This window comes from Berghia stephanieae, chromosome 15 (genome assembly GCF_034508935.2).
Source record: "Berghia stephanieae isolate SIO BIC M18660-M18661 chromosome 15, UCSD_Bste_1.3, whole genome shotgun sequence".
Lineage (NCBI taxonomy): Eukaryota > Metazoa > Mollusca > Gastropoda > Nudibranchia > Aeolidiidae > Berghia > Berghia stephanieae.
Window position 1 is genome coordinate 20,776,535 of NC_088374.1, and position 57,500 is coordinate 20,834,034.

A 57,500-nucleotide genomic window follows, 5' to 3' on the forward strand; every position below is an offset into this window, starting at 1 on the left:
TTATTTGTTTCGTCTCCTTGACCTTTCACCAATTCTTTTAAAGAAATTACTTCTTGCAGCAGGTTATTGAGGACCTCGAAATTATTCTCTGAAATTGGGAACAAAAACGTGATTTTATAAAACTGGGTCCGATCTCAATGGAAATATAGAATTACTCTTCCGGTGAAGCCCAACTAACAGGCTTTAGTCACCCCACTCAACAATATTTTATGGATGGCTGCAATATTCTTTCTCTTTCAACATTTGCGAAGAGTTTTTAGCCTCTTAGCTTCCATGACTTCGGACACGAGATGGAAGTCGATTTGAACGAATTCAATCCCTTGAGGAGACTGTGACATAGACTCCTCGAAACTGAGAGAGAAAGTGACAGACTTTTGTACCAGAAAGAGGAGACACAGAGTGGAAGCAAATCGACTTCGGATGAAGAGCTGCCTTCATCAGTGGAGACTTGCCATCTGTCCACCACGTGCCCGTTGTGGTCAAAAGCCCGAAACTGCAGAGCATCTAGTTGAGCGTTGCGTTGTGATAAAGTTTCCGGGCGCGTCCGCCACCGTACATGAATGCGGCCTAGATAGAACATCATTTGAAGCTGCTGCTGCTAACCAAGACTTAGAGACAGGTCTAAACCTGTAAAATAACAAATATACTTGCACTTTATCCTCTGATGTAAGAAATTTGAAGTCCCAAATTAAAACCCGTCGTTTTGTGTAATTGATCTTCTGGTTTCAAAGTGATATCTTTTTCTTTAGTCATTCCGATCATGTATTGCTGTTGTTTAGTAAACCTTTGAAAAGCGCTTTGAGCACGTTTCATGGATTTTCCCTAGTCTCAATATATCCTGGTTGTGAATAAAAATCATTCACCCCAGCTCTTTTACTTCGCTATGAACGGCCTCTACATTTGCTACTAAAATAGTTATATCACATAATGAGTAAATATGTAACCTATTCATTGCTTGAAGGTGAGTTATAATTGTAATCGTTTTAAGAGTAAGATAAAACATAAAAGATATCAGGTATCTACGGATTCACTGTGTTGTAATCGACACTTACATTGAAAAGTGTCCACAATAATCTGTTAAAAAAATGACCTACATTTGCTTCGTTCCATCTATTCCATCATTCATAGACAAAACTGGAAGGGGGATTGGAAACCATCAACAAATGTGATGATGATTTCCGAACCTGGATTGATACCTTGAACATAGAAGTGTAGCCCAACGATACTACTACTATAGACTTATGAAACTTGTCAAGTCATAACCAAACATTATCACTAAAAGTTTCCACCTTGCATGCTTTCAGTGGCATGCTTTGATTTAACGGGTTAAATTCTAGAAGTTAAAAATAAGTAGTCCATCAGAACCGTTAGGCCCATAGAGCCGGAGTTTAACACGATTTTCATAGCGTGAAATGGACAATAGCAATTAATTGCAAGCGATCTTTTAGATGGGACGCTATTTCTTAGTACTGCCTGTCAGATGTAATAGGACCAGCTACACAATCACTGTTGAGTGGACAGGGGGTTTAGAACAAAAGTCTTCATTGCACCCAGCATTAAATAAGGTTCATTTGTGTGTAAGGCCAGGGCTCTAGCAACTGAGCTATCGGGTCACCCCCCTTAGAAGTTAAGCATACAACCAAGTATCTGAACAACCATGTTCACTCAGACATACATTCGACCGTTTCTAAATTAATGGTGACAAATAAAATAATGAGCGATTGATTTGCCGATTGATTGATTGACCGATTGATTGACTGATTGATTGATTTACTGACCGATTTATTGATTGATTGACTGATTGATTTACTGACCGATTGATTGATTGATTGATTGACTGATTAATTGACTGATTGATTGATTGATTGACCGATTGATTGATTGGTTGACTGATTAATTGATTGATTGATTGACTGATTGATTGATTTACTGACTGATTGAATGTTGATTGATTGAACAACTTACTCTCAATAGCTATGGTAAGGTTTGCATCTAATTCCGTCAATTCGTAGTTCTTCATAATGTCAAAAGATGCCAAGTGACAAGTGTATAATCCCGGGTCATCAACGCCTGGATTGTCTATGAAAATCTTGACGGACATGGAGTAGTTATCTCGAGAGTAGATGTCAACCTTCAAGGAAGATATAGAGATTAAAGATAGATTTTAGTTAACCCTCTCCTTGCCACCTATTGGAAAATCGTCACATTTGTTACGATGAAACCGTCTCTTTTCTCATCCAGATTTCATTTCTTTTTTCTATAGCTATAAAAAAAAAACGTGAAATTTTGTAATAGAGCTCATTTTGTCGAACAATATTATGTATAGAATGTGCTTGTTGCTTTTTTTGTTTGAGTAAGAAATGTCTGTTTTTGCGGTGGGTCGGTGTGAAGTTTTGGGGAAAATTCTGAAAATTGCTGGTAAAGAGAGGGTTAAACTTAAGCTTTTATCTAGTGCCATATCCACTAAACGTGCTTAAAGCGCTTAAAAATGACCCCTGAGCAACAGCAACACGTAACTTTTAGAACGAGACATTTTAGGCGATATTACATTTTTTTCCGACAAAGACAAACGCTGCTGGCGGTAGGTACTCATTGTACACCTGAGTACGGTGAGAGAATGTGAGTTAAGTACCTTTTCCAAAAACTCAACTATGCGCCGAGCGAGGCTCAAACTCGAACCCAGGACATTCCTATCTGTAAGCGAGTGTCATACCACAAGACCACATAGCCTCTCACATTGAGGTCATTCGTTCAGTTTGGGGTTATTTTGAAACTGATAGTTGTTACGTGATCGAAGTGGCTCAATACTCATCAACAGTCGTAACGTCACTTCCTTCCTAATGACGCATGGAAACTTAGTAACACTGGTTCAAATATATCGGAACAATGGCGGATGCCCGTATGAAATATTTCTCCGGCGAGTATAAAGGGTATCCAGAGGAAAAAAAACCACATACATTTGATCATGTTTTGACTTTTACACATTCTGATCACAAAACATATGAAACGTTCTAACTAGCATGAAAAATAAAAAGTAATGATTTCTTTTGTTTAGAACCAAGATGGCCGCCGTTGCCAGACGGCGTGACATCAGACTATTGAATCGTATTCTGAGTATTTGTATTTGAAGGCTGAGAGAGTTGTTGAATGTGGCAGCCATTGTTGATGTTTAGGCTGAACTCGATTGATTATCTTCCGTTGAAGGTGTCTAGATATTTCTGTTGTGTCCACGCTTGATTCTGGAAGGGTGTTCCCGTATATGTGACCCTCCGTCTCAAAACGGTATTATGTTGGAATGATTCAGACCCCAAAACGTGAATTTAGAGATAGAATGATGAGAAATTGCAGGTCAGATGTTTTTTCAATGCAAGAAATAATCTTTATACTTCAACATAACGTACAGAAATTAAACCCAAGTTGGATATTTGTGGCTATGAATTCAAATTCCCTTACGAGTGGATCCCGACATAATACCGCTTTGATACGGTGGGTCACATATGAGAATGCGGGCTGCAAAATGTGTACTTGGCGGTGTTTGTGTTTGCAGATTAGTGTTATAGTGTATTTTGAGTGGGTTTTCTTTGATTCCGTGAATTTAGTTGTATCTATATCTAGATAGTTGTTCTGGGTGTAATGGTGAAATATAATTTCCTGGAATAAAAATGTTATTCAACAATTCCAGAATATTTTCGCACATTTTATTGGCGTGAAATAAGGTGTAAAAGACAGCTGATTGGCAATTATGAATTATCGTTTGCCAAGGTTTTCTTTCTTTTTTGGGGGGGATCAAATTGTCATTTAAGCAGATGGATAAAATTGCAAATTATTACCAATTGAAGTACTACTTGTCTACCATACGATTCGTCAGAAACGACGTATATGTATATGCAGGCCTGATACCCGTACCCACTTATGGGCCTAGTTTACCATTGTTGTAATCTGATATTTTGCGTCATTTTTAAGACTTCCATAACAACAATGAGTCCATAAGAAATTGGGTTATCAGATCTGCAAATATGTGCTCGTCGGAAATGAAATTTCTAAGAATCTTACTTGGAGGGCTGGAGTAATAATAATAATAAAATAATAAATAAATTCCCTTTATTCTTCCCTAAGGGGACATTTTTCTTAATGGTCTATTCCAAGGGAAGACTGGAATAACCCAGGCGTCAGCCGCAGTACAGCGTCGCAAAGTGAGCTAAGGCTAGGTGACTTGCTCAAGGCCACACAACGCGGCGGTTAGTCGAACTCGGTACCTTTCGGGTACGAAGCAAAGACCATACCGCTAAGCCACGCTGTCCCATAAAAGTAAAAGTATTCTTTCATTTCTTTGTATTTATTAAACTCAGTATATTTTATTTCGTGCAATAACACAAACTCGCAAGCTCGTAGTGATAATGGCCATGATAAAAGCAACTCATTTAATAAATACAAAGAAATAAAAGAATAGTATGTCATTTTAATTCTCTCCCTTGGGCAGTGACATCTAGTTTACAAAAATAATTTGTGGCATCACATTATCAACACTTACATTTCACTAAAAATAATTATCTTTTAAATGCTTTTGATTACGTTTTATATTCTTTAAAAATAACGAAGTATAAATTCATTACAAGGGTAGAATAAAAGATTTTGTACACTCTTCCGGTTTGGAATTCAAACTTCGTTTCCAAGGCGCACTCCCAAGCTCTTGCAGCTGTTGAGAACACGTTTAGAATGTCAAAGAGCATGAGTGTAAGATTCGTACATTATTTCACTGTGAAAAGTACGAAATAAAGATGAATATAACAGTTTCAAAAAAACAAAACAAAAATATCAAACCCGGAACGTTTCGGACTCAAAACCTTTCTTCAGCCAAAAACAACATTTAGAGAAACAATAATAATGAAAACAAGAAATCAATGAGAATAAATAGATTACTATATGAAACCAAATCGACGCGTCCTTTGTTTATATATTATTTTACCGTGAATTTAGTTTTAAATTCCGGTCCTCTCGACCATCCAATGCTGTTTACGGTTACCATGGGTTCTTGGCCTTTCTTCCCTATCCTCATACCAAAGAGACGTTCGTACCATATTGAGGGGCCACTGACTGAGCACGTAAGGGTGATATTTTGAGTCAAATATTTATTGTACAATGCTGGATGGGACTCAAAGCTGATGGACCATCCTGTTGGATAAAAAGTTGCATAGGCTATATTATATCAGCAGGTGTGAGAAGAAAACCCCTGAGAGGTTGAGAAGCCTGCAGCCGTCGGACTATAAATGATACAAGTGTGAAATCTTACCACAATCAAAGCTAAATATTCAAATTGTGTATGCAATTTTTCAAAATAATATATTTACAAATTATAATTCCGCTTTTGTTTTCATTTCTCTACCCCCAAAATGCAACATCGAAGATTTTGGCCGTAATTGTCCAATTTTGATGTAATTTTTTGATCCGTCATTTTACTTTGTGACCGATGCGTAGAATTTTCCCCATGATCCAATTTCTTTTTTCTTGTCTTGAATAGTGAGTCGATCCCATGCATTCTGAATTGACACTTTTAAATCTATTTGTAAAACCTTGCACCATTCTTATAAACGATCAATGACCAAATGCTTCTTCTCATCTGAGTCCTGGTGGTGTGTTTGTGTTTATTGCTGGTAGTCAAGGGGTTGGTGTTGGTTTGCGGCATTCTGTTATTAGTTCCATGGATTCTTGGAGTTTGATGTCGAGAATTTTCGTGAAGGGGCTTCTTGTCCAAACAGGGGTACAGTATTGTCCGACGCTATAGCAGAGTGCTAATGCTGACTTTCTAAGGACTTGTTGTGTTGTTCATCGGTGGTCCTCGCTAATTTTCTAAGAAGACAGTTTATTTTTGAAATTTTGTTTGCTATTCCTTCAAAATCTTTTTGTAGTTAAGCTGTCTGTCGAGGTCGACACCTAGGTATTTTGGATTTCTTTTCGCTGGCAGGATATCTCTATCCATTAAAATGGTAAGGGATTTCGTGGCCTGTATGTTGTTCAAATGAAATGAAGTGGACACATATCTTGTGGTGTTCATCGTCGAATACCATTTGTCAAATTATACCTTTAGCTTTGTTGATTCCTCACAGAGTGTCTTTTCTATTTCTTCCCAGTCTTTTGATTGATGGGCCAATACCCAGTCGTCTGCATAGCCCAGTTGAAGTGATTGGCTGATAGGCATATCACTGATGTAGATGTTGAACAGTGTGGGTGCAATGATTTATCCTTGTGGTACACCGCTCCTTATCTTTCTTGATTTGCTTTCCCCCTCCCCTAGAATAACATGGAAGTTTCTAGGTCCGATCGTGCTTGAGAGGAGTTTGAGAAGTTCTTGCACGGTATTATCCTGGCCAATTTCAACACTTATCCTCCAGTTCAAACTGTCTCGTATGATCAGTTTCTGACGAAATCTGAAAAAAACATTTCTCGTGATTTTGATTTTGACACATTGGGTTTGGTTTAAAAAGTTTCATAAAAACTCGCCATCCTGATATAACTAACACCACACAGAACTATAAGTGACATACATAGGGGCAGCCAATTTTTGCCATAATTTTGCCAAAATTTGACGGAATTGAAATTTTAATTTTTTTGCATCGAGAGTAAATGTACAAGTCTAACTGCGCTAGATATGATGTCATATGATAAAAAGAAGTCATGTGGAGATTAGACCCATTCATTTTTGCCTCACCCTCTTACACTACACAAAATAGTCACAGAACGTTTTAAAAGACGCATAATAATCAGTTTCTGAATAAGAATGACAAACAAATCCTCATGATTTTGATACTGACGCATTGCGTTTGGTAAAAAAAAACAATCTCTTAAAAACTCGCCAATCGGATATGACTATCAACACACAAACCTTTGAGTAACCTTAAACGTTTATAGTGTGACTAATACAAGTTAATGAGAAGTGGTCATAAAAATGGCTGGGTAAAACAATAACAAAGAGCCGAGTGACGCTAATCTCGATGCTTCTATAGACAGGTGAATATGTGCGTTAATTTTGACATTTCATTTGTGTATATTTAATCATCAACTAAGAATAACTTTATTATAAATAAATAAATGAATAAATAAATAAATAAATAAATAAATAAATAAATAAATAAATAAATAAATAAATTAATTAATTAATTAATACATTTAGATGTTTATTTATTTGTCCATCTATGTATCTATCATTTTACTTTTACACAAAAACGTACCACGGCTGGGTTGTATACACAGAGATATGACGAAATAAAACAGATCTTTTAACATCATCTTGCCCTGAAAATCAGGCAAAAAAATCGGGATGTTATATGTGTTAATCAACGTACACATATTAGCAGGTCTGGTAATGGGTCTGATTTAACATTGTTGTAATGGACAATATTTAGTGTTGGTCTTAGAGCATTTTCCATTACAACAATGAGCCCATATCAATGCGGGTTATCTGACCTGCAAATAAGTACACACTGGTGTAAATGTAAATATCTAATTACAAATAAGGTTTTATGCATTGTATCAAACAATGATTAGAAACAAATTGCAAAAGATGTTCACAATTTATCCAAAACCAATAGGAAATAATAGTGTTATATCTAAACACTGGTTCCAATCTCATTAGACGTGTAAAACCACCCTTTCGCAGGGCTCAATACATACCTTGTGTATTTAATTTGATCTTTTGTTTCGGAGTGATGGTATTTTCTTTTCTAGTATAACTATAATTAGGCGGCTATGTGGTCTAGTGGTATGACACTCGCTTTCGGATCGGAAGGTCCTGGGTTCGAGCCTCGCTCGACGCATAGTTGAGTCCTTGGAAAAGGCTCTTTACTCACATTCTCTCACCGTACTCAGGTGTAAAATGAGTACCTGGCCGTTAACAGCGTTGTCTTGGTCCGAAAAAGTGTAATATCGCCTAACAGGCGTCATGTCTCGTCCTACATGTTAAATGTTGCTGTTGACCAGGGACCCCTTGTAAAGCGCTTTGAGCACGTTAAGTGGATATTGCGCTATATAAAAGCTCAATATATATGCTGGTCGTTATAAGCATTTCAAACTCTGAATTGCTTAACTCGAATGGTTCCACTTCTTGAATACTCCTGTATTTCACTGTGTAGTACACGCCTATAGTGTTTATAATTTCTTTATTGTTAATATGGTATTAATACATTTATCTTTGATTATAGACTAAGTGTACTTTGTGTTTTTGTCATTTGATTGTATTCACCGCTTTGAACATTTTCATACTGTCACTCGTACTATTTATTTCTGTCACAATCTCATTCTATTTTCTTATTATGATAACCTATTGATCGAGATTAAATATTATGCAAGATTTCATTTTCTTGTCTCTTCATTTTGTTCTTCGCATCCGTATTTGAGCAGCTGTTGATATTTTAGTAGCAGAGTGTAGAAAGGCAGATTCCTAATATATGGAGCGTGATAGAGCGTGGATGGATCATGTATGATTTTTTTCAACGACCTGCATTTATTTACACTAGAAAATAAGATACAGGTTTTATCACCCTGAAACCACAAGATCAATTCTACAAGGTATGAATCCAGTCCTCCGGAAGAGTGGTTTTACACTTCTAAGGAGATTGGAACCAGTTTTTTATATCACACCATTTGTACCTTTAGGGGCGTTTTGTACCATTTTTGCCCTTAAGGCATCATACTTTAAAAAAAACAAAAAAACAAAAACAAAACAAACTTGAGCTCTTATATAGAGCAACATCCACTAAACGTGCTCAAAGCGCTTTACAACGGGTCCCTGTCCAACAGCAACACATAACATGTAGGACGAGACATGACGCCTGTCAGGCGATATTACAAATTTTTGGGACAGAGACAACGCTGTTAACGGCCAGGTACTCATTTTACACCTGAGTACGGTGAGAAAATGTGAGTAAAGAACCTTCTCCAAGGACTCAACTATGCGCCGAGCGAGGCTCGAACCCAGGACCTTCCGATCCGAAAGCGAGTGTCATACCACTAGACCACATAGCCGCACACTTACTTACGTACCTACTCCTGGCGAAGCATAGGGCCTCAACAACACTCTTCCATCTTGTTCTGCCCTAGGCACAGACCTTTGTCTCACTCTATGTAAGATTGGAGACGCACGAGCTTTGGTGAAGGATCCTCCTCTAGGTCCGTTTTAGGCGACACCGTTTTCTCTTGCCCTGTGGGTTCCATTCGAGAGACAGCTCGGTTATGTCGCAGGGCTCCTTCCGAAGGGTATGGCGAATGACATAGTAAAATTATGGGTTTATTCTCAAATCCGAATAATTTAAGTATTGGATTATGTGCTTCTAATTGGATTCAGTAGTCTGATTTCACGCCGCCCGGCAACGGCGGCCATCTTGGTTCTAAACAAAGAAAATCATTACTTTTTATTCTTCATGCTGGCTAGAACTTTTCATATGCCTTGTGATAAGAATGTGTAAAAGTCCAAAACATGATCAAATTTATGTTTTTTTTTCTCCTCTGGATACGCTTTATACTCGCCGGAGAAATATTTCATACGGGCGTCCGCCATTGTTCCGATAGTTTAGAGCCAGTGTTACTAAGTTAGCATGCGTCATTAGGAAGGAAGTGACGTTACGACTGTTGAAGAGTATACACAAGAATACTATTTTTCAATAGGTACTTACCGTAATGCACGAAACGAAAATACACCTCATAAATAGATATATTATTAATAATAATAATAATAATAATAATAATAATAATAATAATAATAATAATAATAATAATAATGATGATGATGTTAATAATAATAATAATAATAATAATAATAATAATAATAATAATAATAATAATAATAATAATAATAATAATAATAATAATAATAATAATAATAATGATGATGTTAATAATAATAATAATAATAATAATAATAATAATAATAATAATAATAATAATAATAATAATAATAATAATAATAATAATAACAACAATAATAATAATAATAATAATAATAATAATAATAATAATAATAATAATAATAATAATAATAATAATAATAATAATAACAATAAATAATAATAATAATAATAATAATAATAATAATAATAATAATAATAATAATAATAATAATAATAATAATAATAATAATAATAATAATAATAATAATAACAATAATAATAATAACAACAATAATAATAATAATAGAAATGAATTCTACAGTATTGCAATGCAAAAGAACATAACATGAACACATTCCCTTCCTACCCACCTCCCTCTCCTCTCTTTAACCTTTTCCATCTCATGAGACAGCCAGCCTATCCTAAAACAAAGTATTAACCATTTAATTATCGTACTCTGAAAAAAACAAACACGTAGCTATTTAAAAATTTGGTCAGAAAACTTGTCCTCCAAATATCGATCGTTTTGAAAGACCCTCATTCTGGCAAAATCTCTCAAACCTGGAACTCGATGGAAGACCTCGCGAGGTCCCAGGTTTGAGAGTTTTTGCCTAGATGAGGGTCATTTAAATGAGTCGGTATTTGGAGGACATGTTTTCTGGCTAAATTTAAATATACGTTTTCTTCCAGAGTACGACAGTTAACTAGTTAATAAAATCTAATTAATATTTTCGGTGGGTCATGGCAGCAGCCTCTTATGGTTCTCACACTACTGTGTTATGACGATCGACCCAATCAGCAAAGTCCGGTCCGCACTCGTGCACCGTCGCAAACCCGCCGGGTAGCATCGTCACAACACACCGTTTGACTAGATGCTCTGCCGTCTCAGGTTCTTGCCCACAGCGGGTACATGTTAGACAGTCAGAAAGACCCCACCGATGAAGCGCACTGGCCGTGAGGCAGCTCCTCGACCGAAGCCGATTCGCCGTCACCCAGTGTCTCCTCTTACTGGTATCAAAGCCTGGCAACTTCTCACCAAGCTTAGAGGAGGTAACGTCCCCGCCCCCACGAGGGATTGAATTCGTCCAAACCGACTTCCATCTTGTATGTGCAGCTCTAGGCGTAGTGGGGTCATGGCAAAATATCTTTCAAACTCGTACATTGTGGAGTCATCTACTGATATGACAGTCGCCTTCGGAAACAAAGGTTAAGGGTTCGAGTCTTGCACCAAGCGGCGGGAGCATTGTTGAGTCCTTGAAAAAAATTATTTACTCACATTCTCTCACAGTATTCAGTTATAAAATAACTGCGTCGTCGTTAAAAGCGTCGTCTATGTAGGAAAAATGGCAATATCGCCTAACATGCGTCATGTCTCTTCCTACATGTTAAGTGTCGCTTTCAGCACGATAGTTCTCTATACAATCTCTTAAATTCTAAATCCACGTATGCTTATTTGAGGGCTGATAACCCGGATTTTCGAAGGCTCATTATAGCGATGAAAATATTCTCAAACCAAATCATATTATAATATTATTGGTCATTATGACAATGATACATCAAGCCTATCATTGCCTTTGGTTATCCAACCTGTATATATGTACACGTTGCTGTAAGCCGAATCTAAAATACTAATTGGGGCTTCGACTTGAATTAGTTTTCAATTAAAAAGGATAATGGCAACGGCTGGTTTAATGACAAGGACTTGTTTTTAGTAGGGGGGGGGGGGGGGGGGGGGGGGCTGAGTGGTTAAGATGACTTGCACAAAGCAGCGGGTTGTCGAACTCGGTATCTTTTGGATACGTAGCAAAGACAGTATCGCTGAGCCAAATAGGGTTTTATTTCTCAAGAGCAGTAAAGTTAGGTGCCCCATATGTAAACAATAACATTTGACGTCAAACGTGACCCAGATTTTCCCGAACTATGCTGCAGTTGACCTTAAGAATAGAGGATCATGACGCAGGCGCGTTAGTGTTATATTTATATGTCTTTTGCTAGCAGACGACACATAACTGAGGCTGAGAGTGGCATCTTCAAAATTATAAGAATAATTTTAAATTAAGTTCATTGATTGATCATACGAGAAGGTAAATGAAGATAACGCACCGTTTACTTCTTATGAGTAAGAAAAGGATTTAAAGCATTTTGTAAAGAGGGATCCCCCTGAAATATCCGTGAAATAGAACAAATTCAAATACTTTCTCCCCCGTCATGCTAAATTACTGCGTTGATAATGAAAAGACGACCTTTCAAATTTTTAAAGAGAAAAGACTAGATCGAGACGGTCTATACTCTTTATTAGAAAGAAATAAATATTTGAAATTATAATTTGTATAAGAAGAAATTAGTTTAGAATCGTTATAAGGGAATAATGCAAATCATAGCAAAGGAAAGAAAAATCTTACGAATTAAATTTTGTCTCATACTCATGTGAGGAAAAATCTTTACAAATTTATTCGTTCAATAATTTTATAGATATCTTCATCTTCGCCGTCTCTTTGATTCTAATCTCTCTCTCTCTCTCTCTCTCTCTCTCTCTCTCTCTCTCTCTCTCTCTCTCTCTCTCTCTCTCTCTCTCTCTCTCTCTCTCTCTCTCTCCTTCCCTTTATTCCTCTTTCTCTCTGTTCCCATTATCAATTATCTAATCAAATCTCGTTTCATTAATATTATCAAGGAATATCAAAACCAAGGACCGATCACGATGTTTAAAATCCAAGAGTCAGTCAAAACGCAAATGGCATCTAAGTCTAAGGTAGGTATATGTGACATTTAAAAAAAAAATTATATTTATCAATGCAATAGGTTATTCGCATCTCATAGTCATAGTCATCACCATGACCATCATCGTCATAAAAATTAAGCAGGACAATCGGTGAATTTGCAGCATTAGCAGATGCTTGTCTTGGCAGAGATTGATTGAGATGACTTAAAGAAATTCCATAGAATAATGTCAAGAATTTATGAGATTAAAGTACACGCTAAAGCGATGCACATTATTTCAATAGAAAAACCTACTCGTATTATATCATGAGTTGCATAAACCAATGCCATTTATTATTATTGAAGAATACAAACCAAAAGCAGATATTACCAGAAAAAAAGGAGGGGGGGGGGGAAGAGAGAGAGAGAGAGAGAGAGAGAGAGAGAGAGAGAGAGAGAGAGAGAGAGAGAGAGAGAGAGAGAGAACAGATAGCTAATCGTTGAATATTGTTAATGCAAAAATGTATTCAATTCAACGTGACTTAAAACCCAGGTAAGAAAAATTATGAATATATATTCAACCATTTATAAATTATTGATGTTAATATATACTATCACACATCTCATTTATATAAGCTATAAGCTATGTTAAACACAGGTTCAAATTATATCGATACTAATGCTTGTACTGGGATGTTATCGAAAAAAGTATAATACGATTACTTAACTGCACTCTGCTGTTTTCGCACTGCATGTAAATGACGATAGTTTAACAACTACTCTAACTATACATTACTGCTACTCCTACCTCCTTCTCCTCACCACCTCCTCACTACTACTATTACTATACTACTACTACTACTACTACTACTACTACTACTACTACTACTACTACTACTACTACTACTACTACTACGACTACTACTACTACTACTACTACTACTCTACTACTACTACTACTACTACTACTACTACTACTACTACTACTACTACTACTACTACTACTACTACTACTACTACTACTACTACTACTACTACTACTACTACTACTACTACTACTACTATACTACTACTACTACTACTACTACTACTACTACTAACTACTACTACTACTACTACTACTACTACACTACTACTACTACTACTACTACTACTACTACTACTACTACTACTACTACGACGACGACGACAACGATGACGAAAACTACTACTACTACTACTATTACCATACTACCACACCACCAACACCACTACTACTACAACTACACAACAACAACAACAACAACTACTACTACTACTACTACTACTTACTACTACTACTACTACTACTACTACTACTACTACTACTTCAACTACTACTACTACTACTACTACTACTACTACTACTGCTACTATACTACTACTACTACTACTGCTACTACTACTACTACTACTACTACTACTACTACTACTACTATACTACTACTACATACTATACTGCTAGTACTATTACTACTACTAATACTACTGCTAGTACTATTACAACAACAACTAGCATTATTATTATCATTATTATTATTATCGTCATCATTATCATCATCATCATCATCACCATCATCATCATCAGTATTGTCATACTTATACTTAAGCAAGTTCATTATTAATTTCGATAGAGGTTGTGAAAAAATTGCACTCTCATCAAAAAAGGGTGGGATGATTATATAGACACTTATTAGAAAGGAACAGAACCACCTAGAATCTAACAAATACACGAAAAGATTTTAATGTTAAAGTACATTTATACAAATGATTATACTCGACAACAAAAGCAATACCTATATTATGAAAATTTATAATTGGGAAATTTACATAAATAAAAATTCCTACATATTTAAAATCATTTAAACAAGACAATATAAAACATCTGTCCATTGTTTAATGTTAAGCCCGTGTTGGTGTTGTCATTTGTAGAATCACAATCAGGGGATAATAAAATTGAGAGTGAACTTTTTCAACATACAACAGTCTGTACTTTTTTAATTGACAGGTTGTTGAGGACAGAAGACAATCTTTTGTGGGTGAGCCGCAAGGGAAGTTTTTAAAGGTAGATCGAATAGAACAATGTTGATGGTAGAATGATTTTGATTGATAAAAAAATCCTAAAGCAAATGAAAGACAACAATCAAAATCAAAGCATCATAAAAAATGCCATAGGAAATAAATTTGAATATTCTTTTTAATCGCCACAGATCAAGATTTTTGTTTTATTATGTTTGAAATGAAATATACATGTTACATTTGTGGAGGATCCCTCTTATAATCATAATATTTATCTTTCATGAATAATACCCTAGTGAACTAATAATTATGAAAAAAACATTGCAATATTTTGAATGAAAAACAATTAGTTTTGATAATCACATAACAGTATGTATTAACATGTCTAATTTGAAGACAAATGCATTTTATAAATCTCTGACCCGACCTAACTTTAAATTTTGAATCTAATGTAAGAAGACAATAAAAGTATATATTTCCTAAAAGGCGTGAAAAATAGGTTTTCAGCAGTTGATGGCTTTTCGTGCGATAATATAAATTATTGAGTTCCCCAGTCTTAAATATTGGACAATATGGGACATCTCATTCAATTTTATACATTGGTCTATCATGAGGTTGGTTATGGAAATCTCTGATTATTTTTTCTTTTATACAATAACAATTTTGAAAGTAGACCGGTTCAATATCTTTACTTACAGATTCAAAACTAGCGTAATGGAAAATTTGTTAATCACCAAAACTGTAACACTTTGGAACAGTGTCAATTATTAAACGAAATTGGCTGCTTTCATTGACCGATTCAAAGTAATGTTTTATAGAGAAGAGATCAATTACCGATATCATTGTGATCAAATTCATAGACACATGGTATCCAAAGGTCAGTTGACCTAAAGAACACTTAACATGAAATTTTAGGCTGAAGAGATCATGAGAAGATTGTGGGGAATATGTTCAAAATCACCATATTTCTTCTCGCAAACTTTGTTTCATGCAATAGAATTGTTCTGTACCTGACATTAAATTATTTTTAAAATATGTGAGATTCATATAGATCAGCACTTGACATATTTTTCTCATTATTAGCTTATTCCTAACCCTCCATCAGTAATGATAGGACGACACCATGGACAACTTTTGAAGGTAATAATACTTAAAGCACATATATCTCGGAAGAAATTGCATTTATACTAAACTTAAGATGAAGTAGTAATCTTTACCAATTCAGCACCCAAATGTCATTGAATGTTATTTTTACCGTAAAGGTGTGGCTTTTCACAAAGGCATTACTCTACATATTTGTATTAAGAGTTTCAATTTTATATCCTATCAAGCTTAATAATCTTGTTTTTTTACTAAATCACTATATTGCATCAAAGAAATATTGATATACTAGGTAGACATTAAATCACCAAGCTGAATGTAGAAATCTGAAATGAAGATAAAATCTTATCCACACCCCCCAAAAAAAGGAAAAGATATAAAACGTATTTACCCATACTTCGTTAAACATACATTGAAATACACCATATGTTAAGATGTCATAAATCTGTTTTTAAGTTACTTAAAGCTTATTATAACTTTATAAATAATATGGATGTAACTCATATTGTTTGTTTGTTTTTGAAAACTATCAAGTGTTATCTGTGTTGTTTAAGAAAAGGCTTCATTGTTTGATTTCATTCATTATTACCTCCTATCTACCCTGATCCGTGAAATATGATATTTGTAAAACAAATATAATATAAAACATTCAATTTGAATTTAATTACGAATTAATATGAAAATTGTACAAACTTTCACGTTTTACATTTTTTATTTAAGTACTGGAATGAGCTGCTCTCTCGATTTGATAATGTAGAGCAAAGCTATTTATGTAATTTCTTTTTTTACCTACACGGTATATGGCAGAGACAAAACATTGGAAATGGACACATATCATTGATGGTAGATGTTTGAAACCTAATAGATTTTACTTTGCATTAAAAATTTCAGACGTATACATTTCACGTATGTATGAATTAAATGTAATTTGATTGGTTTCCTCATCTTTAACAAATTGTATTTATCTGATAACAACAAATCATTTATAAAGCGCCATAGGAAGCTAGCACAGTATCTTTATGGACTGTTTGTAGATTGATTTGCCATGGTTACTTTTATATTTTAAAGGTGGTCCCCAATCCTTTTGAGTCAAACGACACACCGACAACAAATACAGTAAATAATACGGTAATTTATCGAACGCTGCTTAAGAATGAATATTTAGTTACTAGTTAATGAACATAAAAAGTTCAGACTAATACATTTCAGGTATGTATGAATTAAATTCACTTTGTTTTTGATCGGTTTACTCATCCTTAACAAATTGTTTTTGTATCTGATAACAAAAAATCTTTTATAAAGTTCCATAGGAAGCTAGCATGTTATCTTAATGGACTGTTTGTAGAATAATTCTCATAGTTTTATTCGTATTTTAAAGGTGGCACCTGACTCAGCTGAGAGTGTGGGCACTTCAACTTCAAGCGATAAACCCACAACATATACAACACCCATGGTAATTATCGTCTATCACACGCTGCTTAAGAATGAATATTTAGTTAATTGTTGACATAAAAATTTCAGACTTATACATTTCATGTGTGTTGAATTAAATGCACTTTGATTGGTTTCCTCATCCTGGACAAATTATATTTGTATCTGATATCAACAAATTATTTATAAAGCGCCATAGGAAGCTAACACATAATGTTTATTGATTATTTGTAGATTAATTGTAATGGTTTCTTTCACATTTTAAAGGTGGTGCATAGGCCAGCTGAGGATGAGGGGAGATCGACCAACCGAAGGGCTTGTGCACAGATGGTAATTGTCTATGAAACACAGCTTAATAATGAATATATATTTTTTAATTATCGTAACTTCTTGACTTGACTTAGATGCCTTTCGCGTCTCGACCGAAAGATCGGGTCGCCTTGGCTGTTTCCAGTATTTCCTGTGTGAGGTGTCTCCAATATTGCCGGTCCTCTGCTAGGGTTCTCAGATTTTCAAGGTCCCTTGCCGTTATGAGACTAATGCTTTGTCCAAGTGTTGTGAGGTTTTTGTTTAGGATCACGGGGAGTGTTGTGATCGGTCTTCCTCTGAAAAGGTTCCCGTGTTTTTGGAAGTATCCCGACATGGCTTGGTTTGCTGGTATGTTTTTGTCCCTGCGTAGTATGTGACCGAAAAGTTGCCATCGTTGTTGTAAAATGTCAAGGGAGATTGGTCTTTCTTTTGTGATCTTATAGAGTGATTCATTTGAGATCTTTTTGGGGTATTTGATGTCCAGTACCCTTCTTAGCTGTGTGCGATGGAAGGCATCCAGATGTTCTTCTTCGGATTTTGTCAACGCCCAAGTGCCGCAGTTATACAGAAGTACCGGTTTTACAAGAGCATGGTACAGTTTCAGTTTGGTTTTTCTCTTTATTTTGTCACCTCTAATCCATACATTGGTGAGTTTACTGAGTGCGGCGTTTGATAGCTGTTTTCTTCTTTGTACATCCTCGGTGTCTCCAATTAGTGAGCCGACTTTCTTTGTTCTTTTCCATTCCTCTTTGTTCCTCGATATTGTTGTAAATTCGGTTTTATTGGCATTGACTTGGAGGTTATATTTCATGAGGGTATTTTGTATGATGTCTATATTTGCTGGTGTTGATCCAATAAAATCGACATCATCTGCATAGGCGATTTCTCTAGGGATTGCGTTCTCAATATGAATCGTTGGTTTTGGAATGACTTTTCGAACTTCTTTCAGAGCGTGTTCTAAGTATATTGTGAACAGAATCGGGCTCAGACTATCTCCTTGGGGGGTCCCGATGTTACTTTCGAACTGCGTCTGTTTTGTGGCCCCGTATATCCTTGGTTGTATCTTTGTGTTGCTGAGGAGAAATCGGATTATTCGGAGCTCGTCTTCGTCTACTATTTCTGTTAATATCTCCAAAAGTTTTCCTCTGTCGATCGTACCAAAGGCTGCGGACATATCGATTCCGGTTATTGTTATGGATATGTTTTCTTTGAGTGCCTTTGCTGCCAACCATTTATGTGTCCATACAACGTCCGATGTGCTTCGGTCTTGGCGAAACCCGCTTTGGCTATGTGATAGATAATTTTCTATTTTCGGTCTAATTCTGTTGAGGACAATAGTTGACAGTGTTTTTCTTATGGTATTCAGTAATGTTATTGGGCGCAGGTTGTTTACGGGTCCTTTCGTTTTTCCTGGTTTTTGTATTGTAATTAGGACACCGCTGTTTATGTCCCAGTCTTTGTGTGTTGAGAATGTTTTGTTCATTATGTTTGCAATGCTCAGATCCAGGGAGAGGGTACCGCATTTCAGCAATTCAGCGGGAATTTCATCTTCGCCTGGGGATCTGTTATTGTTTAGGCACTTTATGCTATTTCTAACTTCAGTTGTTGTGATGCGGTTGTTTAGGTCTCTAGGGTTTCCTGAGAAGGGCGATATTTGTGAGACTTGTTTGTGAAATTTCTGCTGGAAGTGGTCAGTTACAATGTCAAGGATATCGTTGGGATTTGTTGTCGTAACTGATATTGAAAAGAAGAAGAAGAAGAAGTAGTAGTAGTAGTAGTAGTAGTAGTAATAGTAGTAGTAGTAGTAGTAGTAGTAGTAGTAGTAGTAGTAGTAGTAGTAGTAGTAGTAGTAGTAGTAGTAGTAGTAGTAGTAGAAGTAGGTAGTAATAGTAGTGTAGTAGTGTAGTAGTAGTAGTAGTAGTAGTAGTAGTAGTAGTAGTAGTAGTAGTAGTAGTAGTAGTAGTAGTAGTAGTAGTAGTAGTAGTAGTAGTAGTAGTTGGAGGAGGAGGAGGAGGAGGAGGAGGGAGAGATTCTTATTCTTCTTATCATCATCATCATTATTATTATTATTATTATTATCATTATTATTATTAATAATGCGTTTCCAATATGAGAAATTTACAAGAAGTATCAGCCAATAGTAAAAATTGTATCCAAAGTGTTAAGAAATGGATGAATGAGAACAGACTGAAACTGAATGATGATAAGACGGAGGTGCTGTATGTGGGGAACAGGAAGTGGAAAAGTGAAACAGATTTGAAGTTGGGGGATGCCTCTATTCAAATTGTTGACAAAGTGAAAAACCTTGGCACATTCTTAGACTCTGGACTGTCGATGGAGCATCAGGTTAATAATTTGGTTAGATCTCTCTTTTTCCAACTAAAAAAGATTGCTTCCATTAGACGGTTCATATCTGAGGATGTGACCAAGCACCTGGTTGTGTCCCTCGTACTATCGAAATTGGATTATTGTAATGCTCTGTTGTTTGGCGTTTCGCAATACAATCTGAAACGTCTTCAGATTGTCCAAAACAGCGCTGCCAGACTAGTATTTATGAAGCGTAGGTGCGACTCTGCCGGACCTCTACTTCATGACCTGCATTGGCTGCCTGTTGAGAAAAGAATTAAATTCAAAGCTTGTGTTTTAGTGTATCGTTGTCTTGAAGGTACTGCCCCTTCCTACCTTTCAGAACTAATTGAAAGATATTCAAAACCCCGCCCCTTACGTTCGGCCAGTGATTCCACAAAACTAGTTGTCCCTCGAATTCGGAAAAATGCTGGAATGAGATCCTTTTCTCATTTCGGACCCTCTATTTGGAACGCCTTACCGCAGAGCATTCGTGAAAAAGAATCTTTGTCTATTTTTAAACGTTCGCTTAAAACATATTTGTTTCGATTTTAGTAGATGGTATGAGAAGCAAGATAGTTTTGGTTTGTGTTGTGTGTTGTGTTGTGTGTGTGTATGTGTGTGTGTGTGTGTGTGTGCTTGTGTGTGTGAATGAGTATGTTTCAGCCAAAGTAATTTGTAATTTAAGCGCTTAGAGTCTGGTGTCTCGGAGTTATAGCGCTATATAAGTTTTCAGCATTATTATTATTATTATTATTTATTATTATTATTATTATTATTATTATTATTATTATTATTATTATTATTATTATTATTATTATTATCTCTATTGTTAAAATTATCATTATTGACAGTGCACCAATTATTTGTAGGTCCCTATCTTTTTAGTCCCTGGAGAATGATCTTTACCCACAGTCCCTTACCGTGGCCAATTGGTTTTGTGATTGATTTACTTGATAATGGTTTTTGTTTGTTTCATTTAGTTGAATAACGGAAACTTTTTATTAATTCCAGGTCACAACAGACTCAACCCGATACGTCAAGAAACTGGAGTCCATTCACAACGTCGACCCATATAAAATAAACCCCCAAAAATATTCTAGAGACGGATCTAACTATCCTCCGATTACTTACGTGGATGTCTTTAATTACTTAGTATTATCCACGAGCTTCTACACATTAGATCAATTCAAGGTATTCCTTTTAGTTTGAATTCATGACCCTGACAATATTTACCATCAAAGAAGTATATAATTTTATATCTTCATAAATGTTCTTGAAGGGATGCATGATTTAGTATAAGCATAATACATATCAATTTATTAAGGAATAATAATCGAGATTCAGGTAAAAATGAATTTGAACCGATTAACCGTCAGATTTGTGAGATATGATTATGGTAAACTAATGGGAATATCAGTAGCCCTTTATCAGTTATAACATACAATACACTAATTATTAATGATTGTTGTTAAAATTGTTCTTCATTTGAAACATATTTTGTTTTATCAAATGCTCTTTTTTACATAACAGGCAACAAATAATCTGAAAGCTTACAACCAAGCATACAATGGTTGGGTTGAGGAAGTGTTGACACATAAACAAGACAGTTCGTCTAACATTATTTTATTAGGAAAGGTTTGTATCTGTCAAATATTTTTTATTACATATCCTGTATTTCAAAATATGTATTATTTCATTGGTTCAGTCTTCTGGTAGGTTGAGGGAAAAGTTTGTGTTGTTAATAATGCTAATACACAAAATCATTGCTAATAATAATTATTATACTAATAATAATAATAAAAATAAATAATAGTAATAGTAATAATAATAATAATAATAATAATAATAATAATAATAATAATAATAATAATAATAATAATAATAATAATAATAATAATAATAATATAATAATTATTATTATTATAGTAATAATAATAATCATCACCACCATAATAATAATAATATATAATAATAATAATAATAATAATAATAATATAATAATAATAATAATAATAATAATAATAATAATAATAATAATAATAATAATAATAACAATAGTAATAATACTCATCACCAATATCATATTAATAATCATATTATTATAATAATAATAATAATAATAATTATTATTATTATTATTATTATTATTATTATTATTATTATTATTATTATTATTATTATTATTATCATTATTATTATTATTATTTTTATTATCATTAATATTATCTTCATCAACACTATCTTCCTCATAATTATATTCATTATATATTATTAACATGATTATAGCTGTGACATTATACAAGAGTTCAGTGTTGAATTATTAATATATTACTGTTATTATTTTTTTTTAAATTCAGGTCAAACATTAGCAAAGACTGCGTATGGCTCCAGAAAGACCTTGGATTGTTGTGAACGACAAAGGAATTGTGTTGACGGCACATTGTCAGTGTATGGCTGGTATGTCGGAGTGTTGAGTCCATGTTGCGTCAGTGTTGTTTTATGTTGAAATGATTAATCGTCTTGCGTCTAAAAAAATGTGTACCGACATACCAGCGTACTGGAACATAGTAAAGGCAGCAGAAAAAGTAGAAGCTAGGAAATTAAAAGAAATTGATTTTACCCCAGCAGTAAAGCAACGCAAGATTTTGTTCAACGGAGACAAGGAAGCAGGCAATGTAGTTAGAAAATCACCAAAAGTAAGCACTATAGAAGAGCGTAAACATTTTTTTTCTGAATTATACAACAGTGATAGGAAACCAGCAATATTTTCCATTTGGCCCGACTATTGTAAACAATTTAGTACCATTAACTTACCAGTATCCATTACATCTTTTAGTAACACTTTAGCATTTCGCGAAAATTCAATTTCGGATATATTAAAATATTGTTATTCACTAGATTTGTCTTGCTCCGTTGAACAGAAGAACATGTTAGAATTAGAAACTAGGTCTCAAAATATCAGTCCTCTTTGGCATAAGTATAGAATAGGAAGGTAACTGCTTCTAAAATGTATATTATTTGTAAAGCTGATAGCGATTCCCCCTCTATTTCCCTTTTAAATAGTATAATTTCTCCATCACCTATATACAGTAGTGCAATTCAGTGGGGTAGACAAAATGAAATGAATGCTATTAAATATTTTATTTATGAAATGAAAAAAGAACATTTTAATGTTAGGTATGAGAGGTGTGGATTGTTTGTTTCTATAGATTATCCTTTTATAGCAGGAACGCCAGATGGAATAGTTAGATGTGATTGTTGTGGAGTTGCTGTTTTAGAAGTAAAATGTCCTTATTCGTGTAGAGATATATCAATTAGAGAGGGAATTATCACAAAAAAGTTAGCATATTTAACAATAGAAAATGAAATTATTTCGTTAAAAAGAAATACTCCATATTTTTATCAGTTACAAACACAAATGTATGTTTCAAATTGTAGTTTTGGTTATTTTGTTGTTTATACAAAAAGGGGAATAGTTAGAGAACGTATAAATTTTGATTATAACTTTATGTATACATGTTGTGAAGTTTCTAAAGAATTTTTTTATAAAGCTATTTTTCCTGAAGTTATTTGTAATTTTTTCACCCTCAAACAAAAGTCCACGTTTTAAATCTGCTGACCTTTACGCAAATGTAATTTCGAATAATTTTGGTTGCATATATATTTTCAAGTTATTAATGTTTTTTTCAACAATTGAGGTTTTACAATTTTGCTTTCTTAAATCACTAATTATTATAAATCTAGACCTAAAATGCCTCAGAAACATAAATAAATATATGCCTAAACATATGTACATTCATTATCTAAATGCCTCAACACAATAACATAGTTTTTAAAAAGATATTATTATCATTTTATGATGCTCGAGCCTAATTAATTAGTTTCAAAATTTGTTGCCTTGTTGTCTCATTAATGTTATTCTATAAATAAGCATTCCAAGTATAATAATCAAACTTTTTAAATCTTTTCAAGTACTGTTGTAATAACCATACCTTATCAATACTTTATTGGTAATATTGCTTGGTTGATGTTTGTTGTTATTTGTGTGTGTGTGTGTGTGTGTGTGTTTTTATTTTATTTATGTGTGTGGTTTTTTAAAAATTCTTAAATATATTTATACAAAGTGAATTTTCTTGTTATTTGTATGTGTGTCTTTTATTTTTGTAAAGAGTGTATGTGGGTGTTTGTTTAATTTTAAAATTTATCTATTTTACACAGTAAATTTTGTTGTGAATTGAATGTATACCGTGAATCAAGATTAGTTACAGAAAATGACTGCTTTTATTTTATTGGAGTTGTCATGTTTTCCAAGATGTAAGTTTGAGAAGTAGTGGAGTCACATTTCATCCAACAACTTGACTACTTCCATTGAACTCCATATAAATAATATTCACACAAATTTAACATACGAGTTTGTTGACTTTGTGTGATTTACATTAAAAGGTTGATTCAAATGGGAGTCCACCCTGTCTCATTGCGTGACTCAATTGGAACTATTCATCCTCCAAAAATGGCAACAGTGTTGAAAAATATGTGAAGAAATTTGACTGGACATGTTCAAGACTAGGACAATAGATATTGATTAAGTATTTAATGAGTTGAAGGAAAAGATGACAAAGAAGAAAGGAGACATACCAATTCTTATCTGGATACTAAGGACAATGTGACAGAAAATTTACACATGGCATTGCTCATGAAATGCCTAAACAGCCTTAATCAGCATAAATCATCCGGAGCCGATAACACTATTTTTAATCTTTGTCAATGGCACCGTAAAGTTTGTTTTGTTTGTTTTAAGGGTTTTACGGCGCTTGCAACACATTTAGGTCATATCAGCGCCAGTAAAAAGGAAGAAAATGGGATAGTAAAAAGTTCTAGAATTACAATTCTTCTTCTTCTAGGTTCCATGCCTGGTCCAGGCTTCGGATACTGCATGAATTATCTCTCTCCATTCCTCCCTGTCTCTTGCTTTTGTTTGTTTTTGTTTGTTTGTTGCTTTAGGTCTCTTCCAACACAATTGAGGTTATATGAGAGACCGCTGAAACAAAAAAACAAGCAATCTAACAAAAATAGTACAAATGTAAATCAAAATCATAACCTAAAGATATCATTAGCTAAATTATAAATAACCAAGAACAAACAGGCAGAGGATTAACAGAAAAAAAAATATCCCCTGTCAAAAATACAATCACAAACCAAAGAAGCAGGATAGGCTAGTAAAGAGAAGAAGAAACGACATCACTATCGGATCGTATACCCATGCGAACATCATAGGTATATGATTCAAGGGTGATGCTCCCATCCAACCACCCGCTCTTGCTTTTTTCAAACAGCTCTTGGATTGTTAGGTTGGTGAAGCCCTTCAGTTGGTCTATGAGTGTTTTTCTTTGTCTCCCCCGGGCGCGTTTACCAGGTATTTTTCCACAACTTGCCAGGTATTCATTCTTATCTTTCCTTACTATGTGTCCGAAAAAGGATAGTTGTCGATCCACTATTAAGGGCATTAGTTTCCTTTGTTGGTATGTTTGTTTTAGCACTTCTTCGTTCGTTTTGTGTGCAGTATACGATATTCTCTGCATCCTTCTCAAGCACCACATTTCAAAAGCTTCAATGTTCTTTTGTGTTTCTGCATTTGTAGTCCAGCTTTCGCATCCGTATAACAAGATTGGCCACACGTAGCACTTCAAGACTCGGAATCTAATCCCGAACGACATCTGTTTGTTTTTCAAAATGTTTCCCAGGTCCATGAAGGCCTGTTTGGCTTGAGTTATTCTTGCTCGTATGTCTCGGTTACATCTTCCATCTGTTGTCACTATTGAACCTAGGTATTTAAAACTTTCTACGTTGGTAAGTTGCTCGCCGTGAATCGTTATATTGCAGGTGTTGTTGTTTTCGGGGTTTTTCTGTATTACCATGCATTCCGTTTTGGTGATATTCACTTCCATTCCCTTGGCTTCACTATCTACTACCACTTTGTCAACAATCTTTTGAAGTTGGATTTCTGATGTTGCAATGAGTACCGTATCGTCTGCGTATCTTATATTATTTATGTTGTGACCTCCCACTTTTATTCCCTCCATATTATTTATGCCCCTCATGATTGTTTCTTGGTATAGATTAAACAGATCTGGTGAGGCAACACACCCTTGACGGACTCCTTTCTTAATAGGAATGGAATTTCCTGTAGAGTTTCCGATTTTGATAGATGCCTGCTGGGTGTAGTATAATGTTTGCATGAGTCTGAGGTCTTTCTCATCAGCGCCAATGGAGTGCAGTTGTTTTAGTATTTCTTCGTGGCGTAGTCTATCAAAAGCTTTTTTGTAGTCGACAAAACAGAGGTATAGTGGGGTCTGAACCTGTATAGCTCTTTCACTTAAAACACGGAGGAGGTATATTGCGTTCCTTGTCCCTCTGTCAGGTTGAAATCCATATTGTTCTTCTGCGATTTCGGGGTTAATCTTATTCCTTAGCCTGTTGATAATTATACGCAACAGTATTTTGTTGATGTGGCTTATTAAACTTATAGTTCTAAAATTTTCGCATCTGACTGCACCTGCTTTCTTTGGTATTGCTATGAAAATAGAGTTACAGAGATCTTCTGGAATTTTCCCAGTATTGTATATATTGTATATAATTACAATTAAAGCACCCTTAAAGAAAGTAAGACAAAGGGGAACTGGGAACAAATAGGGATCAGATGTAGATTCCAAGAGCACACTATCAAAGTACTCAGTTTGAGACCACCTATAAGTCTCATCCGGACACAAGCACACAATCCAACAAAGAGGAATACACTCAGATGCTTACATTAAACATTAAAAATAACATATAATAATACATAACAGAGAGATGATTTACAAGGAAAAAAAATATCATCTCTCAAAACAATAACTATGCATTTGACTGTTTCCCTCCCAGCTAGGACTCCGACGAGTGCCAGGAAAAAACCAAGTAATCTCATTCCAAGACAAAGACAGAAAGCATGTTGGATAACAGATATAAGGCGATAGAAGACACAGTATGGACACCGTAAAGGATCTTCTAAGCAATGTACATGGAGCGATGTATGCAGACGACCTTGTGATCTGGTGCTCTAAAGAATTTACCATGACAACCTGCTACAGCATTTAACTGGCCCTGACAAAAACTGGACAAAACATTGGCTCATCAAAATAAACGAGACTGAAACCTCCGATCTAAAAAAAAAAGGAATTATCCATTATATTAGTGGACCAGACTAGATCAATTCCTAATCTTTAGGTGCTAACCGATCATAATAGATTAAAACGCCACCTCCAAGTCAAATACAAGGTGGGAACTACAAGTCAGTGCCCTTGTGGAACCAGCAGTATGACTGATGAACACATCCTACTGAATTGCCCAACCGACTCTGCCTTAGGGTAAACAATAATGAACACCAACTGTCCCAACCAGCCTGAAGAGTAAGCTCCAAGGGAACTCAGAGGATCTCCAGAGGACAGTAGTATATCTGGTGAAGAATAGACGGAGTGAACATATAGAAGGAGAAGATGGCAAAGAAAATAGATGCAATTAAGTTTATGTCCAACCCCAAAAATTAGTTGTCGAAACTGAGTTTTCGTCGCCTTCAGTCACTACACACCATTCATACTCATACTTATCTAATTTCAACCTCTACTCATCTAGCAGCGTTGATCTACCCGGTACACTACCCCATCATTCTAAAGCAAATAACAAAATAAAACATTAACCCTCCCCCCCCCCCCCCTAACAAAAAAAAAACCCTCCACACATAAGTCATGTTTGGGGAAAAGCTTGCTGACGAAATCAATTCATTAAGACACAACATAATTGAATACCTCGCTATCCCACCCAATCACAAACCATACAGTCATTACAGGTGAAAGAAAAGGAGCAAAGGCTCAAAACTCCGTGCGGGGCTGGTGTAATAAATTTAAAAATTATTACCAAATAAATATACAAAAAATTATATAGTGCAGCAGACTGTTTGCAAATAGTTGACCTGCATTCTCCAGTGGGGAGGCTCTCTTTAGACGTAAAACAGTTACTGGAATTTTAGAGTCATTGAAAGCAGTTAGATCTGACAGAAACGGATAATAATAGGCTTTAAAAGTGGTAAAGACCGAAAAAAAGAAGAGGGCACCAAACTGGACTTTATCATCTCAATATCTAATATGGAATGGAGTTAGGGTAGGAAGCAAATTTTAAGAAAAGTGTATTTTTTAAAATGTGTGTGTGTGAGTGGTGAGGGAGAGTTAAAAGTTGCAAAAAAGATGCAACATAAAAATTTAATTGAATGATCCCTTATCTGTAAACGTGATGAAATCGCCTTCCATTGATTTTGATTTGTTCATTTATAAAATGAGAATTACAGTTAGCATTTCTCACATTTATTTCCCATCGAAAGACTTTTCCCCAAACAATGTTTGTCAATTGCTGGTGTTTGTCAGATGAATTGTCCATATTGTTGTGTTTGGAAGGAATCCAACTATGTTTAATCACTTTGATTTCTTAAAAAATGGATCATAACCCGAGAGCCATAAGTTATGATTTACCGAAAATCATATGTTGTGTTTTCAATTTTTGATATTTTAAGGCGTAGACTTATTCCTCTTTTGTGCATTTATATTAACAAATGGAGGAAATATCCTTATGTTAGCTTTACGATTGGTTATGCAACATATTATTAGTCAACTTTATTTTCCTGTTGTCAATTGCTTTTAGAAGTCTCAAAAGGTGTTCAATATGTGTGTTATAAATGAATTCAATTCTATTTATCCTAGATTTTGGGAAAATAAATAAAACAAGCTTTATGTTTGATACATTGGTCTATGTCACCTTTCGATGAGTAAAAGTCGATCATGAATATAACTCGAAAGCCATACATTATTAATCTAAGGTGTAATTGTATTCTACTTGATCGCATTTATGTAGAAAGCCTAGGAAATTTTTTTTTATTTCATTTGATGTACGATTTATTTCTGTGGCTTGGTTAATTTAATTTGTATTTTTCGTTCCATGACTCGATGTAAGGACCTATTGGATATAACCTGTCTGAAAGAGAAGAAGCAATAAGAACATTTTTTAAAATACAACTTTATTCCACATGATGGATAAAAATATAAACGGTGGCCTAGTAATGCCAATATTATACCACTAAAAAAAGATAAGGGCATGAATTCCAGAATTAGTATGCCACCAGCACTGACAAATGTACACCACAGCTCTTTCCCTCTCTAAATTAGAGCGTGGAACTGATTTTCCGTTGATGCCACAGTAGCCGCTTCTATCAATACATTTAGACAAATCATTAAAGTCTGTCACTAGGATGAAATTATAAAACCTAAGTGAACTGGTCCCCATACTCAGGGTTACCACAGAACTTATAATGAAGACAGTTTGTATGATGATATATATGAAGTCTCTGGGGTTTGCAAATGATTTTGTCACATTTTTTCAACTCATAATTCATTGATATAATCATTCTCTCATCTACATATAATCTTTAACCTGTCATCTGCATTTTTTGCCAAATTGGGACCTAAAATTTGCCAAAAAAACCCCCCGAAATTTGCCAAAAAGACCAAAATTTGCCAAAAAATTTGCGGAGGAAAACTAAGCGTTTCAGTAAAAATTAACATGCGATACAGAAAAAAATTATATAAAAGACAATATATGACATTTAAGGACTTGAGAAATGAAATGACTGTGATTAGCGTTGTTACAAAGATTTTAAAGGATCATTATCCTTAGAGAGGAGCTTCCCTTGGTTTGGTCCCAGGCAAAGCTGCAACATTTCTCAAGTTTCGCACTTTTTTTTTCGTTATTTTGTTTTTGCTTCTTTTTTTTTCCCAAAATTTGCCACGCGGTTTGCCAATTTTCCCAAAATTTGCCACGATTTGCCAATTTTGGGAAATTTGCCAAAATTTGCGGATTGCCCTGATATTTGCGGCTGCAAAAAATGCAGATGACAGTTTAACTTATTCAATCCACTTTGCCCTATCAAACTGTTACTGTTAGCAATTACGAGGGTGGGGTTGAAAATTTTGCAACTTTCTTTATAATTTCAAAGATACTTGACTTAGAAACTTACTATTTAGTATAACTACTCTTTAATTGGCTTTGATGTGTCAAAATTTATAAGGTCCATACCGTCTCAACAAGATGCAATAACTTTTGTCCAATTACACAGTCAACAGCCTGGGTCAGAACAAGAAAAAAAATGAAATAGCTGCACCAAAATGTATTCGATTCAAGCAGCATGCTGTACTGTTATTGAATGTCTGAATGCTGAAGAGTGATCACCCATTGAAATCTATAAAAGAATGAAGCGTGTATATGATTACACTTTTATAGGTTATAGCACCGTTTGGCAATGTGTAAGGTTCGTGGAAGGAGGAAAGCCCCAATGTGATGCCTTTATCCTGCCAATATTCACTAGATACGTCTAGCGTCCATCATTATGACCCAGAGAACAAATGCCAGTCAATGGAATATCGAAACAAGAAGTCGCCTAGTTAAGAAAAAACTTCAAACTTGTGGCATTGGATTGAAAATTGTCACTCAAGAATGTCTGTGACTTAGAAAGTATATTTCAAATTGAATTATTGGAACAGGGCAAAACATTGAATTCTGATCAATATTATGTTGTCTCGATGGGAAACCTGAGAGCCTGACTGAAAATAGTGCGACCCCAGGAAAATGCAAATGCAACACAATAACCTCGACAAAACATGAGTCAACAGACTCAAACCGCACTGAGGAAAATGGATTTCTCCACTCTGCCACATTGACCCTACTGTTCTGACCTCGCACCTTCAGTTCTTGAAGGAATATCTAAAAGAAAACACTATGAATGCGGAGGCTGTTTGTCCATCTAGTTGTAGAGAAAAAGAACGACGTTATTTTACCGACGGGATGTGTCAAAGGGTGAAGCTGTTTTTTGATTTATTATTTAATATGTTATTTCTAAAACTAAGTGAGTTATTACGAAAACTGCAAATACTTTCAGCCCACACTCATAATTGACATATATAAATTTAAAATATACATAGTATAAAATAGGATATGTCATATTATGTTGAATAAATTTTATTTAAATTTAATTCCAATCTGTTTGTTTATTAAATTTGTATGACAGCGTGTGACCTGCAGGTCTAAGGTTTGATATCTGCTGTGGCTGAGAGCGATGCAAAGTTGAGTCCTTGGAAAATGCTCTTTCTTCACATTCTTTCACTATCGTCATATGTTTTTGTTTTTAAGGGTTTTACGGCGCTTGCAACACGTTAAGGGCATATCAGCGCCAGTAAAAAGGAAGAAAATGTGATAGGAAAAAAGTTCAGAATTACAATCAGAGCCCCCAAGAAAAAGTAAGACAAAGGAGAACTGGGAACAAATAGGAGTCAGATGTAAATTCCAAGAGCATACTACCAATGCACTTTGTAAGCACAAAGAGGAATACACTCAAATGCTTACATAATACATTCAAAATAACAAATTTAGTAATACATAACAGAGAGATGATTTACAAATAAAAAAATATCATCTCCCAACGGTTTCCCTTCCATTCAGGGCCAGGAAAAAAAAACAAGACAGAAATCATGTTGGAAAACAGATACAAGAGGATAGAAGTACAGTAGGTACCTCCCTGTCCGCTATGGGAGGTCAGGAACCCCAACCAGACAATCATATCTTTGGACACACTCACACATGCAGACAGCGTTGAATTCAAGTTATACTTTGACTCTGGTTAAGAAAAACAAAATATTTGACTCGACTCAATAAGGACAAAAATTGCGTCATTGGAATGGGCACTTCACTCGGATGTGAATGAGTACCTGGCTATAAGCACTTAAAATATCAAGAGTGCGAAATATTAAATGATGCCTAGCAGTAAGAAAGAAAAAGTCATTAAAGACATTGAAATTGTATTCCAAAACAAATGAACAGTCGGTTAGTACCTGGAGTATGGCAACGAGCTATACAAACGATTACCTTATTAGGATACAAAATACCGATCTTGTAAATTCAATGCTATTGAGGGAGCTTATTTAAAAAATATAAATAAAGGATCATCTTCTCATATTTTTTAAGGGCGATAAGTCAGGGTGGTAATACTGACATTGCAATGTCCTCCTCACGTCTATATTTGGAAGCTACTCATTTCCCTATTTGAATCAGTCCCCTTGTCTTACTTTCTATAGGGATATTTTAATTGTAAATCTAATTTTATTTTTTACCCTCTCATTTTGTCCATTTCTATCTGCGTATTTATGGCCTAACATTAAAACCGACTTGCACTTATTTGCAGGTCAGATAACACAATTCCTTAAGAGCTCATTGTTGCAATGGAAATCTAAAAAAATGACGCAAAATATTGTCCATTAGCAACAATGTTTAACCAGCCCCATAAGTGGGTTCGGATGTCAGACCTACACATATGTAACGGTCGATTAAAACCCTTAAAATGTAAAACAACAAAACAATAAACAGCAATTATTACATGCGGGGTTACAAAATTTAACAAGGAATGGTAGATCATAGTCAAATTTGAATATTATGTTTATTAATGTAACAAGGGTCATATGATAATGCATATTATTAAAAGATTGTTTAAAACTTATTTTTTAACAATAATGCAAAAAATTAGTAATTATTATAATAATAATAATTATTATTATAATAATAATATGATAAACAAAATACTACTACCACTACTACTCATAATAATAATAATAATAATAATAATAATAATAATAATAATAAAAATAATAATAATAATAATAATAATAATAATAATAATAATAATAATAATAATAAATAATATGTATAGAGTTTTAAAGGAACAATATCACGAATAAGTGGATGTAATTAATTGTAAATTACTCAAATCTACCACAGCATATATGTTAAGAAATTCAACATATGAAAGACAAACTGTATCACTTGTGCTGAATAAATAATTAACATTCATTACCATAGCATCCATCTTTTCAAATAGCTAAAACAGGCCACCCGAATGTGCGCTACTATCATGACTGAAAATCGCAGTATGTGCTAACTGTTTTATTATGAAATATTTTCAAACTTGATAATGTATAGTTACTCCAAACAATTCCATGAATTGCATAAATATGGTAAACCAGTTCTGTACAAGTATTAAATATACAACTCAAGAATTTTTCCGTGATGACAATGGGAATTTGTCTAAATTGAGTACAATTCATCAGTCCATCTGCCAAACTCAAACCTAATCCAAAATGACACATTTTAATCATATTTGTAATCTACACTATTTTACTCACATCCATTCCAAGCATAAGATATCAATAAAAATGTAATATTAAACGTTTTAGTTATCCTTTCTAAAAAAACATTTATAATGCCTGCAATGTTACAGTCCACTCCGGATAATCACAACTTGGTTAATCGCAATTTTTTGTTAATTGCAACATTTCCCAAGAAACAGAATTAATTCTATATAAAAGTCACTGGTTAATTGCAGCAAACTTCGGTAAATTAAAACAACTTTTCGGCCTCAAAAAGTGCTAAATTCAAGAAATCAATCAAACAAAACAGCATGATTAAATTTCATTATGGAAGAAATCGTGACAGGTTGAAAAACCAAGAGTGAGCATGATTTAATGCTACATAAGTGTGTCACCACTCTATTTTTGACAAAAGAGAGCTGGGCTTTGCAGTATAGGTTTGTGATGTCATCTGTGGCCATTAAATAGGAGGCGTGGGGGGAACTGGGAATAGTAGACAGGTAGACAATGACAGTTGTAATGAGAGGCTGGGCGATATCCTTTGTTTTCGAGTTGACAACTGTACATTGTGACCAACGAGTTTGGTGAGATTTATTGTTTCTCACCACGGCTAATCTCTTAGACTCTTACACATGCTGAGAACAAAAGAGTGCCAGTGAATTAAATCCGAATAAGATGTCGACTTGCATTAAAGCTGCATTTGCTTGAAAAAATAAATACAGGACTGCCATATCGTTTTTATTTCAATCATATTGCTCTGTCTGTGGTGGACTAAGAACAATGTTTACAACAACTGGATTGAGTTTACTATATTTGTGTAAAATGTTGCGATAGTGGATTGAAAACTCAACTTCGGTTAATCGCAACATTTTTGCTGATCCCAAGGTGTTGCGATTATCCGGAGTGGACTGTACTTTACTTTTTAATATTTTGGAAAACATTGTGACTCCAATAACACAACAAAGTTAAAGATTTGAGTTTAAAAACAGCCTTTGAAAATCTTGTTTTCTAAGTTGATTAACCCTATTCCACTCCCAATTTTCATAGTCCTATTCATACCCCATGGGGTGGATTTACACCCCTATTCCAATGATAAGAAAAAATGTGAGTTACCCTATTCTTTTCCATTGGGGTGGTTTTACACCCATAGTCAAATGGTAAGAAAAAAGCTTTTTACCCTATTCTTATCCAATGGGGTGGTTTTGCACCCCTAAGTTAATATAGGAAAATATGAAAAGAACTATTATTATTATTGCTTTTATTTTTATTATTATTATTATTATTATTCATGCCGCCAGTTTTTACCATAATTAGTGCAAAGAATAGAGATAATAAAATAGAGTTTTGTTTCACAGCTTGTTCTATTTTTATTTTTTACATTTTCCACGCCATGACTCTGACTCTGATCCAACGTTTTCATTCCTTCCCCTTCCTGTTTGTCACATGTTCCTGTTACAATAATTACAACACAGAGCAGGTGTTCCTATCTCCCTGTTCCTAAGGTTGTTCTATTTTGTTTTGAATATTAATTTGATTCATTCATTACAATAAAATCAAAACGAAGTGAAAATGGCGGCGGATGCAAATAGGAATGTTTTTCAAGCATTTCAAGGGCCCTCAACAACATGAAAACAGTTCAGACTTTATTGATCTCCAGCCAGTTCATCTTTCAGATCCGTCACTCTTAGTTAATAAGGGAGCGTTCACATATTATGTCAACACTTTGGGGGGGGGAGGGGGGTCTGCCAAATGTTGACAAGTGTTGACATGGGGGAGGGGGGTTCATACCCAAGATTATGTCATCAAAAATTTGGTTATACAAATAGAATAAAAATAACACACCCAAGAAAAACACTGTAAAAGTTGAAATGAGAGAAAGCAAAAAGTATGTATTTTTTTTGTTAACATCGTGTAATGCTGGCTACCAGTATTGAACAGAGACAAAGAGGTATATATCAAATTTCACACCTTTTGGCACTCAGTTGTTTTTACCTCTTTTGTTTTTTGTTTTGTTTTTAAGGGTTTTACGGCGCTTGCAACACATTTAGGTTAAATCAGCGCCAGTAAAAAGGAAGAAAATGGGATAGTAAAAAGTTCTAGAATTACAATTAAAGCACCCAAGAGAAAGGAAGACAAAGGGGAACTGGGAATAAATAGGGGTCAGATGCAGATTCCAAGAGCAAACCATCAATGTACTTAGTTTGAGATCACCTATAAGTCTCATCCGGACACAAGCACAAAATCCAATAAAGAGGAGTACATTCAAATGCTTACAGTATACATTTAAAATAACAAACATAATAATACATAACAGAGAGATGATTTACAAGGAAAAAAATATCATCTCCCAAAACAATAACTATGCATTTGACTGTTTCCCTCCCAGCTAGGACTCAGGCCAGGGCTAGAAAAAAACCAAGTAATCTCATTTCGAGACAAAGACAGAAAGCAAATTGGAAAACAGATATAGGGGGATAGAAGACACAGTAAGTGCCACCCTGCCCACTATGGGAGGCCAGGATCCCCACCCAGTTTACCTCTTTTCCTCTGTTCAATAGCCACCATCACATGACTTTTTCACGAAAAATAGTCCATTTTGATGATGTCATCATATTGGGGGGGAGGGGGGGGGGGGTCTAAAAATGCCAATTTTTTGTTGACATAATATGTGAACGCTCCCTAATCTGAGATAGCTAGGTATAGTATACATAAGATGGATGTTTTTATTACTTTACGTAAGCACATTGTTTTAATAATAGACCTGTCTAAGAATAATAATAAGTCTTTATTGTCCACAATTCATGGCAATTTGTCATTTGGTTACATAGCTCAGAAAAATAATTAACGAAGTAATGCACAATGTATAGTCATATTACTCTCTCTCTCTCTCTCTCTCTCTCTCTCTCTCTCTCTCTCTCTCTCTCTCTCTCTCTCTCTCTCTCACACACACACACACCTTCAAACATGAAACTTGAAAAGTTTTCTTAAAAATTCGGAATAAACCTTTAATAAAAAGGTCGCTATTAAAAACTGTGATTAATTCAATGCAATTCAATAAATCAACATGTCACAATCAGCAGGTAAATTGTATTACTTCATGATTTGACGTAATATAATGTAATGATGTCGATGGTGGTAGTAATATATCTAGAATCTAATCTAATCTAGAGCTAGATACGCAAAATGTAACAATATAGTTCAGCAAAGCAGACACGAAACATGATTGCAGATCGATAGATAGCTAGGTATAGTATACATAAGATGGATGTTTTTATTACTTTACGTAAGCACAATATTTTAATAATAGACCTGTCTAATAATAATAATAAGTCTTTATTGTCCACAATTCATGGCAATTTGTAATTTGGTTACATAGCTCAGAAAAATAATTAACGAAGTAATGCACAATGTATAGTCATATTTCTCTCTCTCTCTCTCTCTCTCTCTCTCTCTCTCTCTCTCTCTCTCTCTCTCTCTCTCACACACACACACACACACACACACACACACACACACACACCTTCAAACATGAAACTTGAAAAGTTTTCTTAGTAATTCGGAATAAACCTTTAATAAAAAGGTCGCTATTAAAAACTGTGATTAATTCAATGCAATTCAATAAATCAACATGTCACAATCAGCAGGTAAATTGTATTACTTCATGATTTGACGTAATATAATGTAATGATGTCGATGGTGGTAGTAATATTATTATATTGATGTAGGTAACTGAAAGTGATGATGATGATGATGATGATGATGAAAGTAATAATAGGTGACAGAGTTGCTCTATAAAGAAGGGGTAGGGGTGTTATGTCAACAAGAGAGCAGGGCTGGAAAAGTAATTTTAAACAAAATGTAGCTTGGCCCTCATTGTTGCTAACACAGACTTGCCAACCAGTATGAAATTCTGTATTTTAATATGCAAAGCGACCGAAAATATGAACACTTGGGGAAATGCAAGAGAATGTTATGCAAAAATACAATAGTTAGTCACATGAATAAGAAATGGACCTTTTCCTTTATCAACTGAGCGATCAAAACGATTCCAAAATAAGAATTTCCTATATTTAATTTAGATCAAACAATGCAATGAATGGGGAACTCACAATTCAAACTAACCCTAAGCCCTTTTTAACAATCACCCTTTAATCCTTTCTATCCTATGTCATTTAATCTAACACTAAATTAAGACTTATTTGGCAGTGTTTGCCCTCTTGGGAAACCCTCATTTATAGAATCATTGTATTTTTAACTTTTATCGTTGCTTTGATTAAAACCGAATACTAAATCTCAAGATATAATTTTTTTCATGTTGAGAATATGAAAAAAGCCTATAATTTGAAGCAAAATATGTAAAAAAACGTCCATGTAGTGTGTAACTTACATTGTAAGGGTTGGTAAGTCTGCTAACAATAGAAACATAAGGGAGAAAAAAGCATCAGTAAGTGAGAACAGAAAAAGCAACAATCAACAACCTTCGATGTTCTTTTTGTCAGGGTTTTCAATTTTCTGGCTGATGTTGCTGCTGTTGCCTTGTCGCAGAAGTTTTTGCTGTAATTGTTCAAGAAAACGTTGACTGTTGGCTTTATTGTCCTTATAATTAAATTTTTATAGTCGTTGTCGCAGTCACTGCAGTGTCCTTCGAGGAGCCCAGTGTCATCTAGCCGTTGCATAGACATATTGATGAGTCTTTCTTTGGTTGCGGCAAGCTAGAAATTTCTCCTCGATTTCCTTGTTTTTTATAAGAACTTGAAAAATTTTGAATATCTCAAATGTCACGGTCAGTGATCGGTCTGAAGGCCAAGTCAGTCCTCCTCTGTCCAAGGCAGCTATATACGAATAAGTGTCAGCAGTCGTTTCAACGTGTAGTGTCTTGTCCAGTCTAAGTTCATTTTTGCATTCCGCACATGATGTGTGTGGCAACAACTTTGTCACAGCATAGCCAGACACAAACACTAGCGCTTTCTTCTGTCCATTAGTCAAGTGAATTGTGTCGCAGTCGGGAAGAAGGTGGAGGAAGCCTTTGTACTCGTCATCTACAGTTGCAGCCAGCTGGCATTTCATCTCCTCCAATGGCTCTCTTATGTCATTAAGTTTCACTGTACCTTTGCAAGCAGAGACCAGTTTGAGGACACTCAACAGCTTCAACTTTTGCTGCACTGAAACGTGGTAGCTGCAGCCACTCAGTTGCCGATACTGGCCGAACCGGAATTCCAGGTTGTCGGTCTGGAACTTACCGAAAAGGATATACCTATACTTTTTGTCAGTCAGTAAGTATGGAGTCAAGTGTAAGAAAGCCTTCAGTGTATGTTCAAAGGCATCCATTGTTTCCTTTGACAGTGTTCCTTCTCTGGGCTTCAGATTAAGTTTTCTCCATCGCTGAAGCCAATCAATAGCCTGACAGAGAAAGTTGATGTTCTGGTCTTCCTCTGATTGGACAACACTGCAGTCATCATTTCGAAGTCTTTTTTGTTTCATGGGATGTTTGACATTCAAAATGTTCCACAATTTGACGATGAGTGAGATGAATGATTGTGTAGCTGACGTATCAATGCTTCATTTCTCTCCAAAATGTTGAAGGGTGACATTGTTTGTGGTGTTGAAGACTTTCAGCATGAGGTTTACATTTTGCTTCTCAGCTGATGTTGGGTACAATGCCTTCTGGTTTAAAGCTGGGGCCAATTTGACGACAGATAATTTCTCCTCAGCATAAACTTTCCTAAGATAAGACAAAGAAGCAGTGCAACGTTGATCTTCAGAAGTAATACTTGAAATTGAAAATCTGGGAAAGCAAAAGGTTTTCTCTGCATCTTGCTGGGCTAACCAATTGTTCCGAATAAATAAAAATAAAAATATGTACAGTGTCAAACAAGAAAAATAGTCGCTCATTTGGGTTGAAGGGATTGGGGATGAAAGTTTGAAGAGTTCCTCCACAAAGCGTTGAAAATGCATTTCTATTAATACGATTATTATCAGATATAACACAGATGACAGAAAATCCAATTTCATGCAGAAATTTCAAAACTTTGACAAGCATGTCATTAAGGACTTGGGCATTTACATTTTTTACTGGAACAATACCCACAACATCTTTTTTCTTTGATAATATGGAAGAAATCATAAACACTTGTGCAGTGCTTGCTTCACATATAGTTTCATTGTGTACAGAAGACCCCTCCAGCTTTCCTCCTGTATACGACATTTTGTTTGAAACATGAATTTCATCCAGCATCAGAATTACTTGACGCTCGTTCTCTTCCATCATTTCACATTGTTTACGAAGATATTCCTCGTGAAGAGAAGACTTATCAATGCCACTTTCAACATTAAACACAGAACACAGTTTCTTTAAATATGATGGGTGTGGAAGAGTTAAGTTTGAACTTCTGATCATTGAATATACTTTAGGCGCAGCCGCTAATACTTGAAAAGCCCATAGAAGAGTTTCAGTAGAATAGCGCTTCACGGGTAATGTCAGTAGTCTCAATTGCTCCACCAAAAAGGAAAATTTGTCATTGTCATTAAGTGGATCGTCATCCTTTGCACAGTAATCATGATCACCAGATATGTTGTTGCTTATTGTGCTCAAGCCATCAGTGTATGCCTGAAGTTGTTCTTTCACATTGACATCTGTAGGCACAAAGTTATCATTAGAAGAAAAATGCGAAAATAGAGAGTCAAACTGTGACCATCTTGTGAGAGTAGGTGTAGACTGTTTCCCAAACAGCCATCTTAATGAAGTATTAGGAACTTGAATAATTACAGACGAGGATAGTGTGAAAGCGTGCACACTCAAATCACTGAATATTTTAATAGCAGCAACAAGAGAAGGTTTTGAAGTGGCAACATCTTTGATCCGATAAAATGACCAATACTGTCCATTGTTCTTGATTATCCATCCATCAATCACACGAGTTTGAAGTTCACCGCTAAGTTCGTAAAAATTGTTAATTTTGTCCTTTTCCAACCAATCATCGAATAGTTGTTCATCTCTTCTTTCCACCTCCTTTTGCCTCTCTTCTGGTTTTTTCCTTTTGACACTGGATGACTCTGATAAGTAGGAAGGGCAGTTTGGAAATTTACTTGGGTAAGCACTGTCAGTCAGTTTAGGTATTTTTCTTTCAACTGTGAGAACACTTCCATCTGTTTTGAAAATAGAAGTTATAATAAAATAAGGTTAGTATTAGTATAGATACCCGATACTGTATTTTTGTGATGGTTTCCTAATCCTAATCGTCAATGAATGAAGATCTAGATCTAGACTCTAAACAATGAGTTATTCCGTAAAGCCAATAATATATTACAAACTAAATATATGATACATACTTTTGAGACGACCCCTCTTTTCTTTTTATATTATGCATTGTTGTATGTAAATAGTTTATTTTATTTACCTTGTCTGTCATACAATTCTTTAACCTTGTATTTTGTGTTAATTGTATTATTAATGCCCTGCTTTAGGCTAGTGTGGAGACTAGGGGCAATATAAATAAATATTATTATATGTTTCAAAAAAAAAAAAAATTATTATTATTTATTATTTTTTTATTATTATTATTAATAATTATTATTTATCATTTTTATTATTATTATTATTATCTATTATTATTATTATTATTATTTTATTTTAGTAGGTATTATCCTATTTAATATTTTTTTATGTTAGTATTTTTGCATTGTAAAGAACCAGTGAGCATATGCTAGTGTGGAGACTAGGGACTATATGCTAAATAAATAATAATAATCATTTTTAAAAAAATATTATAATTATTTCTTTAATATTATTATTATTATTATTAAATTATTGTTAAAAAGTAATAATTACAAGTATCTGGACTAGCCCTTATATATATATATGAGAGAGAGAGAGAGAGAGAGAGAGAGAGAGAGAGAGAGAGAGAGAGAGAGAGAGAGAGAGAGAGAGAGAGAGAGAGAGAGAGAGAGAGAGAGAGAGAGAGATCTGATCGAGGTGATACTGCCACAACCTCAAATTGGTTGATTTTTAATTTTAAAAGATTTTAACTCAGAGTAAAGCTCTGACAAGTAAATAAACTCAATAAAATTGTATATTTTGTTTAATTGAAGCCATGGGCATAATATAACATACATACCGTCAAGTGTGTTAGTTTTTGAGACTTTGCCAGTGAGACACACGATAGACTCAAAGTCGATCTAGATCTAGATAGACTCTAGATTCTATCTAGATATCTAGCTTCTAGAACTATACTCTAGATACATACCTGCTGTTGTAAAAGAGTCGACACGTTGAATGCATTCATCAGCAAAATGGTTGGCACAAACAACAGATTGCTTAGTTGGAATAAAGTCCTTCCTTGGAATCTTATCCAACCACAATTTTCTCCTTTGTGGATCCAAAGGAAATGAAAATACGGAGACCTTTTCTCCATTATCGTAAATCCCTGAACAGTTAGGAACACAGCATTTTCGTGGCATTGTGAATCAATGATATCGGTCGTGATATAAAGGAAACGTGTAATCCAGAAGAATTTTAAAACACAATGTGCAACGAGATGCCTAAAACAAAGACAAGACGAGCGCCATGCTTCCCATGTCCACTAGTACTCCTCATACGGTACCGGTACACACTACACACTAGGCATCAGCCGCACACGGGCGCCATTGTTCTGTGCGATAAAGGCTGGGCGGAGGCCAGATAGTCACGAAGGCCACGATCATATCCTTTTCACATCAGCCATCAATCTCTCTTTTCATCTCCAAGTACACACCTTATCACCACCATCATCATCATCATCATAATTACCATCATCATCATCATCATCATCATCATCATCATCATCATCATCATCATCATCGTCATCATCATCATCACATCAATGCCACTACTACTACTACTACTACTACTACTACTACTACTACTACTACTGCTACTACTACTACTACTATTACTACTACTACTACTACTATTACTACTACAACCACCAGCATCGCCACACCATCATTTCATGAAGGACCACCACTACTACTACTACAACCACCTCCACCACATCATCATCATCACCATCATTACCACCACCACGACGACGACATCAAAACACTATCACCATTAAAACAACAATCACTACCACATCCTTACCACCACTACTACAACCTCCTCCAACACATTAATTTCACCACCACCACTTCTGCAACCACCACAACTACATACATCATCATTATCATTACTGCAACCACGACAACATCCACCATCATATCATTATTACCACCACCCCTGCCATTCATTTTTATATTTTATACGTCATAATGAAATTGGTTTTGGAACTTTACTTGATTTGAAACAATGGGTATTGGGATGATTATAGATCTCATTAGATTATATTTAGTTTGCAGAAATTCCTGTTTAAGCATTGAAATTCTTCAGAATTGTTTCTGAAATTTATGTGAGCGACATTTTAAGTTGGCGTCTCTGGTCAACTTGAAACAATGGGAGGTGGGCATTAGTGAATCTGTGAATAAGGGAAATGTGGCGACTACCACTACTACTACAACCATCACCACATCATCCCTACCACAACTACTACAACCACCACCACATCATCATACCTACGACTACCATTACTACAACCGCCATGTTATAATTACACTTTCAGTTTTTGAAATTCCTCCGAGTGGTGTCAGAAATTGCTGCGAGATAAATTGTGGATTGCATCACAATATATTTTAATGAAATTTAAATTTATAGGTTATTTTTGCATGGATGCTTCTTGATCTTAGCTTAGCGCTGAAAAATGTCCTCCTTTTTAGTGACCAGTCATTCTCACCCCTGGGCTATGGCTAAAACAAAGGTGTCCACAACCTAACTTAGGCAATACATTCAATCAAGCCAAGGATAAAATGTATTGCCTAAAGATGTCGAAGATTTGCAGCGGAGATTGTTCAAGACTGATATTGACAGGACGGACAGTGAGACGGTGCAGGAATTACTGAGAGAGATAGAGGAAAAAGGAGGTGTTACAAAGTTCAGTGTGAATGAGGATGGTGGTTTTGAGTATTTGTTTTATGTAACGGGAAGAATGAGGCGTGATTTGAGTGTTTTTGTGATGTGTTTGTTATGGATGCAACATACAAAGTAAATCGATATTTGCATCCACTTGTGAATGTTATGTGCATAGATGATGAGGGTCATGGTTATCCCAGGGTGGCCAACTTTTCAGAAACTGAATTAGGGAAAATCTTTGGTTACCGCACAATAATGTTAAGAGCAGGGTGGCCAACTTTTCAGAAACTGAATTAGGGAAAATTTTTGGTTACCGCACAATAATGTTAAGAGTGAAGTAATACACAGCCTAATACTAATTTAATACTTTACAAAGAATGAAAATGAAAACAGACATTAAGTTGAAATCAGAGCAATGCTGTGTCAAGATTACAGAGGAGCAAGAAGACAAGATTTGTTTGTGTGTCTTTATATGTTACGGAATAGGTACATTTTGGTTGTCAAAACTTTCATTTTTATTTTGACATTTTCTTGATCTTTTAAAATAAAATTATGAATTAATTTAAACAACAGACTTGTTTAATATTTTAAAGATATACTTTTATGGGGACCTTTTGTAAAATCATTAGTCCGATTGTAGTTGTAAATTTCTTTATATTCTAATGTCGTAAAATCAGTGACACCACTGAATCCCTACCAGCGCTTTTACTCACTGAGTCCCTATCACCAGCGCTTTTACTGAGTTCCTACCACCAGCGCTATTACTCACCGAGTCCCTGCCACCAGCGCTTTTACTCACTGAGTCATAGAGCTTTTACTCACCGAGTCCCTACCACCAGCGCTTTTACTCTTCGAGTCCCTACCACCAGTGCTATTACCGTCATAGAGCTTTTACTCACTGAGTCCCTACCACCAGCGCTTTTACTCACTGAGTCATAGACCTTTTACTCACTGACACTGAGTCCCTACCACCAGTGCTATTACTATTACCGAGTTATAGAGCTTTTACTCACTGAGTCCCTACCACCAGTGCTTTTACTCACTGAGTCATAGACCTTTTACTCACTGACACTGAGTCCCTACCACCAGTGCTATTACCGCGTCATAGAGCTTTTACTCACTGAGTCCCTACCACCAGCGCTTCTACTCACTGAGTCATAGACCTTTTACTCACTGACACTGAGTCCCTACCACCAGTGCTATTACTATTACGGAGTTATAGAGCTTTTACTCACTGAGTCCCTACCACCAGCGCTTTTACTCACTGAGTCATAGACCTTTTACTCACTGACACTGAGTCCCTACCACCAGTGCTATTACCGAGTTATAGAGCTTTTACTCACTGAGTCCCTACCACCAGTGCTTCTACTCATGAGTCCCTACCACCAGCGCTATTACTCACCGAGTCCCTACCACCAGCGCTTTAATGAGTTCCTACCACCAGCGCTATTACTCACAGAGTCCCTACCACCAGCGCTTTGACTCACTGAGTCATAGAGCTTTTACTCACCGAGTCCCTACCACCAGCGCTTTTATTCTTCGAGTCCCTACCACCAGTGCTATTACCGAGTTATAGAGCTTTTACTCACTGAGTCCCTACCACCAGCGCTTTACTCACTGAGTCATAGACCTTTTACTCACTGACACTGAGTCCCTACCACCAGTGCTATTACTATTACCGAGTTATAGAGCTTTTACTCACTGAGTCCCTACCACCAGTGCTTTACTCACTGAGTCATAGACCTTTTACTCACTGACACTGAGTCCCATACCACAGTGCTATTACCGCGTCATAGAGCTTTTACTCACTGAGTCCCTACCACAGCGCTTCTACTCACTGAGTCATAGACCTTTTACTCACTGACACTGAGTCCCTACCACCAGTGCTATTACTATTACGGAGTTATAGAGCTTTTACTCACTGAGTCCCTACCACCAGCGCTTTTACTCACTGAGTCATAGACCTTTTACTCACTGACACTGAGTCCCTACCACCAGTGCTATTACCGAGTTATAGAGCTTTTACTCACTGAGTCCCTACCACCAGTGCTTCTACTCATGAGTCCCTACCACCAGCGCTATTACTCACCGAGTCCCTACCACCAGCGCTTTTAATGAGTTCCTACCACCAGCGCTATTACTCACAGAGTCCCTACCACCAGCGCTTTGACTCACTGAGTCATAGAGCTTTTACTCACCGAGTCCCTACCACCAGCGCTTTTACTCTTCGAGTCCCTACCACCAGTGCTATTACCGAGTTATAGAGCTTTTACTCATTGAGTCCCTACCACCAATGCTTTTACTCACTGAGTCATAGACCTTTTACTCACTGACACTGAGTCCCTACCACCAGTGCTATTACCGAGTTATAGAGCATTTACTCACTGAGTCCCTACCACCAGTGCTTCTACTCACGAGTCCTTACCACCAGCGCTATTACTCACCGAGTCACTACCACCAGGGCTATTGCTCACCGAGTCCCTACCACCAGCACTTTTATTCACCGAGTCCCTACCACCAGCACTATCACTGAGTCATAGAGCTTCTACTCACTGAGTCCCTACCACCAGTGCTATTACTCACTGAGTCCCTACCACCAGCGCTTTTGCACACCGAGTCCCTACCACCAGCACTTTTATTCACCGAGTCCCTACCACCAGCGCCATCACTGAGTCATAGAGCTTCTACTCACCGAGTCCCTACCACCAGCGCTATTACTCACCGAGTCCCTACCACCAGCGCTTTTACTCACTGAGTCATAGAGCTTTTACTCACCGCGTCCCTACCACCAGTGCTATTACTCACTGAGTCCCTACCACCAGCGTTATTACTCACCGAGTCCCTACCACCAGCGCTTTTACTCACTGAGCACCTACGACCAGCGTTATTACTATTACTCACTGAGTCCCTACCACCAGTGCTATTACCGAGTCATAGAGCTTTTACTCACTGAGTCCCTACGACCAGCGCTATTACTCACTGAGCCCCTACAACCAGCGCTTTACTCACCGAGTCCCTACCACCAGCGCTATTACCGAGTCATAGAGCTTTTACACACTGAGCACGTATGACCAGCGTTATTACTCACCGAGTCCCTACCACCAGCGCTATTACTCAGCGAGTCACAGAGCTTTTACTCGAGTCCCTACGACCAGCGCTATTACTCACTGAGTCCCTACCTCCAGCGCTTTTACTCGTTGAATCCCTACCACCAGCACTTTTACTCGCCGAGTCCCTACCACATGGCTATTACTGAGTCCCTAACACCAGCGCTAATACTATTAGCCACCAAATCCCTACCACCAGGGGGACAATATAAGCTCAAATTAGACCCCAGAAATTCTTACAGTGATTCAGAAAAAAACAACGAACAGATCTCTTTCAAATTTACACAAAATGTTTCTTACAACAAGATGGATAGGTTTAGCAATAGTCTTGTAAATAAATTTTTCAGAATTTTTTTTCGATTTCTTAGTGAAAATTTGGTGTGACATGACAGGAAAAAAAATTGATTTAAAAATTCATAAAACTGCTAAATTTTTGTTTAGCCCAAAACCCAACCATCATGATGAAAAACACATCATAAGAAAAATTCTGACCAAATTTGAAGAAAATCTGATGGGAAACAATCCAGATGTGAATGTTAGAAAATCAGAGAATGACGCACAATGAAATTTTGAGAAAATGAAAAATTTGTCTTTAATTTGATAATAAAGCTAATAATGCAGACAAAGGCCAACATTCATCAAGTATAACCAATATGGAACAAGAAAACAGTAATATTTTATAAATTGATCAAATTCTGAAAAAAATTATAAACGATTCGCTAACCCATACCCCTTAGAAAAAAAAAAAAATGCTGTAAAATTGATTTTTTTACGCCCAGAGATAAAATAATTTTGCGGTCAAATATAATGTCATATCTTATGAATTCATCATTATAATCACAAAACCTAATTATTTACTGTATACAATAGGTTATACAGATGATTTCTAGACATATTAAATGATTTTTCAAAATATGATATGGCACGCTATCCTCATTTTTCATTTTTATTCTACTTGAGAGACCCGAAACGTCCATTGTCTGTTCTGTTCCCATACGAAGCCTTTCCATTTTCACTCTTTCGTTAGTAAAAAGCCCTTGAGGTACTTTCGAGTTACCCAATGGCGGTGTAGTGAAGCATAGGCTATGAGTTACCCTGCGGATATCGCATAATATCAATAAATTTGAATGATAGCTGGTGGAATTCCAGTCTCAAGTCTAAGTGTTGCTATTTTCAAAGACCCTGAATGTCAGTCTTAACAAAAAGGAAAAGAAAAAAAACCCAACAAAACAGGTAATGACAATAACTTTAAGCACACGACCAGGTTTAAAGAACAAACACATACTATTTCATATATAAATAGCTGATATCATCTTTATTTTGCAATATTCATAATCATTGTCATCATCATCATCATTATCACTATCTTTTTATAATTGAAATAATAAAAAGGTGATAGTGATAGTGCGTAATAGTAATAATAACAGTTTTATTACACAGTGTGAAGATCAATCGTTTATTTCAGGATTGAAAACGTGTGGATATTATGCTGACAATGAGTATGTAGCGATGTTAGTTTTCAACTATGTGTGGCTATCACACTATAGAAAGCGGTCAATATCCTTTTATAAAACAAGATATATTTCAGAGTGTAGGGTTCACGAGGCCGAGGCTTTTCCTGCTTTTGATACCGCCAAACGGACAGCAGCAAATTGCTTGCTATCCTTTGAACAGAACGCTAATCTCCAGCAACTACTTTCCGTTATATCTAACAAATCCATCAACCCAATAGGGTGAACAGAATCTCAACTTCAAACAGAATGGATACAGGTCACTTTGGTTGTGAAGTGAGTGTTCTACATAATGAGCTATGCCACCCTCCCCCCCCCCCCCCCCCCCCCCCCCCAGTAAAAAATAAAAAAAGTTTATTGATCTTAAATCTTAAGCCTCTGGACTAACAATGCTGATAAAAAGAATATGTGAAATAAATCGTTGAATAGTCTAAATGGAGATACTATACTACTACTACTACTACTACTACTACTACTACTACTACTACTACTACTACTACTACTACTACTACTACTACTACTACTACTACAACTACTACTACTACTACTACTACTACTACTACTACTATCTACAACTACTACTACTACTACTACTACTACTACTACTACTACTACTACTACTACTACTACTACTACTACTACTATAATAATAATAATAATAATAATAATATATAATAATAATAATAATAATAATAAATAATAATAATAGATCTTTATTGTCCATAAATATGGCAATCATTTAGTTACACTTGTTATGATAACTATAACATTGATCAGATCTCTCTCTTCTTCTCTCTCTCTCTCTCTCTCTCTCTCTCTCTCTCTCTCTCTCTCTCTCTCTCTCTCTCTCTCTTTTCCTTTCTTTCTTTCACGCGTGCGATATACACAACATAAACATATTCATTTCATTTTCAATTCGTTACATTTTTGGCAACTCAACACCAAATATTATAATCATTATCACATTATCAATTGGTCACTTAATCTAACATTAAATAAATTAATCAGTCAATCAGTCAACGCATCAATCCTTGGTTTTTCTGTACCATATGAAATATTCAACAATTGCTGATGGAACGAACGTTGATTTATACTTTCGGCCCTTATACTTTTTAGTTCTACATTTAATCTGACAAAACCTTCTCCCAGATGGTAAAAGACTAAATTCATCGTATAAAATATGTTTTTTATTGTTGGTAATTGAGAATGCTTTCCTTTCTATTGCTTTTCCATGAATTCTTTCTACTTCATCAAGAGGATGGTTTATTATTTTTGATGCCTCTTTGTAGGCTAAACCATCGTACAACGCTTTATATAATTAGGCGAATAATAGGTCTTCAATCAACAAATCGCGAAATAAGATGAAAATAGCGGGGCAATTTTGTGTCGGAAGTAAACATAACCGCCGCCATTTCGATTTCCTCGAGACAAAAACATTGATACGAACGATTTTTCCGAGGATTTGAAGCAGGACTCTAAACGTTAAAGTTTGAAGTACATACCATTCATTAATACGAACAATCATACAACGTTTAATATGTAAATGAGTGAAAGGTTGTCATGAAACAAATAAATACCAAAAGAATTCATCACATAGGTGTAACTGTGCGTCGCTATTCAGCGCCGCCATTTTGAAAATCATATATTTTATCATTAGTCACTTTGAAGAGAAATCCCTTATATCATCAGATATTGAATGCCACATGAGCTTGAGTTTTTGGGGTTTTAATTTTTTTTTTATTTTTTGGGGGAGGGGGGGGGGGGGATTGGGGGGGGGGGGGAAGGCAGGGAGTTATTTTTTTTTATATTTATACTTTCAAAATATTCACTATAGTATGCTATCGACCATCACATAAGGTCAAGCCTTTTATACATTGCAGTCACATTTGCCATTTATTTTAAATCATATGATATAATGTATAATGTCATAGATTTGTTCAATGCTTTTGAAAAGGGTAGACAACTGTAGCAATCATTTCAAACGGTAAGACGGGGGATACGTGCCCATAATTGCAGGTCTAATAACTGAACGGAATTATGGCCTTGATTTAACATTGTTGCAATGGAAAACATTTTGCCTTCGAGAGTATTTCCATAATAAGAATGAGACCATAACATATTTAGATTATCAGACCTGCAAATAAGTACACATTAGATGGCAGCCATCTAGACACACGTTCTTATTGTAATAGTTATTTCATAACACTGATATATATATATATATATATATATATATATATATATATATATATATATATATATATATATATAATTATATGACGATTGATTGAAAAATGCATATTCGATATAGATTATCTTCAGCAAGAAAAGCTATCGAAGATATTCATTATATCTGCGTTTTAGTTAACATCAATGATAATTTCGTCATTATAGTTCTATAAATTAAATATCCCTCATTAGTTTTTGTTTCACATACTTCCAAACTTAATTTACATTGTACATTTTTTTTCTTTAACCATGTTCGTTTCACAAATTTTGACAGCAATCATTATTCACATTATCGAATATCATTTGTAGCTGCATTAATTTAACAATCTAAATAAAACAGATTAGCATTTTGAGTTTAATGAGCATTAGAAATTTTCTGTATAATAAACATATGCTTGAAAATGAATGTTTCATCATTTCAAGAAAAACAAAAAATACAAATATTCGAATGAAGATGTCTCTAAAAAAATACCGTACAGAGTACCAATTATGTGATTGAAAATATTAACTTTAAATAAAAAAGCAAGAAGACCACTTGCACTCTTGAGCAACAAACTTGATAAATCGGTTAAAGCATTTCGGAATAATCCACAGATGATGGTGAATCATTGGAAATGTCAAAAAAGCTTGTGAATACTATTGCACATTTAGGTAATTTTGCGAATAGAATTTAAATTGAAAACTTAAGATAGACACTTAGACATAGTGATGACGAAAGTTGAAAACAATTAAATTTGATAAGTTAATTGATATAATCTTGACGATTGTGTGCAATATCCAAACACAGACATTCATACGCATACACACAACTACTATACGCACGCATTCACACACAAACAAACACACACGCACACACACACACACACACACACACACACACACACACACAAGCACACATTGTCTCTATGCACAATATATAAGAAGTAATTTACACGAATATTAGAAATATTTAAATTGTCAGTCAGGGGGGAGGTTTGGCGGCTATGGAAATGATTAGATTGATCTGATGAAAAGCCAAAATATTATGAAACGGGAACTGTGTGGACATTGAGTAAACAGAGGGACCAGCAGAAAGGATGGTTTCTACAATGTAGTGATAAAAAATATTAAACCAAGAACCTAAAACTAGAATGGAACGCACAGTAAAAACTTGAGGAGAGAGACTAGAAATTACAATTGAAGATTAAAAATGAAAGAAGACCATCATGCGAATACAAAGGGAAGTGGACACCTACAAACTAAAAGCAGTCCTCGCAAAACCAATTCGATATTCTATAACTCTCTTCATAACGGGCACATTTAAAATGATAGTATTCCAAACAACCTTCACATTTTGTCATCATTCTCTCACCATCATCATAATGCTTGCACTTAAAACAAACTATTCCTTGGTCCTTTCTAATATCAACTCTGCGCATCAACTCACTCCATCCCGTAATAGTGAACAAGTCCTCCAAACATTCAATATCTTCACTCAATAGTACAGCTCCTAACCGCAATGCATCCTTCAGATCGCAAGTACTATAAAGCACTCCCCTCAGGTTATTGACTTCATCAACAGCTCTCCTTAACATGAACTGCTTTTTCCTTTCCCCCAATAATGTAGAAAAGGGAATCAATCCAGTTGCCTTTCGCTTTCTCCGTGTGAAATTTGGCTTATTTTTAGGCCTACCTCTTACACGCACCGGTTTTAGTCTAACATCACTAAAAGAAACCAAATTTGAAAAAAAGACAGGAGAGGAGCTAGAATGGCCCGCAAGAGGAGATGTAATATTTATGGATGTCGACTCAACAATAGGAGGTGGAGGTACAACGACAGGAAGGCTAGCCTCAGCCATAGGAGAAATAGCATCAACAACAAAACTTGCTACAACAGGGGGAATAGTTTCAACAACTGGGAGATCAGCCTTGACATCAAGAGGACTAGTCTCAACAAAAGGGGGATGGGCTATAGAAAGATGACTATCCTCAACAATAGGGGCACTAGCTTTAACAACAAGAGGAATATCCTTAACAACAGAAGAACATTCCCCAACAATAAGAGAACTAGCCTCAACAACAGGACTAGCTATAACAGCATGCTCAACAAAATTACTGCAGTCAATTCTGGAGTGAGAAGGACCAGGAATATCTTCGCTGGAAATAGCATCACCATCAACAGAGTGGTGATACAGGTCACTGGATGATGAAGTCCAACTATCAAATAAGGAAGAAAGAAAATTCATTTTCTCATCGAATTCTGCATTCCCCAAAAGACTCAGATAGTTAGACATTTTATTGAAGAAAGAATTTGCCTTGTTAAATTTCGCCTCTCTTGTCCTTATTCTGGGAGCTTTGGGCAAAGGAACTTGGTGAATAGTAATTTGAGACGTAGCGTTTGATGGAAGAGAATGGCGTATACTTGGTTTGAATCTATGTCCTTCAGGAAGACGAACATACATAGGTAATGACAGATGAGAACGAACAAAAAAAATATGCCGACAAGGTAAGTCTAAATTCTTGAAAAATTCACAAGAGCACTCAGATGGAGATGCAATGTAGGACTTTGATTGTCTGGACAACCGAAAAGTATTGTCAGAGAGAGAGTGAGATCTGATCTCATTAGAGAATATTGATTCAATATGATAGACGCAGCAAAGGGAGTTACATCATCTCTTATAGCGTTAACGACAGGATCGCCACAATCAACTGCCCTCGTATTCATCAACCGGAGGCTTTTGAAAGAAAACAGAAAGTCAATATCTCTATCAATGAATAAGAGATCTTGGAGGACATTGGACAGTTTTTGAGCACCTTTCACTACTCTTTTAATTGTGGCATGGTATGCCTCACAGTGGTTGGTAGTGGTGACATGGAGTTTGACAGTGTCCACCAACCGGTGGGCAGCCCACAAGTGAGGCTTACTGAACCAATGAGTATTGAAATAGTCAAAAACATGAGAAGGCAATACGGACTGAAACTTTCGTAAATAAGACAAGTAGCCCTCCTCTGTTACTTCTTCTTTCATGGCCATGAAAATAGAATGAATAGTAGAAGTCTGAGAAGAAGACATATTCTTCTTTTTCATTGCCTTTTTTATGGCGTTAGAAACATGGAACGAGCACAGAATGGGTTTGACATCGGGAAAAACAGACGAGAGTGCCCCGATTTCGGAAAAATCTTTATCAACAAAGATACATGCCGTCTTTGAGAAATCATATGATTCCTTCAAAAACTTCAGAGGTTTGACCATAATGTCCCGTTCCTCAGAATGCAAGAAAGAATGCAGGACGGGATGGCCTTTGCCGTTTGCATCAATACACATAACAGTGAGAAGAGGCAAGCAAATATTATTAGTGTTGTGAGTAACATCCATAATAAGTACATCACCAAAATGAGATAGCAATTCTAACATTGTAGAAGTCTGATAGGTCAGACACATAATGTCTCTGAAATGGATATCATCAGAAGAAGAATCAGTAGTGTCGACAAAATGAGTATCTACCCTTCCCCCCTTCATGACAATGTCTGCCAACATTTTTTCGGCTGCCTGCTTTTCTTCACTATCAGACAGCCGATATTTTTGCCGCAAGTTTTGAATATCTTTTGGCGTCGGTCTAATACCTTGCTCTTCTTCAATGGCTGATATCAATTCCCTCGAGGATAACGATTTAAATTGGAGAAGAGTCGTCACTAAGTCAGTTTCCTGGACTCGCCTCATTTCAGGAAATGTTGTTAGAACCTGGAAAAAAACAAACATTATTATTATTATTATTATTATTATTATTATTATTATTATTATTATTATTATTATTATTATTATTATTATTATTATTATTATTATTATTATTATTATTATTATTATTATTATTATTATTATTATCATTATCATTATCATTATCATCATCATCATCATCGTCATCATCATCATCATTATTATTTCTTCTTCTTATCATTATAATAATTATTATTATTATCATCATCATCATCATCATCATCATCATCATCATCATCATCATCATCATCATCATCATCATCATCATCATTATTATTATTATGTCATTCCAATAACATCACCTATATCATTTCTTACCACTGATTGATTCTCGAATTTATCGATTTGACATAAAGAATTATCGTTTTGTGCTGTGGCAAAAAATTCTAGAATTCCTACGTTTATTTATTATTATTATATTTTGTTTTGTTTTGTTTGCTTGTTTATTTTGTTTTTAATAGAAAGGATAATACGGACGCCTCAAAATAGCTTTGCTATTACGCTACAGTTAAATCGTTTTTCCCCAGAAAATTAAAGGGTATAAAAAATTGCATATCAAGATACAAAATAAACTTGCGATCTATCACGTGCAAGTCCGTTTTCGGAGTTAAATGTGACAATCATCTCAGATAGAATAAGGATAATGTGTGCAAAATGGCCTCTCCGTTGTATCTGGGTTGTGGATTAAAACCTTGAAAGTTGTTACACCGTAGAATTCCCGCTGCCTGAATGTCCAATACGACCAAGTTGTTCGATAAAACTTACATTAATATCAAATTCGTTATTCAGAGCGCCCGCTATTTTGATTACAATATGACAGTTCATCTGTTTTGTTACTTCATTCTGTCAACACTATTCGCTTTTTTTTGCGTAAAGAGACGAAAATATAACGAGGGGTTGATCGCGTGATTTTGTTTTACTCCAGAAAATAATGATCTCAAATAGGGTTTTTCATCACAAGGCTGGGGTAGAAATTACAAAGAAGTAGAAGGGCATATACGTTGATAGATTTTGAAAATGTCAATAAATGACAAGGAAACCAAAATTCTATTGTGGTGGTGTAAAAGAAAATGTGACAAGATGTTTGGTCCATTTTTTATTGGCGAAATTTTAAGTAAAGTGAGTTAATATTTAGCTACTTATAGATACAAGAAGGAACGTCATGGCTTTTACTGAACATTGCACATTGCTGTTTGAAAAACAAGGGCGCATTCATCAAAAGGGCATACGTAAAATTTTGAATACTTGCTATGAATTCAAATATTTAAAGAAACTAAATTGTGCCTTTAAACTGTACTTACGGATGCAGATGGCGTGTGTGCATCATGAGTCAGATTTGCTTCAATGACTTCAAGGAACCAAACACGGGCACTACTCCTACGGCAACATAATCGTATTTTAGCCATGCAGCCAAGCTTGAAAGATCTGAAAAAAATGACACAAATCATTGCCGTGGACAGTGCTGACTGACTGAATGGGTAATAATGGAAAAGTAATTATGCCTATGGTAATGATATGATATTCTCGGATGGCTCCGTTTTGGACGGCACTTGTTTGGTGTATGAAGGAGACAAAAGAGGAAGAAAAATCACACTCCCATCCCTTCCTAAAATTTTACAAAAGAAAGAAAAAAAAAGAAACAAACGAACAAGTACATAGGGCAGCTTTGCTCAGCGGTTCGCGCCGTTTGGCCATGACCCTAGCTCACTTTTGGGCGCTGAACTGCGGCTGATGCCTGGGTTGTACAAGTCTTCCCTTGCAATTTATTAAAAAGACACATTTCTCCTTGTGAATGAATAAATGGGGAATACTACCTATTTTCTATCTATGTAAGAAAGAATTTTTAAAATTGAAAAACAACTAACAAAGCAATGAGAAAAAGCCAGAATATAATGTAAATTTGAACGCGGGGGGGGGGGGGGGGGGGGGGGGGGGGGGGGAGAGACTACTGATGCCCTTTTCGCAACGGCACCATAAGATCCCGTCGCCTGGGCATTCCAGGAACGAATATAGATAATCCATCAAAGAGGATGTCTGATGTCAACAGGAATCACCAATGTTGTCCAAGTGAGCAAATTGGGATTAATAATCTTGCCCAAGGAAAATAACGAAAGTGCCTGAAGCGGGAATCAAAGCCGGGACAATCGGGATCACAGTGCAATGCCTTAAGCATTCGGTCAATTCGTTCCTCTTGTTGTCAGATGCGAGAGTAAACTATTTAAAAATTCGATTTTATGGTAATGAACAAAATTCCCGTTTGTTTGTAATAAGAAGAAAAGTAGTTATTATATCATTTATTTGTTTACAAAATCACATAGAAAATGTGTACCTTACCTTTGAATAGGTCTGAGACCTTTAGATTCGGATTTTCTCATTTTTCCTTGCTTACATTCGAACATAACCCGTTCATAAACTATTGTGTTGATGAAATCTGAGCACATCACCTAAGATAAATATTATGGAATAATATCATTGACTACATTATTTCAACACCGAATATATGCCTACTTACAACAGGACAACAAAATCTATCGGTGCAGTAAGCACAGGTCAGAAAATTAAAATGAAGTACACATAGACATGATCAACTAATCCGAATGAGAATGAGTAGGCTACAAATACAAATAAATGAACACACTTCGTTAGCGTGAAAATGTACATTTAAATTGAGGAAAGTGATAGGCCTAGATCATATTATTATGTTGTAAGGAATTGTAAACGAATTTCCTTTTTTTTTAGATGAATAAATTATATATTATTATTATTATTATTATTATTATTATTATTATTATTATTATTATTATTATTATTATTATTATTATTATTATTATTATTATTATTATTATTGGATTCACAAAAGCCGCGTTGTTTGATATTGAGAAAGCCTACTCGCCCTTGCTTACTTTACGGTGGGTGCTGCACTGCGGCTGACGACTCGATTATAACAGTTATCAGGTAGAATAGATTATAACTGAATTATTTTTTTTTTACCTTAAGCGATGATTTAAGAGAATGTTATATACTTATTTCAATATATCGATGTTGAAATGATATGCATATATCATCATGCAATCAAATATACAGAAAGACAACAGTGTGAGGGTTTCTTCAAAAACCTTGCTTGCAAACTGCCGCTCGACTTGCAAACTGCCGCTCGAATTGAATAGTTATTTATTTATTTATTCATTCATCTATTAATTTATTCGTTCATTTATTTATTTAATTATTTATTCATTTTGTCACCAATGCTATCATAAATATGCCTTTTTCATCAATAGATTATAAATATTAGATTATATCATATTAAACAAATTTTAGACCATTAGGGGAGATCTGAACTGCGACCCATCGTCTCAAAACGGTATTATGTCGGAACGAACCAGATGCTTAAAAGTAGAATTTAATGTGAAACTGGTCAAAAGTATAAATTGTTGGCATTAGCACCCCAAAATATGGTTGCCATTCTCCTCAATAACTCATATAAACTCAACACAAGTCTGATATTTCTGGCTATAAATTCAATTTTCAACATATTAACCAACCCGACTTAATACCGTTTTGAGACGAGAGGTCACAAATGAGATATTGCCCTTTAAAATCAAAGAAGGAAAGGACGCTTGGCATGTGAAGAAGAACAAAACAACTAAGCATTGATATAGATGTGATGCGTTTTATAAATGTGCATTATTTGTTATTTCTCTTAAAACTGTAGTGTATGCTAAATGTAGATTTAAATAAATAAAGGATTAATACAAGGCATTAAGAACAAATGGGCAGCGAAATTATTTTTTTTAATAATGAAAAAAAAATTGTTTTAAATAGAAAAAATAGCGGGAGGAGGGGGGGGGGG

General features: G+C 35.3%; 3 protein-coding genes and 1 long non-coding RNA gene across 4 annotated transcripts in view; 1 reads left to right on the plus strand and 3 right to left on the minus strand.

The window, feature by feature from the left end:
* The window catches only part of LOC144960682 (uncharacterized), a 7,124-nt gene extending 5,007 nt beyond the window's left edge, over positions 1-2,117 (minus strand). The window contains exons 1-2 of the long non-coding RNA XR_013642917.1: positions 1,966-2,117; positions 1-88 (exon numbers count right to left, since the gene is read on the minus strand). The exon at positions 1-88 is cut by the window's left edge and continues 89 nt beyond it. This is a non-coding gene — a long non-coding RNA (uncharacterized LOC144960682). The remainder of the gene's footprint in view (positions 89-1,965) is intronic.
* Positions 2,118-12,519: 10,402 nt separating this feature from the next.
* LOC144960410 (uncharacterized) lies at positions 12,520-22,171 on the plus strand. Its single transcript, XM_078893492.1, has 9 exons — positions 12,520-12,627; positions 14,602-14,658; positions 15,696-15,752; positions 16,782-16,841; positions 17,092-17,166; positions 17,412-17,474; positions 20,814-20,993; positions 21,333-21,437; positions 22,160-22,171. Exons 1-9 carry the CDS (start codon positions 12,577-12,579, stop codon positions 22,169-22,171), a joined length of 660 nt encoding a protein of 219 aa, XP_078749618.1. The 5' UTR covers positions 12,520-12,576.
* Positions 22,172-36,488: 14,317 nt separating this feature from the next.
* On the minus strand, positions 36,489-41,667 carry LOC144960246 (uncharacterized). The gene is made up of 2 exons (XM_078893262.1): positions 41,314-41,667; positions 36,489-40,216 (listed from the first exon to the last, which is right to left on the minus strand). Exons 1-2 carry the CDS (start codon positions 41,525-41,527, stop codon positions 38,829-38,831), a joined length of 1,602 nt encoding a protein of 533 aa, XP_078749388.1. The 5' UTR covers positions 41,528-41,667; the 3' UTR covers positions 36,489-38,828.
* A 9,467-nt stretch (positions 41,668-51,134) lies between these two features.
* LOC144960411 (uncharacterized) overlaps positions 51,135-57,500 on the minus strand; it is a 6,820-nt gene continuing 454 nt past the window's right edge. Inside the window, 4 exon segments of the mRNA XM_078893493.1 lie at positions 51,135-52,493; positions 52,496-53,617; positions 54,952-55,075; positions 55,985-56,094. Of these exon segments, the coding sequence (XP_078749619.1) occupies positions 51,135-52,493; positions 52,496-53,617; positions 54,952-55,075; positions 55,985-56,094 (2,715 nt within the window).

Excerpts from the sequence above, each read along its gene's own strand:
- LOC144960410 (XM_078893492.1), top strand. The coding sequence starts at position 12,577 with ATGTTTAAAATCCAAGAGTCAGTCAAAACGCAAATGGCATCTAAGTCT. Across the intron at positions 14,659-15,695 it reads CGCAAGGGAAGTTTTTAAAG|CTTATTCCTAACCCTCCATC; the intron begins GTAGATCGAATA and ends TCTCATTATTAG. Across the intron at positions 15,753-16,781 it reads ACCATGGACAACTTTTGAAG|GTGGTCCCCAATCCTTTTGA; the intron begins GTAATAATACTT and ends TATATTTTAAAG.
- LOC144960246 (XM_078893262.1), bottom strand. The coding sequence starts at position 41,527 with ATGCCACGAAAATGCTGTGTTCCTAACTGTTCAGGGATTTACGATAAT. Across the intron at positions 40,217-41,313 it reads CGACTCTTTTACAACAGCAG|ATGGAAGTGTTCTCACAGTT; the intron begins GTATGTATCTAG and ends TTTTCAAAACAG.